The 71,270-nt window shown below is 46.5% G+C and overlaps 2 protein-coding genes and 1 pseudogene across 3 annotated transcripts in view; 1 reads left to right on the top strand and 2 right to left on the bottom strand.

The window, feature by feature from the left end:
• LOC102856454 (S-phase kinase-associated protein 1-like) overlaps window positions 1–11,261 on the top strand; it is a 23,417-nt gene extending 12,156 nt beyond the window's left edge. The window contains exons 3-5 of one of the 2 annotated variants that reach the window (XM_006888067.1): window positions 7,871–8,014; window positions 9,909–10,049; window positions 10,875–11,261. In XM_006888067.1, the coding sequence (XP_006888129.1) occupies window positions 7,871–8,014; window positions 9,909–10,049; window positions 10,875–10,910 (321 nt within the window). In that variant the 3' untranslated portion in view covers window positions 10,911–11,261. Of the gene's footprint in view, window positions 1–7,870; window positions 8,015–9,908; window positions 10,195–10,874 lie in introns of those variants that run through there. The other variant, XM_006888066.1, reaches the window with a different exon arrangement.
• Window positions 11,262–19,897: 8,636 nt separating this feature from the next.
• Window positions 19,898–60,035, bottom strand: TCF7 (transcription factor 7 (T-cell specific, HMG-box)). Its single transcript, XM_006888068.1, has 10 exons — window positions 59,623–60,035; window positions 59,377–59,443; window positions 58,774–58,898; window positions 27,674–27,785; window positions 26,805–26,892; window positions 24,192–24,311; window positions 23,520–23,682; window positions 23,301–23,408; window positions 22,248–22,296; window positions 19,898–19,977 (listed from the first exon to the last, which is right to left on the bottom strand). The coding sequence occupies exons 1-10, from the start codon at window positions 59,851–59,853 to the stop codon at window positions 19,898–19,900; spliced, it is 1,143 nt and encodes a 380-aa protein (XP_006888130.1). The 5' UTR covers window positions 59,854–60,035.
• Window positions 45,545–46,157, bottom strand: LOC102870387 (annotated as a pseudogene).
• Window positions 60,036–71,270: the final 11,235 nt, after the last annotated feature.

A 71,270-nucleotide genomic window follows, 5' to 3' on the forward strand; every position in this document is an offset into this window, starting at 1 on the left:
GCCTCTGAAAACCCACTGGAGGGTCAGCTGTTTGTTGGTTCTGACTTTATAGCACATAACCATAATGTCGGAAGAAACACCATCTATTTCCAAATTGGGAAGATGACTTAACGCTGTTCTGTGCTGTCAAGTAGACTGTGACTCATTGCGACCCTATGCACAGTAACTCTGAACCCTGTTCTTTCTTGAGCCAATCTGTCTCCAGCACACCTGTTACTGTATCAGCCATTTCATCCTGGGTCTTCTCTCTTGTGCTGGTCCTCCTCCTTTCCAAGCTTCATGGTCCTCCTCCAAGGATTGGTACCTCCTGGTAATATGTCCAGACTATAACACGGAGCTTCAAAGTCCTTGCCTCCAAACAGCAACTTAGTTTTACTCTCTTCAGGACAAACTGATTTGTTTCTTGGCAGGCCATGGTATATTCATTTCTCTACTCCTGCACCACATCTCAAAAGACATTGATTGATCTTTTGTCATCCTTAGTCATTGTCCAGCTCTCTGATACTTAGCACGTAATTGCGAAGACCATGGCCTGCATCAGGTGCACCTGAGTTTCTAGAGTGACATCATTGCTTGTTAGCACTCTGGAGAGATCCCTGATAGTAGAGTTTCCTAGCGCAGTTTATATTTTTATTTCAAAGGGCAGTTAGGGAAGACCAAGCAAGGTATTATAATGAAATGTGCAAAGAGCAGGAATCAGAAAATGAAAAGGGCTGAACTTGCTCAGCATTTCTTATGCTGAAGGAATTGAAAAACAAATTCAAGCCACAAGTGGCAGTACTCAAGGATGCTTTGGGCAGAATGTTAAATGAGCCAAGAAGCAATAAAAGAAGATAGAAAGAGTATACAGAGTGACTATACCAGAAGGAATTGGCTGACACAGAAGAATTTAATGAAACAACATATGGACAAGAGCTTGTGATCAAGGAAGAAGTTCAAGCTGCTCTGAAAGAGTTGCCAAAAAACAAGGCTTCAGGAATTAATAGCATGCCAATTGACATATTTCAACAAACACACTGCCCTGGATGTGCTCACTAAGTTGTGCCAAGAAACCTAGAGGACAGCCACCTGGCCAACTGACTGGAAGAGAGTGATATTTGTTCCCATTCCAAAGAAAGGTAACCCGACAGAATGCTGAAATTATCGAACAATATCTTTAATATCAAATGCAAGCAAGATTTTGCTGAAATTATCCAAAAACAACTAGAGCAGCACATCAACAGAGACCTGCCAGATGTGCAGGCTGAGTTTAAAAGAGCCGTGGTACTAGAGATACAGCTAATGTTAGATGGATCTTGGCTGAAAGCAGGGAATACCAGAGAAATGTATATCGGTGTTTCATTGACTATGCAAAGGCATTTGACTGTGTGGATCACAACAAACTGTGGCTGACTATGAAGAACAGGAATCCCAGAACATTTGATTGCGCTTATTTGAAACCTATACTTGGACCAAGCAGCAGTCATCAGAACAGAGTAAGGAGACACTGGAGACACTGCATGGTTCAAAATCAGGAAGGATGTCCACCAGGGGTGTATTCTGTCTCCATACCTTTTCAAATATGTATGCAGAACAGATCATCCGGGACGCTGAGCTATGAGGAGTATGCGGCATCAGGATTGAAGGAAGATTAATCCTCATCCTGCTATGTAGATTACCCTGCTTGCTGAAACTGAGGAGGACCTGAAGCACTTGAGAAGGTCACGGACTGCAGCCTTCAATATGAATTGAAGCTCAAAATGAAGAAAACGATTCTTTATTTTCATGGCAAGAGTCCAGAATAAGAGCTGCATAGTAATGGGGACTGGGAGGGATGATTGCTTTTCTCTTTGAAAAAAATTGTTATACAAACTAGAGGGAGGGTTAGGCATAGAGGAAAATGTGCAACAATGTATGAATGAGAATACATAGTCTGTAAACTTTCATTAAAACAAGATTCTCACCACTGGGCCAATAGGCAGCATCATTATCAATGGTGAAAAGATCAAGATTAACAGTTTCAGTTTGCTCAACACTCTTGGTACCAGCATCCAGGAAATCTAGAGACTAATTGCATTGGGAAAGTCAGCTGTCAGGGATCTCTCCAGAGTACTGAAGAGCAACATCAGGCTGGAGACTAAGGTGCGCCTGATCCAGCCCGTAGTCTTTGCAGTTGTGTTATATGTTTCAGAGACAGGATGCATCTCTGACTTATTCCTTTTTCTGACTTTAAACCAAACAATGCAATATTTCCTTGCTCCATTTGGAGGACTGCTTCCTGGTCTAAGTATAGGTTTCACAGAAGCACATCAAGTATTTTGACATTGCTGTTTTTTAAGGTTAGCCACAATTTGTTGTGATCCACACTGTCAGATGCCTTTGCATAGTCAATGAAACAGACATTTTTCTGGTACTCTGTCCTCAGGAAAGATCCATCTAACATACACTATGATGTCCCTATTGTTATGGTCTCTTCTAAGCCCAGCTTGTATTTCTGTTGATGTTCTCGTTTTTGGATAATCTTTAGCAAGATTTTGCTTGTGTGTGATCCTGTTCTATAATTTACCCAGTCTGTGGTATCCACTCTTTTTGGAAGAGGAATAAATATGGACCAGTTGGCCCGGTAGTTGTCCTCCAGATTTTTTGGCACAACTTAGTGAGCAAGTCCAGGGGAGTATGTATTTATTGAAGTATGTCCATTGATATGCCGTCAGTTCCTGGAGACTTAATTTTTGTCAGTTCTTCAGAAAAGCTTGAATTTCCTCCTTTATCACCATTATCTCTTTATCTACTTTGCATTTCTACTATTCTAACTAGACTTTGGATATGGACCCAGTTGCACTCTTCAGAGATTTTCAGTAGTCACCATATACAATTTCACTCTATACTTTGTCCTGAGAACTTGACGACTGTTTGAAATTCCAGCTACCTTGCGTGTTTTTTCGTACTGACATTATCAGTCTTACCAGTCTATCTGCTACTTTTTAAGTCTCTCTAGACTAGCTACTTCTCTAAACCTGGACATTTTTCTATCTGTTGCTAGTCATGCCTTTTTTCTGTTTTCCTGTATTTCTATTAGGCATTTTTTAGTAGACATTTAGATACATTTTTCTTTTTGATTGTCTTAGGTCATTCATGGTATTTTGTTTCTGAAGCTTTAACATTTTATCTAGGTACATCCCATTTATTCTGATTCTGGACACTGTTTTGGAGGTACATGGTATGTTTTATACTAATATAAAATGTTTCTAGGAGAACTTGCTTTTGTTTGAATGCCAAGCACTTTCTTAGGGGTAGGATTGTAAAGTTTGCATTCTGAATTCATTCTGAATGAAATAGACAATGTAAGAAATAAATCACATGGAAAAGTTAATGGAGACTGAGGAAGGGAAAAGGGAGGATTGTAAATGTAAGGTACTGTTGAATGCAGTATGACTCATAGCAACCCTGTGAACAGACCTGAATTCAGTTCTATCCTGTGCCATTTTGATCATCTCAGACACACTTGAGCTCATTGCTGCTGTCACTGTCAATCCATTTTATTGAGGATCTTCCTTTCAATAACCTTCCAAGCATGATGACCCCTTCCAAAGAATAGCTTCACTTAACATCACTAAAGTATGAAATATGGAGCTTCATTTTTGCCTCCAACGGGCAAATGAAGAGTTAACTATTTTAAAAAACAAAAGTGGATTGGAAATACCTTACTGAGAAAGTGATTTTTGAGCAGAGGTCTGAATGTGTGGGGGTAAGAGAATTCTGAGCTAAAGAGAGCAAGTGAAAATGACTCTTAGGAGAGCATTCTCTTACATGTCCTCAGTAAAGGTTGGGTGACTAGAACATAACCTACAAAGAGGGTAGTAGCTGAGATCAGAGTTAATGGGCTGAATGATATAATGCAGAAGGCTTCTGGTGTGTGTGATATTACTTATGAATAAACTGTTAATTTTATTAAATATTTCATAATTGAATGATCTGAAAGTATAAGATCATCTCCTGTCCTCCTCCTGTGTTGTATCACTTGACCAGTGCTGCTGTTTGTTGTCACTAAGTCCGTTCTGACAATTGGCATCCCTCTGTGTGTAGAATATAACTGCTCCATAGTTTTCAGGACCTTCAGGCATATTGCCAGACCTGTGTTCTGAGGGGTGGGTCTTCTGAGGGGGATCAAACTGCCAGCCTTTTGACTAGTAGTCAAGTGCTTAGCCTTTTATGCCAGAAAGGGACCCCTATCTGACCAGTAACAACCCCACCCATTCCCCATAAATCAGTCATTAATTTCTTTTATTTTTCTAGGTTTCTTTATGCTTAATATGCAGATACATAAAAGAGCTCTCTGGTGGTGTATTCTATACAGAGTTGAGCTGCTAACTTGAAGGCCATGCCTCTGTGATAGTTAGAATTCACCAGTGACTTACAGGAAGAAAGTTGAGCAGTCTTCTCCCATATGATTTACACCTTGGGAAACCCAATGGAGGGTCAGTTTCGACTTGATTCTAACTTGATGGCAGTTAGTTTATTTTTTTTTAAATTTTATTTTATTATTTTTGTGTGAGTATACCATCAAATCAGATCTGACTGGCACAGGAGGAGATTGTCCCTCCTTCCCCGGCAGAGCATCTGGTGGATTTGAACCGTGCACCTCTGGGATTGTAGTTGCAGCTCCTTACCACTAGGCCACCAGAGCTCCCCTGGCAGTTAATTTATTATAAATTGATCATTATACTAGTAACATAATTAAGACTTTATGCTTTGCTTTTCCTTGTAGCATGAAGGGACAGTCACTGCTGACTTGAAATGCCCAAAGGTGCCACTCTCTGCAAAGGGGATGCTGCTTCAAATGTAGCTGTGTATAGTGGTCAGTGTGCCTAGTGAGAGACAAGGGCTCTGGTCAGAGGTGGTTCCCCCACTTATCCAGGGGTGACTGCAGGCCTCGCTCTGGACGGTCCACTTACTTGGAGGAAAACTTGACTGTAGCGTCCATGCCAGATACAAAAAGGTGCTGGACAGAGATAAGTAGACCTTGGATGGGTTGTGGGGGATGATGCCAACCACCAGGTGGGTGGTGGTGGTAGAGGATAGTTACTTCACTGATTTCCTGGAAGCCACAAGGGGACAAAGGGAATTAATTGTACCTTTCTGTAATGTGCATATTAACAAGTCCTTGTTTCCATACTGAGTGCACATCTATTCAAAATGGTCTTACTGTGCAGTTTAAGTTGTATATTCCTTCAGTTTCTTTATTGTGTTTTCAGTTCCGTCATTCAGTCCATGTTTGAAGTACTTCTTTGTCTTTCCTGTTTAGACTTAGGGATCCAGAATTATCATCTATTTCTTCTGTTACCTTTGTTTTCTGGTGTCTTTGTTGAAGAGGGTCTAAACTGTCAACTCTCTAATCTGCCATCTTACTTGGAAGCCATCCACATGAATCCTGTAACCAGTGTTGATTTTCTTTTCCCATGTTGGCACATAGTCTACTAGTTGATCACTTTTCTGAAACTTTGACATGTTCATTATTCATCTAGGGAGCTCTGTTGGTGTAGTCTCTTTGGCATTAGCTCTGCTAACCAAAGAGTAACATCTCCCTGACAGTTTGAATCCACCAGTGAGACTCAGAGGGAAAAAGATGGCCAGTCTCCTCTCGCACAATTTACAACTTTCCTAAAACCTTAGAGGGTCGGCTATGACATTCATTTTAATTTTGACATAACTATATAATATTTGGACTTTCTGCTTTGCTTTTACACTGAATATTCTTTTGCACTTCTCTGGGGATATTTAGAAATGCTCTGTTATAATGTATGTACATATGCAACTTCACTTGACAGTGCTGGTAGATTGGGTTTGTTAAAACTTCCATTTGTGTGGCTCCACAGTCAACACTCTTGGTACCAGCAGCCAGGAAATTAAAAGATGAATTGCATTGGGAAAGTCCACCATGATTTCACTCTGGAGACTGAGGTGCACCTGATCCAGGCCATGATCTTTACAATTACGTGCAATGCATCAAAAAGCTGGGCAATGATTAGGGATGATAGGAGAATTGAAGCCTTTACACTATGGTGCTGAAGAAGAGTATTGAATATTCCATCAACTGCAAGGAGAATAAACAGGTTTGTCCTGGAGAGGATGGAGCCAGGCTGCTCCTTGGAGGCAAGGATTCTGAAGCTCCATCTGACATACTTTGGACGTGTTGCAAGGAGGGACCAGTCCTTGAAGGAGGACATCAAACTAGGGAGGATGAAGGGACAGCACAAGAAATTAAGACCTTGGGTGAAATGGATTGACTCAGTGACTTGAGTAACAGATAATTGTGTCGGAGACAATAAGGTTGGCTCAGGGTTCAGAGCTGTTTGTACATAGGGTCACTGAGTTGCAGGTAATTTGATGGCACCTAACATCAACTGTAGAAGAGTGACTGGTGGTACCAAAGAAGTTGATTATGGATCCAAGCAAGATAAAATCTCTAATAATTTCAATCTTTTCACCATATATCATGATGTCTCCCACAGACGCACTGGTAAGAATCTTTGTCTTCCTTGCTGTTAAGATGCAATCCTATTTTTAAAAAAGATATAATCCGTAAGGAGATGCATGATACATTGCTTTGGGCAAGTCCACTGTTGGGAATTTCTACAAAATACTAGAGAGCACTGACGTTGGAAGAATAAGGTGCGCCTGACTCAGGCCATGGTCTTTTTAGTTACTTGCTATACATCTGAGAGTAAGGATGTTAAAAGAATTGATGCCTTTGAGTTGTGTTGGTGAATATCCCATGGTCTGCAAAAAAAGCACAGGTTTGCCTTGGAAAAGATGCAGCTGGAGTGTTCCTTGGAGATGCAGGGATGACAAAGCTTTGTTTTTCATACTTTTGGACATAGTGCTGGGAGAGGCAGTTCCTTTGAAAATGCTTGGAAGGTTGGAGGGGCAGCAAAAGAAAGGAAGACCCTCACTGAGATGGATTGACCCAAAGACGCAGCAATGGGCTCAAGTATTAGTGATAGTGAGGATGGTAACAGGATAGGACGAGAGAGCACTCTGGTGGCATAGTCTCTAGGGGGTTTGCCTGTGATGCTTCTGATGGTTTGAGTGCACCAGTAACTCCACAGGAGAAAGTTGGACATTCCCCTCCTGTTCAGTTTACAACCTCTGAAAATCCTCTGAAAAGTCAACTAGCTATTAGTTGATTCAGACTCCATGACATGACATTGAGGGTTTTTAGAGGACAGAAATTCATGTTTCCATCACACTATTGCCAACTAGTAATATAAAAATCTTGATTTGCTTTTGGGATCACTCTAAAATAGTACATGTAAATGTATTTAGATACACTATTTGAATATAAAACAGTATATTCAGCACTCTCAGTCTCATTAGTAATCAGACAGACTAATACACTGATTATTAATGAAACTGAGGGAGCTCTGAATGGTTTAGTGGTAAGGAATTGCACTGCCTACCCAAAGGTACATGAATCTGTCATCTCTTCCTAGGGAGAAAGATGAACAGTTTCTTCCCATGCAGTTTACTGCATTACTGAATTATCTGTTCATATGTTTTTTCCTAGTGTTTTTTTTTAAACGTTTGTATTCTGAAAGCTAATCTAGTTTGCGTATTCTAGATATCTTCTAGTGAGTTTTCTTTATAACTTTATTCTTGCATAGATTTTTAATGAATCTAGTATTATCATTTGTGATTTACTAAGATCTTCTACCTTATAGGATTGTAAAGATTTCTTCAAGCTTCATTTTTGCTTTTCAAATTTGTCTGCTAACTTACTGCTTAAGGCAATCTTTAGCCAGTTCTTAACTAATTTGTGGGAATAACCTGATCAGCAGTAGAACGGATATATTATGATATGCTACAAAGAAGTGAATTTTTGTTGTTGCAGGTCATTCAGTGGTGCACTCACCACAAAGATGACCCACCTCCTCCTGAGGATGATGAGAACAAAGAAAAGAGAACAGATGACATCCCCGTTTGGGACCAAGAATTCTTGAAAGTTGACCAGGGAACACTTTTTGAACTTATTCTGGTATATTTTTGGTATATACTATTCTGATAAATTATAAGGTGTATGTCCCAGAGTCTTTAACACTTCTTATGTTAAATTTATTGATAATGCAATGTAGCACTCATTGAATTCAAATCCCTATATTTGTATCACAAAGTGACTTTTACCTAAATACCTATGAAAGGCAGATTATAAAATCAGATTATAAAAGCAAGATTCAACTATGCTGTTAAAAGACATCTACTTGAAATATAAAGACACAAGTCTGAAGAATGGGAAAGGTACATACACTGTGTTAACATTAAAGGAGCACTAGTGGCTTAGTGGTTAAGCATTGAGCTTCACTGAAAGGTCAGTGGAACCTGCCAGAAGCTCTCTAGTTATCTGTTCCCATAGAAATTACAGTCCAAGAAACCCTATTGATTGGAGCTATTCTCTAGAATTGCTGTGAGTCAGAATTGACTTTACAGCACATAAAAAGATGCTAACACTAACCAAAGAAAGCTGGAGACTATAGACTCTTGCAAGGGGTAGAAGGCCACTTTCATAATGTTAAGGGAACAAGGTGGAACTCGAGAAATAGCTCCATCATCATAGAGATTTTAATTAGCATCTCTATAATTTATATAAGTAGTTAGATCATACTAAAGCTGTAGAAGACAAAGTTAAACAATGACCAACTTGTCTTGACATTTATAGAACACAATACTAATGGCATTAGAATACTTGAATTAAGTGTATACTACATAGATAGATTATGTTCTAGGTCATCAAAGGGGTCTCACATTTATAAGAATTTAAACAAGGGAGCTCTGGTGGCCTAGTGGCAAGAAGCTGCACAGTTGGAATCCACCAGATGTTCTGCTGGAGAAAGAGGGGAAAGCTGTGCCACTCAGATCTGATTTGACAGTACACAAGAAATGAAATAAACTTATTAAATAAATTTTATTAATAAAAGAATTGGCGGCGAGGCGGTGGGGTTCTGCGCTCGACCTTCTGTGCTCTGGCCGATGGGGTTGGCTTGCTAACCCAGGTTCCCCTCGGCGCACCCCCCCCCCCTTTATTTTGGGGCACTCTGGTGGCCTAGTGACAAGAAGCTGCACTGCAATCCCAGAGGCATATGGTTCGAATCCACCAGATGCTCTGCTGGGAAAAGAGGGACAATCTCCTGTACCAGTCAGATCTGATTTGATGATACAGACACACAAAATAATAACAAAATAAAAATTTAAAAAAATTAAAAAAATTTAAAAATACAAAGTATGTATTTTGGACCACAGTGAAAATCTAACATAAAATTTAAAATGAGAAGTCATTAACATAAAAATAACCGAAAACTTGCTGATGTTTGAAAACAACATATTTGTAGCATTTAATGGAAATAAAAACAACTCCTCAAAATCTGTGTATACGCTAAAATAGTAAATTAAAATAGTATTTAATTAAAATTAGGAATTAAAATAGTACTTAGAAAGCACTGAACATACCTATATTAGAAAAGGTCTCAAATGATCTAAACTCAATTTTAAGAAACTGTTAAACTCAAGCATAGAAAAGGAAATAAAGAACAGAAGCCAATAAAATAGAAAATAAGAAAACCAATGAAACAAAAACTAGTTCTCTGGGAAGCACTTTATCTGTTTCTATTTTGAACTCAGCATGAATGAATGATTTTTGCTTTGACGTGTGCTTGTCCCCTACCCTCACACTTCCTCAAATCACCAGATTGTGCTGCCTTAAGCAGACACAGATGAACACAAAAATCCCTTTCATAGGAGAGCTTTTATCTGATTTATAATCCTTTTAATTTCTTAAAATTAACTCACATTTTCGGTTTAATTAGGTAGGATTTTCAGTCACTTTGATTTCATTTTTAAGCATCAGATATACTTGAATAAAAACTTTTACTTGACAGGCTGCAAACTACTTAGACATCAAAGGTTTGCTTGATGTTACATGCAAGACTGTTGCCAATATGATCAAGGGGAAAACTCCTGAGGAGATTCGCAAGACTTTCAATATTAAAAATGACTTCACCGAAGAGGAAGAAGCCCAGGTAGGTAGCTCACAGCTTGTCCTTGATCATGCTAAAAACATTTCAACCCATTTAACATGCTAGGAGACGTGGTCTTTATCAAGAACTCTTGACCTTCAAAGATGAATAGTCAGTATCTTCTGTGTCATAAATATAATCTTAGTCTGTCTGGGCTCTAGTGGTGAGAACCTGCACTGCAATCCCAAAGGCATGTGGTTTGAATCCACCAGAAAAGGATGGGCAGTTTCCTCTCCTCCCCTTTGATTTACTGCCTCCAAAAACTTGGTGGAGCTTCAACTGTGGGTCATTTTCAACTCGATGGCCCCTAACAACAGTAGTCTGGTTTTGAGTGTAAATGTTTTACTCGTATTTGGGGGGTTTTAATAGTTCCCCAAAAAGTTTTCAATCAAAGGAGCCTGTTAGATATGAAATCACTTAGCAGTTAGAAATTTTGCCATTTGGTTATATTGATACATACTTGATTTTGGTAAAGCAGGCATATGGGTTGACCTGTACTGGGACACCTCAAAGCATTAGTGAATGGGAGAAAATGAATCAATAGATCAGAATGATTTTGTTGACACACTACAGACTAAAAGTATGTGAAAAAGCTATTCGGTTGTTCTCTGGGGTTTGGTGACTAAAGTTGTAATGGCCAATTAGCACCTCTACTTTTCACCAGGACAGAATAAAAACCTGAAATAGACTTTGATAGGGCACCTGAAAATGCCTTTTTAATGTATTATTTTTCCAGTTTTTCCTGACTCAACTCAGACTGCTAATGAGTCATTCAAATCTTAATAGGCCATTCAGGTTAAAATATTTTCTTGTATTTCTGTTTTTCAGGTACGCAAAGAAAACCAGTGGTGTGAAGAGAAGTGAAATGTTGTGCCTGACACTGTAACACTGTAAGGATTATTCCAAATACTAGTTGCACTGCTCTGTTTATAATTGTTAATATTAGACAAACAATAGACAAATGCAGCAGCAAATCAATTGTATTAGCAGAATATTGTCCGTATTGCATGTGTAGTTTGAGTACAGATTTCAAAACCTATAGTTGAGTTTGTTCTAGTGTGATCAAACTTGTTCCTTCTTTGCTTTGAAAATAAAACCGAACTGTGAGTTCTCCATAGAAAGTGGCATTTTGGATTTCCCCTCGTTTTTGTAAAGCAATTTCTGCCTAGTTTTAGTTAGCAATCTTTGAGAAGTTGGCATTGTAAATAAAACAACAAAAGTTTCTGAGAGAGAATTAGCAAGGTGTTACCTTTATTCATGAGTTAGAAGCTGTAAAAGGGCTACTTGAGATCACGATCCTAGTTGGCTTTATTGGGATTGTCTTCTAGCTCCAAAGAATCAAGGAATATTACCAGTAAGGGTTAGTCTGTATGTCGCAGGTCTCCTTTAATTTAATCCTAGCACTTGTGATATCAGTCTTCTTAGCATTTTGGCTAGAGACTTAGAGTGACAACCCGATTTGTGTGTGTTTTCAGGGAGAAATGTAACCTAGGCAGTTTGTTAGCTTTTCAATTAAAAAAAGACACTTAACTCATGTGGTATGTCATCTTTTTCTAATCAGTGTTCTCATGTGGGAAAAACTATTCACACTACTTGCATGTTAAAGACTTAACATTAAAATGTGTTAAAAAACCTAGACAGCATCTATCATGAATGCAAGATACTGTCAATAAAATGTAAGTTACATATTGTTGTTAATAAGTTACACAGTAGGTAGTAAATGGTTTGTTTTTGGGAACTTAACATGTGTCTCCACTTCTACACCTTAAATTATGTATCTTTAAAGAGCAGGTAGTTCACGTTTTAGCTCACTAAGAGGCTGCTGACAACAGTTGGGTACCTAACAGACTTCTCTCATTGTTACCATTTACATGGTTATCTGAGGCCAACTCTTCAGTTCTTAGCTGCTGTACTGCAGGCACACAAAACTGCTACTATTGTTTCTTGCTTCCCACTTAGTGTGAAATGACATTTTCTTGATGAATTAGGAATTTTTGTTTTTTTGTTTTTTTTTTCTATAATTATATTTTATTAATTTTTATGGAATTTTTGTTTTTTATGTTCTTTTTCTTTCCATTGCCATTTTCTGTATTTATATGTAATCTTACTGTATTCTTTTCACACTTGGAGCTTTTCTTGTCCAAATTATCACTAAGAGTAGGGTTGATTTATTTTGCCCTTTACTTGTCTAGAATTCACCTTTTAAATAAAACCCCATGTACTGTCTCACATTAAATCCCATTCTTTTCCTTTTTACTATAATTTGAGTGAATTCCTACAAAGAAAATAAATTTTCTATTTAACCATTCATACACATTTCGTTTTATGATGTTATAATGCCCATAATGTTACTATACTTTTCTCTTTTCGACTCTTAATTTCATTAATTCTTCTGTTTTGCCCCTTCCTGCTTTCTAAACTTTATCTCTTGAGTAAATCCTAACATTTTTATTTTTGTGTAGTTGATCATTAAGGAGTAAATGCCTCCCTGATGGTAATATTTGCCTTTAAACTTATCCCTTGATGGCTAAAAGCCACAGGAGTTAGGTTTAAAGGGAGAGTTAGGTCTTAGGGGTGCTACCAGTCTCTCCTAGTAAGTCTAGTCTTCTATTTTTAAGGATTTAAACACAAGCCTACACATATGCTATAGAGACTGTATTTTGCCATAAGCCTAAAATATTTACTGTCTAGTCTTTTGCACAGTTTGCCAACTGCTACGATTATTTTTTCTAGCAGTAATTCTTTCCTTTCCAGAAGTAAGCTTATTTCCATCTGAAATTATCGTAAGAAATAGGCAGAATCTGGCCCTCACTTATTTGTCTCATTTTTAAATTTCCAGTAACTTTTGCAGAAGGCTTCTCCATCTCAAGTATCAAACTAGGATTCCTACAAATATGAAAATAAGTCTTATTAAAGGTACAGGATTATTAGCCTGTGCTATATCACATGGACTGGCAAAAGAACAAGCAAGTCTGTCTTGAAAGAAGGTACTTCTTGGAGGCAAGGACTTCGTTTGAGTTTGGACAGTCCATTTAACCAGGAGGGGCCTGTCCTTCAGGGGGATACATGCTAGGAAAGATGGAGGGTAAGGGAAAGAGACCTTTAAGGATATGGATTGACAGTGAGTGTAAGACTTGACGCAAACATCAGAAAATATGTGGCACAAGATAGGGAACAGTTCAGATCTTGTTCAGGGTCTTTTGATGGTACATACCATCAAATAATAAACAAGAAATAAGAGCTCTTGATTTAGAGAACACTCAGGAATTGTTAGACTTACAGGTACAGTTAACATTTATACAGTGTGATTACCCATATTTAAAGGACCCTTGAATCTCAGAATAGGTAAAATTGAGTAGTAATTTGGTGCCTGTCTTGAAACGGATATCCTGATTATCATAAACTCTTCTATTTAATTAATGCAGCATTTAAGAATAATAGGTCACTTTTGGTCAAAAAAGTACCCAAAGATTATAGTACACAAACTATAATCACAGGCTTGGTTAGGCACCCTTCACATTAGTTGTAGTATTTTTCTCCTTTCCCCAGCTCCCAAATCCAAGAGTTTTGCAGGCTTTCATCATGTATGTGTAGTACTTTACATTATCATTGACAACAAAACTTCACACAATCTCCAAAGTGACCTATTCTTGCCTACACTTCTTTGCCTCCCAGATAGTCTAATATGGCATGAAATCATAGCCAAAGATTAGAGTTCTACCTCTTTGTTGTTTTTTTTTTATTATTTTGTGTGCGTGTACCGTCAAATCAGATCTGACTGGTACAGGAGGATATTGCGCCTCCTTCTCCGGCAGAGCATCTGGTGGATTCGAACCGTGATCCTCTGGGATTGCAGTTACCTCTTTGTTTTAATGCCTGTAGTGTCGCGTAAGTTGATTGCTGCAGTTAACTTGAAGAGTCTAGTGCAGTTTGCATTGTTGTGTACCATAGTGTCGGAACTGACCTATAGCTGACTCTGGAGTTTTGGTTTTCTTTTTTCTTTTTCTTTTACTCTGGAGAGTTTTAAAGGCAGTTTACCCTATACCTTTGAGATTGCAGCACAGCTTCTTGCCACTAGGCCACCAGAGCTTTAGTTATCCCAGTACTTGATAGAGGTCACTTGAGGCATTAGCACTTCACAGTGAATATCTATCTCAGAAACATAATGAAAGAACCTTGTGAAATGCAGTTGACTTGCAGTAAGGTTGTGCTGCCCTCAAATCCTAATCATTTGGACATTTTTTTTTAGTATTTGAATATTTTATTACTTCATCTTCATAAATTTGCTTTTAATACAAAGTGGTTGCAACTTATTTTGCTCTTTTTCATAATTATCACAGATTTTTATAGATCTCTTAATTGATGTGATTTGTTTATCCTACTTGATATTTTTATATCAAACTCTATCAGCTGCTGGAATTAAATAAGGTCTATATTCTGTTCATTAGAGAAACAATAGTTCCAGAACAGGGTTCAGTCTTTTGTTCATAGGGTCACTATGAATCATACCCACCTTGATGACACTTAACATATTCTGTTTATAGAATTGCTGTGAGTAGTAGTCAGCTCAGTGGCACTTGACAACAGCATATTGTCACTTAACCATGGTGGCATAGTTTGTATTAGGGACTAACTAAAAAGGTCAGTGGTTCAAAGCCACCATCTACTCCATGGGAGATAGATGGGAAATCTGCTCCTATTATGGTTTAAAGCCTTACTAAACTATTGGGGGGGGGGGCGGGGGGTGTAATCAAGTCATTGGAAAAAAACCCTACAGTGAAAAACGGGTCCTGTCTTACTTGGTGGACATACAGATAATTGGACTGTGTATAACATGATATCATGGTTTACCCTGGAACTGTTTGGGGAGGGAGGAGATTCACTATGAGCATGTGGCTCAGGACAGATAGTTACTCATTTACTTTAGAGTTTTGCCAGATAACTGTGCTGTATTTTCTGATCTTAAGGTAAACTAAGGGCTCTCCTTTCTTCCACCATCACATTGAGTGTAACCACTGTGTATTCATTATGTCCTCCCCAAGACTCAGGATCAAGAGAATAAAAGCAGAATTTCTCCATTTCCTATTGGATTTGAATGTAAACTGGTAATAAAATCAGATACATCTCCCAAGAGGAGACCTTGGAGAACAACGAAGTAGGATCTAAAGAGTCACACATATGATGGTACTCACATTTCCTAGGTTTACTAGCATTGTACCACGTCAAATTTACCAGCACTGTGCTATATCAGTGTTAAACATTACATCAGAATCGATGTCTGGTGGCCTAATGGCAAGCCATCGTTCAAATGGCACATGGTTCCAATCCACCAGCTGCTCTGAGCGAGGAGAATTGACAGTCTCCTGTGCAATTTACTGCCTCTGAAAACCCTCTGGAAGGCCAGCAGTGGGTCAGTTCCAGCTGAGTGACACACAGCAACAACATTGGGAAACCTCTGACTCCCCGTTTTTATACATCCACATTAAGGGATTTATTAATGTGAGACCCTTGGTGTGTGGGAGTGAGAACAGAAAGGGTGTCTAGGCTCTCATGGTAGTAGTTGAAATGGTAACTGGAAGAAGCTTCTCTCAGGACAGAGCAGACTAATGAATAAGCTGCAAACCTCGTATTAAACATTAATATATATATTGATAATTAACAATATATTTTTGAAGTACACTTTATACTTAGTTGAATCTTATCTTGCAAAATGGCTGCCACCATTTCTATAAGATTTTTTTTTCTTTTTCTCAAGCTTAATATATAAATATGTGTGTCCAGGTGAGGAATCAATCTAAAAATTTCCTTGATGGTGCTCTTGTGTAATGATATAGATGAAACATAATGGTACAGTCTGTTAATGTGTTAGTAACTTTTACTTGCCTCTGTAACAGAACTGTGGCATTTTGTAGAGGAAATGTAATTTCTGGCAACACTACACATGCCTCTCTTTATCATATCCTTAATGCCCCTCAACTTAAAAAATTTAAATATTTCTTAACACTTAAATCTGCTATGTGGCAGCCTCCACTTACACTCTGGGTATCTTACCTGCATTGTAAGAATCTTTTAGCCCTGAGGGCCTCTTCAGCCCTCTAACCCGTCTGCTTCAGATACTCTGCAGATAATTTTTGTCACAGATTTATTGAAAAGAGTGGGAACATAGAATTGTACTCTGTAAACTATTCACAAGGGATTTCCAGAGTGGTTTTATTTGCAGGGTTAGGCTAGTGGTGGTACATGGATACTAATGTCTCCTCCTCCTCAACCCTATTTTCTCTACCAACATTGGCTGCACACACCTGAAAGAACAAGGCTTCACTTTAAGTGAATGAGAGAACACTTTGATGAGAGGTCCAAAGTCCCTGATGAACTTGAAAGAAGTGTCAGTCTGAGCTAGTAACATTACCTCTTGTAATTCATAGCAGCTGCCTAGTGATACCAAGGGTGGGATATCACTTACCTTGTATTTGTACCGTGACCTCACTTCTGAGAACTGCCAGGATAGTTTGTATCTTCTTCCAGTTGACTCTGCCCAACTCCACACTGTCCTTAGCAACTTGAAGATCTTGCCTGATTGAAACATGCCTATCTGCTGTTTTTTTTAAACCTCTGCCTGATATGTTGACTAGCTAAAGTTAGGGCTCCCCTCAGATCTTGTTGCCATCTGAGGATAAGTAGAACAGTAAAGGTCTGTTGACTCTTGCAGTCTTAGAAAGCTGAATTAAAAAGATGTGCCACATATCTGAGATCTGGAGCAAGAGGGGACTGGAATAATTAGTTGACAAAACTTAGAATCTACTTGGGACACCAGCTTTGTTTCAAAGCCCCTTGGTGTTCCCTGTAAATCTCTTAAAATCTCAGTAATTGTGTTAGTATGCTAAAAATGGTCAGTGTTAAAATACTTTTTCTTACATCAAAGAAAATCCATTTTATAATAAATTAGCTTTGGCCCTTAAATTATTATTCCTTGATACATAGGATAGGCAAGTGAGATTTTAAAAACAAGATTTTTACTTTTGTCCACTGTGTAATTTCTGCTTTTCTAACGACTGTCCTCTGGAACAGAACATAAAGAAGCCGCATCTACTTTGCATGTGTGGCCTTCTGACCAGGCTAACCATACACTGAATAGAGCTGTGCAACATTGCTGCCAGAAGGAACCTGAAATCTGGGAATTACCCAGAATGTTAGAGCTCAGCAGGAAAATCTAGCCACAGTGTCTCCGAAGAGGAATAAACTCGGTGTTGGGAGACTTGGGGAAGGCCCTCCTAGGGCTAAGGTGCAGCTGCAGTAAGAAGGGGATGCCAGCTGTTAAAGGACATCAGTCACTGGATGGGAGGCTACACTATGATGTCCTATGTGTTATCAGGGTGGCTGCTTTGGTGGCAGTGAGATATGCCTGGTGTGGGAATTTTAAGTTGGATTTGGGTGTTGCAAGTACAAGTCATCCTCTGGCCTCACTGGAATGTACTGGTGATTTGGGAGGGTTCAAGTTTCTTCTGATTGTTACTAAAGCCCATTTCTGTATTCTCATACACAGAGGGTGCATTGTTCATGTATCTAGTGTACTCTGAATGAGTACCAAATCAGATGCAGCTAATTCAGTCTTGCATAAGCTCTAGTTGTTGTTGTTATGTGCTGTCGAGTCGTTTCCAACTCATAGCGACCCTATGCACAAGAGCTCTAAACCCTGCTCTATCCTGCGCCAACCGCACCGCCTCTGGAATTCTTTAAAAGGGGACAGATGTCAAGGAAATGGTTGGTCTCTAGCACCCTCTGTAGCAGGTGCTTCAGGTCCTCTTCAGTTTCAGCAAGCAGGGTTGTCATCTGCATAACGCAGATTGTTGATAAATCATCCCCCAATCTTGACCCCACATTTCTCCTCATAGAGCCCAGCCTCCCGGATAATCTGTTCTACATATAGGTTGAAAAGGTATGGAGATAGGATGCATCCCTGGCGTATGCCCTTCCCAATTTTGAACTGTGCAGTGTTCCCTTGCTCTGTTCTGACGACTGCCTCCTGGTCGCATTAGAACCATCAAGTGTTCTGGGATTCCCATTCTTCTCAGAGTCAGCCATAGTTGATGATCCACACAGTCAAATGCCTTTGCATAGTCAATGAAACACAGACATTCCTCTGGTATTCTCTGCTTTCAGCCAAGATCCATCTAACATCAGCTACAATATCCCTAGTACCACGACCCCTTACTAGGAAAGAAACCTTAAATTTTGTGCTGTGTAGGTGAGTCATGGCTCTGTGACTAACAGCTTATTCCTCAGGATCAAACTATGAAAAAGAAACCCAATAAAAAGCATCTTTATTTTTAAAAAATGATTCTATGATGCATAACAGTACAAAAATATTATGAACACTACAGTGGCCTTTTCTCCCCCTTTAAGATTTACTACAGTGCTACACGAGAAGACATGATCTTTGGATTCTGTAAAACCAATGGCTAAAGTAGGAACTAAAAGCTTTTCTTGAGGGTGTGTAGGGGAACCTGGACAGCTTTTTCTTTGGGTTCAGGCTGTGTACAGTGAAGTGGATGCAAAAACATTAAATAATAAAAGACTTGTTTTTCAAGGCTCAGGGTCAAAGCTTGGCTCAGAAATGGGTTTAAGTAGCGGTGAGACCCACTGTTCACCACTAGAGGTCATCTGGGCTTCTTGCTTTGGTGGTAATGGTCCCCCATCTGTCCCCTGCAGCTCCATTGGAAACTGATGCTAGCCTGGTTTGGTGCTGGGGATAGGCATTTGGTGTTGGTGTGAGGTCTAGGGTTTACTCTTTCAAAACTGCCCAAGAGCTGTCTAGACATGGGTAGCATCTATGAAGAAAGTTCTCTGAAAGGGAAGTGATAATAGATTTGGGCTATCATGTCTTTGAACTGTTACCTGCAGCCTCTAGAAATTGGTTGAGACAAGAGTGACAGCTTGGTACTGGGGCTTCTTAGGTAAGCATCTCAGGAAACATTTCCAAGTAATCTGAACACCTACCACACACACTTGCCTGATAGGATAGTGTCAGGTTATCCTGTTGCCTTGGTGACAGACAGCCTATCTCATTCTCTCCTGAGCTGCCTGTATCTCTTGCAAACTCCTGAGAACTCAGAAGTTTCCTCTGGTCCCGCTTAAAAGAGTAGCAACTGGTTTTTTGAAATAGCTTCTGCAGTCCCTTCAAAAAAAGACTTGTCAAAAAAAAAAAAGACTTGTCATCTTGAGCTTTGTTGTTCACCATGCTTCCATATTGTCTGACAAACCAGATCATTCTTGGTTTGTGAAGTGTCTGGTATGGGGACAGTGTGGAGGTGGGGATGCAGGGGTAGGGAGGGCAGTAAAGTCCATCTCTCACCTAAGGCAGAAAAGCAGGGAGGCAAGGAAGCACGTGACGAGCAAGACATGGCAAAATAGCAGGCTGCCACAGGTACAAGGGATGCCCTTAATGACATCATAATTCTCTGATCCCCACCATTCAGAGCTGTTTGAATGAGTGGCCCAGGTTCAGGCGGAAGATGTGCAGCCTCGGAAATCTCCAGGGCATGAAGCCTGAGGGGGAGTAAGCAGGGCGCCAGGTCGATTTCCACGTGCTTTGGGGCTCTGTCGTCTCCTTTCAGGAGGCGGGCTCCTGGAAGCCACCAGGTGTTCTGGGCCTGCTCTGCTGCCTGTCTCTGAAACTCCTAGGGCACCTGTGCCCTCTGCAGGGTGCTGTGGGGGGGCTGGGAGGCTCAGAGTGGCAGAGAGACCTGGTGATGTAGGCGCTGGCTCCGCTGGACTAGCAAGCAGTTCTGTGGGGTAGTGGGGCAGCAGGAGGTATGAGGGTGAGTCCTGGGGGGCTGGGGACCTGGGACAGCCTAGAGCACTGTCATCGGAAGGAACTGGGCTGGGGCAGCGGCCTTCTCCGGGTAAGTACCGAATGCATTTCTTTTTCCTCCTAGGAATAGTGAAGAGAGTTATCTGTAAACAGAGGGTGAATTCATAGTCATATACCACAACCAAAAAATGCTGTCCTAGCACAGGCCTAACTGATCTCTTGTCCCCTCTCCCAGTGACTTCAACGACATACCCTGAATTGGCACTGCCATTCTATTGTGCCTGACTTCTGTGGCCAACAGGTAGCTCACAAGGACCTTTTGTAACAAAGGCTGGTGGTTTCTAGGTAGTCAACCTCTTAGTTTGCACCTGCTAGGCTCTGGTTCATGTGCCCAGGCCTGCATTTGGGCAAGGGCTGCAGTGACTATAGCTGCTGGGTCTGGAAATGAACTGTGACTCTTCTCATCTGCTTATGTATCACCCTGAATGAAGTCCTCTGGGCCACACTATGTATCTAACATGTCTAGTCTGGAGTCCTCTCTGGTTCTCAGGGATTCCTCTGGGGCCTGACATAACAGATTTCCCTTTACCTTTCAGCAGGGAACACAGCTGGGTACTTGAAGGGGATGGATAATAAATTTACACCTTGGTGACCTCATTGCCTAGGTATTCTATTCTAGGTATTCTGAGGGTATTCTACCTCAGCACTGCCAGACTTTGAACCTAAAGTAGGCAACTTCAGTCACTGTGTGTGTTTATCTTTTCACACATTCCATTATTGTCTTGTTGGGTGAAACACAGGCTTAATCCTGAATACGGCGTTTCTAAGGAGTACATTCTTCTAACTCAGGTACTCGGAGTAGGTACAAGAGGACAGTAAGTCACATTATCACCAGCTATGTCATTTAATACTATAGTCTCTTCATTTTTTTTATGTTTAAGGGGTCCCAACTTGGTAGACGAAAGGGAGGGGGGAGACAGCTATTATGAGCTTGAGGCCTGGAAGCAAGGGTGTGCAGACCACCTGAGAGACAGTAAGAGGTGTCTGTTGGGAAGGAACCTTAAGTGCCAGAGCCACTTTCTTGGGACTGCCCTTTCCACATATCTTGGGGGGAGAGATTTTCTTGTTTCATTCTGTTTATTCTTCCACCCTATACGCAGTTGTTCTCATGAGCTGTATTCACTCCCATTCTTGGGAGGCATGGGGTCCTCATTTTTTGGGTCTGTTAGGGGCTGGAAGAGCTGAGAGAGAACTGCAGGCCCAGCAGAACCTGTGCAGAATTAGGGAAGCAGCTTGAAGCAAGAGGGGAGGGTGGTGGGGACAAACCCACCTGCACGGACCACACCAATCCGTCTGCTGGTTGAGGCCAAAGCGAGCACGACATTTCTTAGGCGAGCCAGGGTCTGCTCAGACATGCCAGAGGGGCAGAGCAGGGCAGAGGGCGAGCAGGCAGGCAGCGGGGCAGAGCAGGGCCCAGAAAGAAGAGGCAATATCAGTGTTAGCCAGTCACAGATACCCCACAGCCCCCACAGGCAGAGTCGGCCTCTCCATGGCACAGCCAGGTCCAGTGGGAGCCTCAGGGTATCAGGAAAGGGGTCTCCAGCTGAGCACGAGAGGCAGTAAGAAAAGTGGTGGCTAGGGGAGGGCAGCACTTCTGCTGTTCTGCTCTGGCTTGTGGGGGGCCTTTAGCTGCAGCAGGGGTCCATGGGGATCCAGCCACTGCTGCCTGCCTCTTTCCCCAACTCCTAGCAATGTCTAATAGGCTAATTAACATATGTTCCTCAGTTTGCACCTATTCCACACACTTCCAAATGGAAAGAAAGGTCTTAGCTTCAGGGAAAGGAGGTTTCTGTCCTAGCCACAGTCCCCAGCTTTTCCATATGGGGACAGTGTAACTGGTAAAGGCATGGATATGGAATCTACAGTCAGAGTTTGGGGGAGGAGGTGGCAGTAATTCACCTATAGGAAGACCTGTGGTAAAGGATGGGCCCTCTACACACAGCACTGTGTACTGCCATGAAAAATTAAGCTTTGAGACAATCCCATTACCAGCCAACAACATTGCTGAGCATAAGGCCTGACCACCCTCCTTCCAGATGCCAATTGCCCACTGCAGGGTGCATTGCTTAGGGGTACATGCTGAACTATACCCCCTCTATTCCTCACTACCTCCCCTAGGAGAGGCTTACTGGGGACAGCAGAATGGCATAGAGGAGGTAATCCACCCATGCATGAACTAGCTTCTGCTCTTCCTTCTTGGGATTAAGTACAGCTATTCCTTGCAGAGGTTTGACTTGTAAGATGCAGGCCTGGGTACATGGCTGAGCCAGAGCTGAGATGCTCCTGAAATGGCTTGGAAATAGCCCCCACTAGCTGAGAGAAGGCCTCACCTGTGTTAGACTCTTGGTGCTTTTCCCTTGAACGCCTCTTTTTCTTTCCCTGAAGGAAACAAAAGAGAGACCCAGATCTAGGAAGCAGTTGCTGTGGCACCCGCAAGTGCTGCCCAGCCCATCTGCATGGGGTGCTTCAGAGAGCTGCTATCTCTTCTCCCTGGTCCCCCATTTTGAATGAAGGGGTATGAATTCCTGCCCCTCTTCCTGTCTTTCTGTCCATTTACTTGGCCAGGTGTTTACCTGGTTATATGTGAGTGCACTCTGGGGTGGGAAGTGGGCGGTTTTACCTGGTTTGGCCTCTTCTGAGCTAGCCACTGTTAGGACTGAATTTTTTCCAAATGTGTTGGACATTTAACCCCTATACCTATACAAAGGCTTAGTGCATCTGCTAACCAACAGGTCAATGGTTTAACTCCAACAGGTGCTCTGTAGGAGAAAAATGGTCTCCTATAGATTAACAGCTGCAGAAACCAGATGGAAAAGTCTCTATGAGCTGGAATTAACTCCATGGAAATGGATTGTATTCCGGGTGTAATCTATTAAGATGCAATAATTTTCTAAATGCAGTTAGCAGAGATTGTACTAGCGTGGTGTAGATTTTATGCCTAATGCCATCTGACTAAGGAACCTATTTATTAGGCCAGGAACTCAACTTCTAGAAACTGAAATAAAGCGCTCCCCCTAGAGCCACACACTGAATTCAGCAGTGCCACTGAAACCAAACTTGGTGCACTATGGATACTGGAGCATCCAGCATTAAACATGAGGTTGGAGTTGCCAGTGTTCCAATTATATCCCTCTCTCCTTGCCTTTGTATTCAATTGCCTCTTTCCCACTTGGCCATCTCATTCCTAAGATGCTAATCAACCTATGTCTGTGATTATTTCTTTGACGGTAACTAAGACACACGGGCCTTGGACCCTCTACGCTCACCACCTTCTCCCTCATCTCTGCCTTAAGGACAGAAGTCCCGTCTTCTCTGCTGAGATTCCAAGTGAGACAAGGCATCTTGACCATGCCCATCACCCCGCTATATCACCAGCCACTCACATAATTGTCCCGCGCTGACCAGCCTGGGTAGAGCTGCATGTGCAGCTGCCTCTCTTTTCGGGCCAATTCGTAATACTTGGCTTGCTCTTCCCGAGACAGTGCGTGCCACTGCAACAGGTGTGGGGTGAGGTGAGGAATGAGTACACCAGAAGTCAGCAGGCTGCTGCCAGATGAAGGGTGGCAGGGTCCTACCCCACCCCCGCCTCCCTGCTACCTCACCCTTCGTCCTAGGATCTGGTTAATGGCGGCGCTTTCCTTGAGCGTGCACTCTGCAATGACTTTGGCTCTCATCTCCTTCATGTACAGCATGAAGGCATTTAGAGGCTTCTTGATTGTGGGCTTCTTGGTCTCCTTCTCGACCTTGGTCTCTGCCTGGGTCTTCCTGAGAGGCACATATACAGGTCACTCAGGAGCCCCAGTGCTCACCTCATGCCACCCCCTTCCTTCAGTGTGTCTAATGTGTCTGTGGCTGGATAAGAGGTTTTTTTAGCTACTTCAAAGGGGGTGAGCTGAAAAATAACTTTTTTGTTTAACAGGAATATTTTAGTGAGAGGAAAATTAAAGTGTTAGGCTGCTCAGTCTCTCCTCATAATTCAAACTAAAACCTTTATCCCACCAACTCGTCCTTCTGCTTTTGAGGATGAAAAAAAAAAAATACAAGCCAGAGATTAGAGATCCGTGGGCTTGGACTTAAGGCTTGACCAGGGCAGTCCTTGAAATTCCCAGGCAGCAGACTTTGGGCCTGGTGGGGGCAATGTGTGTCCTGCCTGGAACTGGATGTAGGAAAAGGCCGCGGAGCCCACTTTGATAACTAGATGGCAGTCAGAGACCTCTACCTGCCCTTCCTACACCCCTCCCACCAATGCCTCCAAACTGCGCCTCTTCACTCACAAACTGCGGTCATAGGGCTGCAGCTCCTGCTTCCCTGAGGGGGGCACAATGGCTGGGTGGGGGATGGCGGCTGGGTGGCCAGGTACTCCGGAGCCTAGCATCAGGGATGGATGGGTGAACCTGGAGGTGGGAGGAAAATTAACACTGAGACAGGTGTGCCGGAACCAGACCTGTGGGCATACGTGGAGGGCCTGCAAGGTACACGGAGACACAGCAAAACAGCTGACTTCTTCCATCAGCCTAGACACGAGTACACAGATAGGCGTGTAAATACCCACTCCAAACAACTGCACAGATGCACTGCAACATCCCACATGTGTGCCACTGAGCTTACTAAGTGCTAACTAGCTTTTGAGTCTGTCTCCTCCTTTCCCATCCCTCAACACCTCACAAGCCTGTGGCTGCACGTGGACCTCCTCTCCTTGTCTACTTGAGTTTATCTCCATACAACAGCTGGAGTGACCCTTTTTAAGATAATGCTTATGTCCCTACGTACTGGAATCCTCCCCCAGTACAACCCCAGGGAACAGCTGCTGACCTCTCTTGCCCCATCTTTCCCCCTGCTCTGCATCAAGTCCCCAGCTCACCAGCTCCTGTTCCCCTTGTCTCAGAAGATTGCCCGCCTTTTCATGAAGCTCTCTAAACCACTAAGTGTGGTTGGGTCTCCGTGGGGCTATCCTATCCCTCAGATGGTGCCACTCATCTGCTGGCACACTTCCTGCTGTGTGCTACGGTGCTGACCAGAATGGCCTGGACTCAGGTCTCTTGTACTCCCAGTGGCTCTGCTCTCAGGCATAGGGCAGCAGGGGCTGCAGGAGGAAGCGTGGACAGATGGACGAACAACCAGCACAGGGCAAGCAGTGGCTGGGCACAGGCTTGTGTGGGCATTGAAGCCTGGGCAACAAGAAGCAGAAGCCTGGCTGCAGGCTAGGGGACTCACCTGGGGTAAGGGGCGCCAGGGGCTGCAGTGGGGGCAGGGAAGTGCTGTCTATATCCGCAGGAAGGGGACAAGGGGTAGAGAGGAGGGCTGGGCCTGTGATTGGGAGAGACAGCTGTTAGCGGTCTAGCTGCTGGCCAGATGTTAGGAGTGTTGTGCCTGGGGCTGACCCAGAATGCAGCCAGTAGGCCTTGCTTGGACCACCCCACAGAGCTCAGCCTCTCCACAGCAAAGCTCTAACAGCCAGCAAGTGTGTGGGGAGTTAAGCAAAGGTGGCATGTGCTGCAAGCTTCTGCCACCAGGGGGCAATCAGTGCTGCACGGGTTTCTTTCTACCAGCTTGTTCTGATGGCTTCCAAAGAACAAGAAGAGTCCCTGAAGGCTCACTCCTCCAGATCCCCTCCAGCTTGTCTCTGCCCCTCACAGCAGGGCAGCTTCGTGAAGTCTCCTTGTAAATACAGGCTGATTCCTGCCTTAGGATCTTTGCATCCACTGTTAATACCGTCAACCAATTGTACATCAGCATTACTCAGCCTGTCATCCTTCAGTTTTGACTAAGTGACCTTCCTGAAAGCCCTGAGACTCCCGGCTAGTTAAGAGAACTCTCTGGGCTCCTTAGCCCCAGTAAAGCACTGCTCCCAGTACCCTGTTACTGCCTGATCTCTTGCCTGGGCCATCCAACTCATGGACTGAGTTTTGAGAAGGCAGGAACCTAAGGGTTAGTCATTGAGCAGTGCTTCCTGGCAAACAGTGGTACTGAGTGCAGAGATGGCTGTCCTGGTGGGTCTCCTCTCAGCCTCCTGTTACCCAAGTGCCATTCCCCCTCCTGTGTGCATGAAGCCCTTATCAGCACCTTGGGTTAACATTTCCTTTGTCTTCAGAGCTATTGGCTAAGGGATTACTTTAAGGATTTGTTTTCATAGCAACTTGGCCTGGCTCAGTCAGGCTTTCTGAGTACTTCCATCAAAGAGATAGTTCTGATTTCAGAATGGGGCTTTGTCTAAGGAGAACACTGAAATCAATAGTCAGCTGAATGTGGGTAGAGAGTGAGTGGTCCAGAGATTAGGCCTCTGGATTGGCCTGCATTCCTGGCAAGCTAAACTTTCTTGCTGCTGAGCGACTGTCACAGCTCAGAAGAACTGGATCCCATGGAAGCATGGTGAGTAAAGAGCCAAGGAGCTTGCCCAGGCTTGACTGTAGCCGAGGACAGGCCTGCTCACTTGAGGGGCTGGTACAGGCTGGCTTTCCAAGCCTTGTCTTAGTCAACTTAAAACAGGGTCTGCTGGGCAACCAGCAGCAGGTAGTGATAAGTATTCCCTATCCACAGGCCAGCTAAGAAGTAGCCTTTCTGGTGTCTCTCATGTTGTTACCTTCCTACACAGGCCAAACATTTCCTCCTCACATACTCCAGTGTCTCTGGGGGTTCCTGGAAAGGCCAGAGTTCATCCCTCCATATGGACTTAGACGCAAATCTCCCAACTTTCCAAATAGAGTATGTCAAGCTACTTGGGGAGCCCACCAGCCACGGGGCTACATGGAGTTCTAGCCTGGAGCTAGCTTGGGAGAGCACTGCATGCCAGGCCCTGCTTCCCATACTGCACTGGCAGCAGGTGATGAGGAAGGGAAGGTCTGGGTCAGATCAGCTGCTGGTACCCGTCCCACTGGGCCCGCACTTACCAGCTCACAGTGTGGGGAAGCTGTCCCATGCTGCCTGAGGTTAGCGAGTAGAAACCAGAGAGATCAGGAGTCTGCAGGGGTCTGTGAACTGCAGTGGAGATGGGCTGAGTAAAGGGACTAGCCTGACCCATGGGCCACTTCAGCTAGTTCATCCAACCTAAAACCTCATAAAAATGCCTCTGAAAGCCCATCCTCCTTTGTTAGAGGGCCAAACAAGTTTGTTCCACATAATTGTCCCATATGTCTCTTTTACAGGCAAGGGAACGAAGGACAGGTTGTGGGACTTGCCTAAGGACATCAGGTTGGCCTGTGGATAGGGTTGGAGTTTCTTAGGAGTGGTCTACTGCTGGTTGGCAATTTGGCCTCTGCTAGGGAGGAGAAAGGGTCCCTGGTTTGGAGGAGCCTGGTGGGGATGCAGGCTCCCCTGCCCCCAACCCTGGGGTTGAATCAGCAGGTTTCCCACAGCGACAGTAGTGGATTTCAGAATGACTTTGCCCGAGGCTGAAGTGAATCAGTTGTCACAACCACCACTTTCCATTTTCTCACTGGGGGAGGAAAAGGCTGCAAATTTTACACTTATTGGTTGTATGTAAATGATGCCATATTGTCACTAGGGGAGAGGAGGGTGCTGTAGAAAAATTTAAGCCCCTACCTATACCAACCTGAAGCCTTTACATTTTGATTTGGGACCACTCCTCCCAGCCCTCAGGACTCCCAATCCATCTTTCCAACATCCTTTTCTTTGGACCCAAGGCTAGTCCTGATTTCTCCAGCTGTGATATGGACCCAGCCACCTGGTCTCCTCAGAAGCCGTGAATTGGCATTCAAGCTCTGGTCCCACCAGGCTCCTCCCGATCCCAGGCCCATACCTTGCTTCTGGCTGATGTCTGCAGGTGCAGGTGTGGGATGTGGACTGCTGAAATGTTCATAGAGAGGAGAAAGCTGGGGGACGCCGTGAGGGGACTGATTGGCCTTGTTATGCTGAAAAATGAGAAGGAAATGAGTGAGAGTGGAAGGAAGGAGAGGCACAAAGGTGGAGCCTAGGAGTGTGCAGATAAGCAGAATGAAGGTGGGCTGCCCAGTTGCCTAAGCAGAGGGTAATGGTCAGAGACCACAGGCCTCACTGACAGTGGTTTTGCCCTCCTGCCCACTGGATCCCAGCACCACCAGCTAGAGTTTCTTGGTCTGTTTATTCACATCACAGGAGACATGGCTCCCTGTCCAGGACAATCTTACTGGCTTCTCAGCCTCAGACAGATTCCCCGATTACTTGGGTCCAATAGTTTTCCTCTGGGGTGCTTACACCCTCCATCCTTGGCAGCCGGGCATGATCTGAGGACTTGGTCTACCTATCACATGGCAGTCTGGGGGCTTTCTTTCCTCCTCTAGTCTCTAAATTGGGGGTCTTGAATAGGACCCTCTGTCTGACCTCAGCACTACCAGGATTTGTTGACACAAGGAAGAGCCACCTCAGCCCCCTAAAATTCAGAAGAGGTGGGGCCACGTGGGCCTGGCCCCCTGCACTTCCTGTTTCCTTAGCACCACAGGACTCTTACTTTTCACACTAGGTGTTGTTCTTTGTCTTGAGATGACTCAGTTAGCACTCTGGGAAAGGCACTCCCTACGAGACCCAGCTACAGGGAGCCGCTGCCTGCACTGAGCCTGGAGGCATCATACCACAGCAGCTTGGCCTCCAACCCTGAAAGATCCATCTGTGGGGTGCTGCTGGCTAGCATCACTGATGAGGAACCTCTGAATGGGGCACAAAGAAATGGAAATCTTTGGGACAAGACAGCAAAGCAAAGTTTGCCAGATTGCTTAGTATTTTTGAGCTCCGATTTTCTCCTCTTGTAACAAGGTTAATGATCCTTTCACCAAGCTTGGGGTAGGTGAAGTTATCTCCTAGTGAGGATGCCTGAGGGCCCCAGGAAGAAGCTAGTGGAAAAGCAAAGTGTGCACCTTCTTGTAGCCAAGTCTCCGGGGGCACAGCTTCCATCCTTCCACACATTCCCACCTCCAATGGAGCCTGAGGCCAGGCCACAAGCTGCACCCCTGCCCCTTGGCTAGTAGGGAAGAGGCCCACACCACCTTCTGTTTGTCTGTTGTTCACTCATCTGCCCACCAGGAGGAGCCCGAGGCAGATGGCCTTGAGGTCTCAGTAGGATTGGGGACTCATCTGAGGCAGGCATGGATTTGGCACCAGTGAGCCTTAATGAGTCCTTGCCACCCCCCTTCAGCCCGAGGCAAGACAGGGAAGTGTCCCTTCTGGCACGCCCAGGAAAAGCTGTGTGAGCTCTGAAGGGAAGCTCTGAAAGGAGATACGTGCAGACCCTGTGCAATGCTGATTCAGGATTTACTGTGTGGTCTTAGAAGTTACTAGGGTCTCTGAGGATTCCTTTCTTCCTTTGAAAAATAGAGATGATCATTAAGGTGGTTGTGAAGATGAAGAGGCAAATTAAGAGCTCAAATACTCAAGTATAAATAATGAGGAAGGGGCATGTGAGAAGTCCCTCAGTCACCCTGAAGAGCCATCGCAGGTGACGTGGAAACCCAAGGAAATGCCACCTACAGTGCCTCCCCAGGTGTCCCATGAAAGGGGGCTTGCTATCAGAGGGATCCCAGGCTGCTCCCATGGTCAGGCACCCTAAATGAACAGGGGAGGCTCATGCAGTGCCCTCTTTATCTCTAGCACCAAATCGATGCAGGCCTGGCTGTGCCAGGAAAAAGAGGGTGGCACAAGAGAATAGTAGAATGTGGGTGTTTCAGGCCCAGGAGTGTGTTGCAAAGGAGAAAGGAGTGGGCCAGGGCAGCTGTGTGTAACCCACACATGCCGAGTGCCTGCCTTATACATTGCAAGCCCTTCTCTCTTCCATCAGGTACTAGCAGGTTGTCTCTCTCCCCCACCTCCAACTCCCCCCTGCTGCTGCCTCGTGTAATGCTCTGCACAGCAGAGCTGTCTACTTTGTTGTCTCTGGTTCTCAGCTCTTACTCTCTCTCCTTGGCCCCATCCTTCCACCAGTCAGCTGATGTCCAGGCACCCAGGACTTCCACTTTGCTGAGTGACGTGTTCTCATCCTTATTTTACCTGATCAACCTCATGGGCACTTCCTGGCCTTGTGTCTGGCTTCCTTCTTCCTGATGTGACCTGGGCTTGGCCCTCTGCTCCACCGACCCTTACTCCTAGAGTACTTTCGTCTAGGCTTGTGGCTGCTAACATCTTCATCAAATGGTTCCAATCCCTGCTTTTCCTAGGAGTTCCACTTTCCAAGTGCTTATTCAAGCACACTGCCTGGAGTCCAATGCTCCCCAAAATCAAAATGCCCAAATCAGAATGCTTAGCTACCTGCTCCAAAACCCCCTTCTCCTTTCCCACTTCAGTTAATAGTCAAGACAAAATCTTTGGAATCATCCCTTGTCACTCCCCACATCCAGTGTGTGAGCTAATCCTAATCTTCCAAGTCTATCTAGAACATGACCACATCACACTCCCTCCACACCTCCCATCCAGTCCATGTCACCATCATTTCTCAATTGGACAACTGCAACTACCTCTTCACAGGACCCTGCTTCACTTGTGCCCCTGAGGTCCCCTCCAGCAGCCATGAACTGACCAGGCCACTTCCTTGCCTCAAGCTCCCAGTGTCTCCCACTACATTTTTCTGCATCTTATTCTAACTCCTTATCTGGGGCGCGACATACGTTATCATGCCCCCTCCCTCTCCAACCTCTTCTCCTTCCACTCTCCACTCCCAGTGCCCACAGTATCTCATGGCTGCTTCAGCCTCCAGCATCTTTCCTAATTTACTCCAGTGACAATGTTCTAAGTGGCCACAATGTGAAGGTGGGAAGCCTAGCTCTAGTCTTGCTAACTTCCCCGTTATGCACATTTGTTCCTGTCATCAGACCTTTCTGTTGGCTGTCTCCTCTTCCTGGACTGCATCTCTTCCAGACCTGTACATGGCACCTGCATTTAGACATCACCTTAGATGACACCTCTGAGCATTCCAGACCATTCTAGTTAACTGGCCACTTCACAGAGTGCACTTAGCAAGTATTTGTTGAGTGAATGAATCAATGAGTTGTATATCTCTGAAATTAGTATTGCCATCCTTATTTTGAAGCTGAGAAAACACGCCCAGAGAGGTGAAATGCCTTGGAAATTAGTGTGTCTGAGGCATGCCTTCCTCAGCATCTCTGAGCTGGGGGTATCCTTGCTATGATCACGGCTCCATCTCTGGTGTCCCTGGAGCTCATCTCTCTGTATGGTACAGAGAACACTGGACTTAAGAGCTAGATAGACATGGCTTCTAGTCCGCTCAAGACTATTTCCTCATCTGTAAAATGGGTTGATAATTTCTTTGGCCTAAGCACTACAAGTGACTCTGCTTCAATATAGGACTGTGAGCTGGTGTCATTCCTTCTCTGGGCTTCAAAACTCCTGCTTTATCCTAGAGTTTTCAGGAGCAGAAGCCAACCAAGGTCCTCTGATGGTGGGGAAGCCTCCTGGACAGCATCAGAACTGACCAGGCCCTAAGGGCAGGGAGACTGAGCCCAGGAAAAAAGGGCCTGGCTCGAAGAAGAAACAGTTGCAGCATTCTCCACCTGATGCCTAGAGGAATGACACTCCACAGACCTCCCCACAACCAGGGGTTTTCATGTCCTAGTTACTGTTTCAGAGAAGGCGCTGCCATCCAGCTCTGGCTTTGGGCTCTTCGGCTGTCAGGGCTGGCTCGTAGAGTGGGCATGGCCAGGGCCCAAGGTGCTGGTCTATGAAAACAGTCTCATGCTGTACTCTGCCCAGAGTTGGGGGATCTGCTCTGTGGTGGGTTTCTCAGTAAACTCTTCCTAGGGGTGCCAAGATTTGCCCAGGTGGCTAGAGTGGACTTTGTGACCATGCTGGGGCTGACCTAGGTCCACCTTTGCTCCCAAAGGCCTGATTTCAGCACAGCTCAGGCTGGGCCTACGAAACCTCCGAGAACCCAACCTGCAGCCACCTGCCTGTCCATATGCACGTGTCAAGGGCAGAAAAAGAAGGCATGTGAGGGAAGCTGCTTTATGGCAGTGGGCTCATCCTTCCAAGTCTCCCAGGGAACTAGGAAAGAGTCTCACTCAACAGGGGTACCCAGCCAAACCATGTAAGAACTGCTGGGTGGGCAGGGAGTCTGTGGTGGCCAGGACTCCAGAACAAGGTGCTGACAGCCTGGGCATCCTTCCCATGTCTGTGCAGGCGGCCTCTCACCTGCCAGCATCCCTTCCCGTGCCTGGTGGTGGTGGCCGGGCAAACCGTCTGGCACATGGCCCAGTGTCACATGCCCCCCTAAGCCTTGGAACGTCCCGCTCCAAGGCCTCAGCACAACACTGTCCCAGGGCCAGGCTGACCAGACAGCAGGGTGGGGTTGCCTGGGGCCTGGCATACATGTGGGTAACCGAACCACCCGTCAGTGTCTGGTGACCCTGCCCAACCTGCGGAAAGGAGTCAGGCCTGGTTTGATTCTTCCAATTAGGCACCAAGCATCTCAGTGGCACAACCTAATCTTTACCTGAAGGCACAGTGCCAAGCACACAGCTAAGCTCAGAACACAGTGTATACAGTATAAACGAATGAACAGCAGCACCGTCATACTCTCTGGGCTTCTTTCCTTACTAAGGATCCACATGATCTGAACACTCCAGTGTCCCTGGTTTTCTGCCCCTATGGTGGTAGTTGTGGCTGTTTACTGCCCACATCCAGACTACACTACTCCAGGAAAGCCCAGGAATCAAAGACCCTGAGGACCGTGTCTACTCCAAGTGGCCACACAGTCTCTATTCCCACCAGTGCTGCCTTGCATTGTGTTGGCTGCCTTGTGGCAGGGCTCACTCCCAGCAGAAGTGGTCCATCCTATTACCACGATGCTCATACTGCTGCAGGACTCTTCCCCACCCTGAAGCACTGTCTCCTGTCCCTGAGGTGCCCCTAGCCCCACCGAGAGGCTTCCATTAGCCTGTGGCTGGAAATGCCAGCACACCTGCCTCTTGTTGAGCAAGCTGGAGTCTAGCAGGGGGCTGGGGCAGGTCTCAAGGGGAACAGGTGGAAATGGGAGCTCCAGAGAAGAGGGGTCTTCTCTGGTCTGAAGTGGAGCTCAGGCCTGGCTAGGCTGGTCCCTGCTCACCACCCACCCCAGCCCCCACTTCCTGCAGGCTCAGGTGAAAAATAAACACAGTCGGCATTTTCCCTGCAGACCGCAGCGGTCTGCGTGCAGGCTGTGTGCGCGCTGAGAGCCCTTGCCAGCAGAGAAACTCCCTCGCCTCTGACGGTTGACTCTGAAAACCCCCAGTCGCCTGAGACCCACAACACTTTCCCAGCGAAGAAAGTTGCCATTTCCTCTGGCCTCTAGAAGCCAGAAAGAAGTCAGGGGTGAGGCCTGACCAGACCCATAGACCAGAGGCCTTTTGAGGAAGGCCTCTCCTAGCAGCACTGTGTCAGCGCAGTGTCTCCCGGCAGGCACCATTCATCAGAAGGCACCTACGGAGCTCCTGCGATGTCCTTGGTCAAAGGATGCTTCTGGCCAGAGGAACGGCACCTCCTAATTCCAGCCAAGTGTTTCCCATGTGCTGGGATACAGTTTTGAGCACCTCACTGAGATTAAATACTCACAATAAGCCCATTATTTGACAGATGAGGAAACTGAGGCACAGGAAAATTCCAGTTGTCTAAGGTCACATGACTACTAAATGGCAGAGCTAGGATGGCCTAGTGGGTGAGAAGTTGTGCTGTCAACACAAAAGCAAGCAGTTTGAATCCACGAGCTGTTCCATGTGAGAAAGGTGGGCCATCTCCTCCTGCAAGATTCACTGCCTCTGAAAACCCACTGAGGGTCAGCTATGAGTGGGTTTTGACTTGAGAGCACACAGCAACAACCCTACAACGGGAGAGAACGAGCTTAGGGCAGGGATGCATCCCAGTCCTAAGACCAGTCTCACCTTTCTTAAGCCTGGGCCCTGGCTAGTCAAGGTAATCTGAGACAGTGCTTCTCTCCCCCAAAAACACTTCAGCAGGTTCTGGGACCCTGGGATGGTCTGGCCACACTCCCTGCCTGGCTATTGGCCAGCTACAGTTTGACGGGCATGGCCCATGAGGCCTGGGTGGCATTTGTCCTGTTTATTCTCCACTCAGCCTTGCCTCAGCCTCACTACCTGCCCTTCTCCTGCCCAGGTACCCAGCTCTCTACACTTCAGTGTCTTTATCCACCACTTCCTCCTCCCTCCTACCACTTCCCCATATTTCATCTTGCCCTTTGTCAGGCTGGCTTCTCATTCTGACCTCAGCCTAAAGGTCACATCTTTGGGAAGGCCTGCCTTAACCTGGAGGTCCGACCTGGGAGTCTTGAGTCTGCATGTTCTTCTTCCGTCTCTCCAGGATGCTTTCTCAGCAGACCACTTTTGTTGTTGTTATGTGCCGTCATGTCACTTGTGACTCATAGCGACCCTATGCACAACAGCTCTGAACCCTGCTCCAATCTTATCATGTCTGACATTCTCACCCCCATTTCCCCAGTCATTATACCATCTCATCCAGGGTCGTCTTCTCTTGCACTGTCCCTCCACTCTTCATGATATCCTCTCCAAGGACCAATCCCTCCTTGCAACATGTCCTAAGTATATCAGATAGAGCTTCAGAATCCTTGTCTCCAAGGAGCAGCCTGGTTTCAGCCTCTCCAGGACAACCCTGTTTGTTCTTTTAGCAGTTCATGGTTTATTCAATACTGTTCTCCAGCACCACAGCTCAAAGGTATCAATTCTTTTTCCATCATCTCTAGTCACTGTCCAGCTTTCTGATGCATTTCAAGTAACTGCAAAGACCATGCCCTGATTCAGGCACACCACAGTCTCCAGACTCTTCATTATTTTAGACTTGCTTAATTAAGGGCTCTGGGATCCTTGGAGGGGAGCTCTGGAAGCTACTCTAAGGAGTTGCACTGTTAGACCAAACACTGCAGATCTCCCAAGGTTTGAATTCCTCAGCGGAGAAAGCCGGGCAGTCTTCTCCTGTTACAATTTATGGCCTTGGAAACTTGATGGAGGATCACTGTGGTCAACTTGATGGTAATGAGTGAATGAATGAGGATCCTTGGTACCTCCAGAACCTTTGAGTGCTTCCACCCACTCATCTACCACTAAGCTGGGACTTGGGGTTCCTCAAACACCTGGCTCTTTGGGGCCTGTTCTGATGACTGCTTTGGAGTTGGGGAGAGGCTGCTTAGAAGAAGCCCACAGAAGAACTAGTAGATCTAGGCCTCATGCTTATGCTCCTTTGGGGGCAGAAGCTGACTGGATAGAAAGGTGGGCTGTCAAGGTTACTGCTCTGTTCGCACACAGATGTAAGACTGATTTGTGTAAATACTGAATATGCCAAGCCTTTGAAGCATGCGTTATTTTTCTCATTTTACACATGAGGTTGGAAATGTGACCTGCTGTCACTCAGCCCTCAGCAGTGTCAGTGCGTGGCCCTTTATGGGCTCTGGGGTCTTCAGTGATGAAGGGAGCCCACACTCATCTTCCCCCTTCCCACTAAAGTCCAAGAGGGCTAACCTGCTCCAAGGACCACACTGTGGCCTGGGCCTGAAGCACTTTGTCCTATTCACTTGGTCAACTCCCAAATATCACCCAGGTCACTTCATAAACAGACCTCCTCCTAGAAACCCATGACTAGGGTATGTCCCCCACATGGCAGGCCGAACCTCTCTGTCACAGTTGTCTGCTTACTCATTTGCCCTCATGGCCACCTTTAGGTCTAGAATTGTGCTCTGCATGTTTTTATTCAGTGAGTTGAAGATGACCCTCAAAGTTGGGTCTCCACCAGTGCAGGTGAGCCCATATGAGCCAGGGTTTAGGGAGACCAGCAGCTGAGTGAAACTCCCTGGGTGGGATAGGGACAGGGCCACTGTAGTACACAGGTCAGGAGACGACATGGGGCTGAGGTGCCTGTATGGAGTCAGGGAAATTCTGCCTGTGTCCAAGACTCCTCAGCCCCCCTTCTACTTCTACATCCCTGTCCCCTCATACATACAATACTTTAGGAGTCAGAATGGCCCAGGATTCAAGAGGAAGTCTATGACTAGCCTATAAAGTGCCCTTGTGAGGAAGTTAAGCAGGGAGGGGAGTGCGCCTACCACTGGATAGACCCAGGCCCGTATTAGGATCCACATCTTGGGAAGCACCATGCAGGGTGAGTTTCTGCCCACACATGGTTCTTTGACCCACTTCCCCTGCATAAACCCAAAGTGGCCCTGCTCAGAAAACCTCTTGCTAATTCTCCACCGTCTTCCCCTATGTTGCCGGGAGCCAGGCTTATCAGCTCCCACCCAGCCTATGGTATTCCTGGGCTCCCTCCCAGTTCCAGGACCCACCAAACAATCCTACAGCTAGCCCACACCTGTATGTGGGAAGCCAGGGACCAATGTGCTTCAGTGCAGAGGACATGACAGTGAACTCCTGGCAGAAGGTGGGGAAGACCTTCCAAAGAGGACTTGCTGGAATGTTAACCAGTCCTTGATTTTGGGGATCCCAGACCCCATTTCAACAGGCAGGCCAGGTTGGAGGAGCTCTGCTCATGCCTTTCCACCCTCAGCCCCTGCTGTGGGCCCCAGAGGCCAGGACACAATGCTCTCTGGAGGATGAGCCACAAGTTCCCGCCCACAGCGTGCCGGACGCCCTGTGCCAGACGCCCACCATAGAGCATAGAGCCGTGGCCACATGGCTAGTAGAGCTTCCAGGGCTGGAGGATGGCGAGACCACACCCAGGTGGACCACAAAGCTTCAGTCCTGCCTGCCAGCACTGGGCTGTTGTCATGGTTGCATGCCAGGCTTGTGCAGCCAGTCCACAGGCCCTCTGGCCTCGACATCTGATAACAGGGCCCCGCCACAGCGGAGGTGAGGCTGGGAGTACCTGCACGCAGCCCTGGCAAACCACAGGCCTGCTCTCAGCCCAGCCTGGCCCCTAGCACCCACTGAGCAAGCTGAACCCCTCAAGCTCAGCGGCCCATGGCCACCGCCAGTGGTTTCTATGCATTCATTTACTTGCGCTTTCCTTCCTCCTATTTGAGGTGAACGCCCCTCAGGACAGGATGTTTTTAGAGGAAAATATAAGCTTCCGGGAGCTTCTGCAGCTGAGCTGCTAGTTGGTGCTACTGACACACTCTCTGGGGATCTGCTGATCTGCTGCAGCCCTGGCTGGGCATCCCTGAAGCCCAGGCGCAACTTCAGTTATCAGCCTGTCCTAGGCAGTACAGAAAGCAAGGCTCTGGGAAGGCAAGGGCTTGAAGTGTTCAACAGTTTGGCTGCCCTGAGAAGAAAACCCCAGTATTGACTTAGAGATACTGATACCCAGTTCTGAAGGCCTGCCGTGTGCCTCACATGGTAAAGAGCCACTAGCCCAATGGAATCACACAACCCTTCCCACGCATGTGTTCTGTACAGGAGGAAGATGATGCCCAGAGAGGTTAAATGGCTCACCCAAAATCTTACAGCAAGTAGTGATCTTGGTTTGAACCCAGCCCTTTGGGGTTCTCAGCCTATGATCTTTAACATTCAGCCACAGGCCTCACAGGCAGCTGGTCACCAGGGAGACCACACAGGCGTGCGAGGCCCAGGAAAAAGCAGTTCCCAGCTCTCTCACCACCCTGAGACCCCCAGCCCACTTTTGTTGCCGACACTCGGCCCAAAGCTTTTCTTCCTGGAATAAATGGGCTAGTGGTGTGGTTCTGACCTCCACCCAGTGTCTGTGGAGCTACTCCATCTTACAAGAGGGAACAAACTAGGGTTCTCAGTCACTTATGGCCAAAAGGAAATATGAGCTGTATCCCTCCCACGGGGTCTGGCCACAGGCTGGGTGGGATTAGTCACTTAGAAGCTGGTGTGGCTTCCACCAGGGCTGGTCTAGAAGGTATGCATACTGCCTCGATGTGGGAGCCCGAGAGTCCGGGAAGACAGGGTCTATGGAAGCTTGATGGGTCCCCCTTGCCTGGCTTTAGTGTGTGAGGGTGGAAGAGACGCAGAGATACCCACACTGTGTTCCTGCCCTGAATGAATCCAGCCTCTGAGCCTCTCAGTCTCCGAGAAGCAAAAACAAAGTGGGAGTCTACAGACCCTGCTCTGCTCACCTGCCCACATGACCCCACAAGGACAGCTCTGCCCTCGGGCCACGGCCAGGAATCTTGTCATGGCTTAACGCTCACAACCGCTGGTTACTGACTTGACTCCAAAGGGAAATAAGATAAGGAATGGGGAAAGGCTGCGTAGTCCTGGCACCCGTGCTCCTACCTGCACCAGCACAGGGAGGGTGGCAGGGTTGCCGACTGCTAAAGGGGCCTCTGGAGGCAGAGCAAGGTGCACTGGTGCATAGGGGTTAAGTGCTTGGGTGTGAAACAAAAGGTTGGAAGTTCAAATCCACCAGGTGCTTCCTGGCAGAAAGATGTGGCAGTAGGCCTCTGTAAAGACCTCACCTTGGAAATCCTATAGGGCAGTTTACACTCTCGCTATGAGCTCTACAGGAACAGGTTTGGTTTTGGTTTGGAGGTAGAGCTCCCTAATGAGGTTAGAGGGGTTCACACAAAACCACACCCCTGGGTGTGACAGTATGAAAACACAGGGGAGCGGATGAACTAGAATATGAAAATTAAAAAAAAGAAAAGACATCAGGTTCTATGCTAGCTCCCTAAAGAAGGAATGTCTTTGCCCTAACATAGCTTCCTATCTGTTACAAAGGATGGAGAAGAAAATCTGTTTTTTTAAAAAAGATGAATAGTTGTTATTGTGTAATGCTGCATTAGGACTGACGCATGGCTGGTCCTCCAGTAGTTTTTGACTGCCCATCTTTCTCCCTCAGAGCAGGTGGCAGAGTTGAACCGTGTGCCTTTAGGTTGGCAGTGCAACTCTTTACCCTCTAAACCACCAGAACTCCCCAAGCAAGGGCACAGAGGACAGAATTAGAGCGTCTGGGTTTAAAGCCTGCCCTCCCTACTTACTAGATTTGTGCTCCTGGGTAAGTGAATATTCTCTTGGTGTCTCAGACATCAAACTATAAATGCTTTTATCTCAGATGGTTATTTTTTAAAAAAACTAAGAACAAAGTGTTGAAGGTCCTTGGGAGACACAATTTGTACTTAGTTGGCAACCAAAAAGTTGACCTTTTCACACTTTATGATACTTCAGAAGAAATGAGTCAGGTGATCAGCTTCCATAAATATTATAGCCAAGAAAACCCGACAGAGCAGTTCTGCTTGGTAACAGAGGGTCTGTAAAGCCACAAACCAACAACAAAACAATTCAACAAGCACAAAATAAAACAATTAAAAGCAAGTACCCAAACAGTACACAAGAAAACTTCTAGAGCTAATAGAAGAATTTAGCATAGTTGCAAGATATAAGGGTTAGTAAACAAATAATTAGCTAGGTTTCCATAGACCAGCAATTAGAAATCTAAAAGAGAAACTGGAGAAACAATTCCATTTACAATAACATTTAAGAGAATAACACTGCTGCTGTTGTTATTAGGTGCCATCAAATCAACCACGAGTCATAGCAACCCTTTGAATAACAGATCTCTGGCCTTATCCTGTGCTATTCTCACCACCTCTGATATGCTCAAGCCTATTGTTACAGTGATTGTGTCAATTCATCTGGATGAGGATCTTCCTCTCTTTCTCTGATTCTTCACCTTTCCTCCATGATGTCTTTTCCCAAATCTAACCATGGATGTGTAGGATTTTTACAATGAAAACCATAAAACACTGCTGAAAGCAAAGACAACTTCAATAAATGGAAAGTTGTTTCATGTTCACGGATTGGAAGACTTAATATTGTTAAGATGTCAATACTGTTGTTGTTGTTATGTGCCATCAAGTTGCTTGCAACTCATAGTGACCCTATGTACAACAGCCCTAAACTCTGGTCTGTCCTGTGGCAATCGCACTGTCTCCGATACACCCATCCCAATTACCCCAGTCACTGTATCAATCCACCTCATAGAGGGCGTTCCCCTCCTGCGCTGTCCCTCTACGCTCCCAAGCATGATGTCCTTCTCCAAGGACCGGTCTCTCCTCATAACATGACCAAAGTATGTTAGACGACGCCTCAGAATCCTTGCCTCCAAGGAGCAGGCCGGTTTAACCCTCTCCAGGATGAATCTGTTTTTTTTCTTAGCAGTTTATGGTACCCTCAATACTCTTCTCCAACACCAATTTTCCTTCTATCCTCCTTAGTCACTGTCCAACTCTCTGATGCATAACAAGTGATTGTAAAGATCATGGCCTATATCAGATGCACCTTAGTCTCCAGAGAGACACCATTGCTCTTCAGTACTTTAGAGAGGTCCCTAACAGCAGACTTTCCCATCGCAATCCGTCTTTTTAATTTCCTGGCTGCTGGTGCCAAGAGTGGTGATTATGGAGCCAAGCAGACTAAAGCTGTGAACAATCTCAATCTCTTTACTATCCATCCTGATGCTGCCAATTGGTCCAGTGGTGAGAATCTTTGTCTTCATGACATTGAGCCTCAATCCATATTGAAGGCTGCGCTCCTTGACCCTCTGCAGCAAGCGCTTCAAGTCGTCCTCAGTTTCAGCAAGCAGGGTTGTGTCATCTGCATGACGCAGATTGTTGACAGATCTTCCATCAATCCTGATAATTGTGGATGTCAATACTACCCAAAGCAATATATATTCAATGCAATCCTGATAAATTCTAATACCCTTCTTTACAGAAATAGAAAAACAAATCTTCCACTTTGACAGAACTAGCAAAAGACCTCAAACAATACTGAAAGAAATGAACAAAGTAGGAGGACTCACTGGGTATATTTATTAACAGACACACAAATCAATGGAATAGAATGGAGAGTCTGGAGATAAACCCACGTGCCTATGGTGAACTGATTCCGACAAGGGCGCTAAGTCCACTGATGAAGAAAGAAAGAATCTCTTTAATAAATGACTCTGAGGAAAATGGATTTCCATACATACAAAAAATGACATACACAAAACCAAATTCAAAATAGAATCTAAATGTAAAAACTAAAGTCAGAAATTCTTCGACTAAGAAGAAGTCACACTCTGGCCTAGCCTTCAACAATGAATTATCTAGTAACTAAACCAGTAAACAACAAAAAGAAATAAATGAGACCTCATGAAAATGAAAAATTTTTGTTTATCAAAAGACTTTACCAAACAGTTCTTTTGTTGAGTCCTTGGGGTTTTCTGTGTACACTGTCATATCATCTGCATATAGTGATAGTTTAACCATCTACTTGCCTATCTGGATGCCTTTTATTTCCTTCTCTTGTCGTACTGCCCTAGCAAGCACTTCTAATACACTACTGAATAGAAGTGGTGACAGTGGGCATCCTTGTCTGGTTCCTGTTCACAAAGAAAATGCCTTTAGTCTTTCCCTATTGAGAATGATATTGGCTCTTGGTTTTACATATATACTTTTCACTATGTTAAGGAAATTCCCTTCTATTCCAGTTTTGCTGAGTGTCTTAATCAGGACAGATGTTGGATTTTGTCAACTGCCTTTTCTGCATCAATTACTAGGATCATATGCTTCTTGTTATTTGTTTTGTTAATGTGGTGAATTACATTGATAGTTTTTCTTATGTTGAACCATCCTTGCATACCCCTTATGAATCCCAATAAAGACACCAAATTCATTTTTCAAGGAGGTCAAAAGGGAATTAATTAAGTTTATTTGGAGAGGAAAGAGACCTCAAATAAGCAAAACACTTCTGAAAAACAAAAATGAAGTGGAAGCCATAGCATTATAAGACCTCAAAACCTACTTACTACACAGTAGCAGTAACCAAAACAGCATGGTACTGGTACAATGGCAGGCACAAAGACCAATGGAATAGACTTGAGAACCCAGAAACAGACCCAGCTATCTATGGCCAAATGGTGTTTGACAAGAAAATAAACTTATCAAATGGGGGGAAAGGACTACCTCTTCAAAAGATGCTGGCAAAACTGGACTACTTCCTGCAGAAAGCTGAAATAGGATCCATGTCTCACACCAGACATAAAAATCACCTCAAGGTGGATCAGAGACCTCAGAATAAAGCCCCAAATCATCAAGTTCATAAGAGACAAACTAGAATCAAGCTTAGAAGGCCTAGTTTATGGTATAAAGAGATTACCAAATGTAGCCAGAGATGCACAATCTTAAGAAGATAAAATGGATGAATGGCACCTTCTAAAGAAAATCTCTGTGCTCATCAAAAACCTTTTCCAGTGCATCTAAATTCCAAAATCAATCTCCATAATAGGCTATGTGTTTCCTAAAGCCAAAGGGGCCCTGTAGAGTAGTGTGAGAAGATCTTCACCCTGAAACCTACAGCGTCCCTTTCCAGCAGGAAGTAGCTAAGAGAATACGCCGTCCCCTTTTCCTTATGAATCAGGGTGAAGTCTCTCTCAAAGAAAAGTGATAGGGAATGGCAAAGGACACACTGACAAAGGAGATTAATCAGAACTGGCTCTGACAAGCACTGTGGCAATTGGACAATTAAAACAGACTTTCAAGGGGGGAAAAAGAGGAACGAACTGGGGAGGAGGGTAGAGAAAACAGGGCAACAATGAATGAATGAAAACCCCAAATCTCTGTAAATGTTCATTAAAGTTAATAAAGTTTAATAATAAAAAACAAAACAAAACAAAAAACCTTTTCCAAAAGGGTGAAAAGAAAGCCTACTGACTGGGAACAAACATTTGGCAATAGCATCTCAGATTCTCAGATGAGGGTGTCATAATAAAAATTTACAGAATACTCCTGGGCATCCAGAAAAAAAAGACTGATAATCCAATTACAAAATGAGCAAGAGACATGGAAAGACCTTTTCACAGAGGAGGATATTTGGATGGCCAACAGACACATGAAGAAATACTCAAAATCATTAGCAATAAGAAAGATGCAAATCTAAACCACAATAAGACACTATCCTACCCCAGTAACAGTGGCACAGTTTAGCAGGATAGCAAGTAATTAATATTGTAGAGGATGTGGTGAGATAGGTACTCTTATACATTGTTGGTGGGATTGTAAAATGGTCCAACTACTCTGGCAGACAGTTTGGTGTTTCCTCAAAAAAGCTGAACATAGAAATTCAAATGACCCAGCTATTCCACTGCTTGGAATATACCCTGAGAAAATGAGAACTGAGACACAAACAGAGACTTGTACACCAATGTTCACAGCAGCTTTATTCACCATTCCAAGAACATGGAAGCAGCCTAACCACAGTGGAATGGATTGGGAAAGTATGGTACATTCATACAATGGAATACTATGCAGCATGCAGGATCAATGATTTTTTAAAATTACTACCTAACTTGGAAGGGACTGAAGAGCATTACGATAAGTGAACGTAACTCAGTCTCATAAAGACTAGTATTGTAGAATGAGTGTGAGGATCCAAGGAAGGGAGGGGGTTTGCTGAATCACAGGGTCACAGAATTTGATGGGGGATGGGGGTGTAAAGGTAAGGGGAAAGACCCAGTGTGAAAAGCAATGTATATAAACTTTGGAAGTAAACCAGTATAAAATGTAAAAAAAAAAAAGACTTTACCAAAAAAGGGAAAACACTAACTAATGACAATAATAATATTTTCAGAAACTCTACATCCAATAAGAGTATAGTAACTGAGATATATATTAAATTTCAATAACTTAACAACAAGTAACCAAGTAACCCAATCATTAAGTGGGCAAATAGAATTTTCACCAAAGAGGGCATCCAAATGTCCACTACACATAAAAGATGATGCCCAATGTCATTAGCCATCTAAGACATAAGTATCACGTCACTCTCACTAGGATGGCAGAAATTAAAGGGAGAGCAAGTATAACAAATGTTGGTAAGAATGGGAAAAACTGGAACCCTTACCTAGTGCTGTTGAGAATGCAAAATAGTACAGTTGCTGTGGAAGACAGTGTGCCACTCCTCAAAAAACAAAAACAAACAAAAAACCCAAACTACCATATGGTCTGCAATTCCTGCTCCTTAGTATAAACCCCAAGATTTCAAAGCAGAGAGACACTAATAGACACCTGCACACCACTGTCGCTGCAGCACTAACAGCACTAACAAGCACAACGCCCTACGGCAGAAACACTCTAAATGTCCAGTAAGCTATGACTGGATACATAAAATGTGGGGCATACAGATAACAGAATACTACTCAGCCAGCTAGAGAAATGAAATCTTAGGGGAGCTCTGGTGGCCAAGTGGCAGGAAGCTGGGCTGCAATTCCAAAGGCACACAGTTCGAATCCACCAGATGCTCCGCTGGAGAAGGAGGGGCAATCTCCTCCTGTGCCAGTTGGATCTGATTCGATGGCACACACATACAAAAAAGAGAGAAATGAAGTCTTGATACATGCTACAGTGTAGGTGGTGTTAGAAAACATTATGCTGAGTAAAATAAGCCAATCATAAAACAGATAAATATTGTATTACCTCACTTCTATAAAAGGCAAATGGATAGGGAACAAAGCTCATTAGTGGAGATGGAGAGAAAAGTAAAGTTTTTCTAAAGTAAGGCTCTAACAGAACAATCACCCTGATTAAGAGTCAAGATGCACAGCCATTATTATATTTGATGTGAATAGTTTGTATACTTATAAAAGCTGAATTGGCAAAAGTTCAATTTTTGTGTGATAAATATATTTACAATAACAACAAAAAAGGTAGCAAAATCCCACCTGATAGGGTTCCCTGGTTTGGAGGTTTAAGACCGTGGTCTCATTGGCCATTTCAGTTAATCTGCTATTAGAGTGTTTGTGGCTTCAGTTCTACTTCCCATTTTTTGGCATGATGTCTGCCTGGGGTCTTAAAAGCATGCAAGTAGCCATTCAAGGCACAACAACTGATCTTTATCCACCTGGAGTAATAAAAGAGTCAGGAAGAGGGGCTATGACAGAATTTATAGGGGAGGTCTGATGGCCTGGTGGTAAGAAGCTGGGTTACGATCCCACAGGTGTGTGGTTCAAATCCACCAACTGCTTGGTGGGAAAAGGATGAGCAATCTCCTCCCATGTGAACCAGTACACAACGTCAGCACTATCATGGAGTAAAGAGAGAGCTCTGGTGGCCTAGTGCAGCCAACCCAAAGGCAGATGATGAGAATCCACTAGCTGCTCCCAGGGAGAAAGATGGGCCATCTCCTTCCATACAGATTACAACCTCTGCAAAATTGCTGCAAAATCAGTGATGAGTTGGTTCTGAAGACCAATGGCAATGAGAGAAATGGAATGCATGGCTAACTGCCTCCATGAGCAACTGCCTCCTTTGACAAGAGACCAGAAGTACTGGATGGTGTCTTGGTGCCATTACTGATCATTTAGATCAAAGACTCCATAGAAGAATTCCAGCCAATAGAGGGGAATGCAAAAAGATGTTTAAATTGTCATGGGATCCAGATTTCCTAAGATCAGGAAGTTTAGATATGCCTCTGAAATTATTGCCTTGGGAAAATCCTTAAATTTCAAGCCAAAAATATTCCCTGAAGTTTTCCTAAAATAATGATTTATCTATTAAGAAAGGTCTGATTTATACTTTTTTTAAAAAAGAGAAATAAAAATATTTATTTCTTGAAATACATTGGTAAATTGAGAAATTTACATTGTGTCATTAATGGAGACACAAACTGAGTATGTCACTAAAAAAAACAAAAAAACAAAAAAACAAAAAACTGAGTATGTCACTAACCACTCATCACAAATCTGAAAATAACGTAGAATCAACATGATGAGAAGTCATGATTCTAAAAAATAATGGGGAAAACGCAGTCATTATGATGTATCTGTAAACTTTGGAATAAGGAAATCTATTTTGGTGCTTTTGTGTTGTCGCCTTGTATTGTGGGTATAAATGCGCTCGATAAACTGTTCTTGATTTTTTTAGCTGCTGCTTCTTTTGGAGCACCATATCTTTTATTTCACTTTTCAAAGATATTTTTGGTGGTAACTTTGAAATGTCTAAAAGTAGATTTAATGGAATCTGAAAAGTCTTTCAGATTTTCTTTCACTGCTTCTTTAGCCTGTCTAATTTTTTCTTTATGATGCCTCACAAATTCTTTGGTTAAATTTTTCACTGCACCAAATGTTTCTTTAACTGAACCCAAAAACGTTTCTTTTGACTTCTTTTGTGCCCTCTGGTTTCCCCTGCTCCCTTTCGTATTTCCATCCGTTTCTTGTTTTCCAATTTGATCTTTTGCCTCAACATACAGTCTTTCAAACAGATCTGAATGCAGCTGTTCGAAGATTAGCTTCCGCTCCTGCTCAGTGAGTCTTTCCCGTAAGGTTTCTATTTCCTTTTTTTCAGTCAGTACATTTTCTGTAGCAAGGGTCTTTTGCTGACTTTCAAAAGACATTTTCTCTTTTTCGGTAAGGGTCCAATGACTAGCAAGGTTTTCCTTCAATGGCATAGATATACCCAAATCCCATGCTGATGGCAATCACCAAAGCAAGTATGACACAGTTATTACGACCACTACTGAACTGGCGCTTATCCAAGTTCTCCTTGCAAGGTTCGGGCTCCTGTTCAGCAGGCGGTCCCTCTTCAGCAGGACTGGGCTGATGACCAATTTCATCACTACTTGATTCATCATCATTATGTTGAGATGAAAATGCAATTTCTGGCTGACAGAATGTATACTGTCTGCTAAAGGAAGAAGCCACGTGAAAGGTTTCTGAGCTCTGTGCTTCTTCAACAATTACAGCTTCTTCCTGAATTCCAACTTCTTCTAACTTAGGTGGCTCAAGGGTAACATCACTGACAGTTTCAAAGTACATAATGTCTTCAAATGGTGTTTCTTCCTCTGCTTCAACTGCTGACTTGGTTTCTCCCACAGCTGGATGAGCAATTTCTCCCATCACCGTTGTGTCACTCTGGCTGTTTACACCTGCCAACACTTGAACTTCCTCGTGCTCAAAAGACGAACCTTCTAGAACAAGCACCCCATTATCATTGGCTACACCATGTTCAGAATTCACCATCTCAATATCAGATCCCTCATGACAGTCCAATCACAAGATGAATCACTGTCACTGGAATTGGAATTTCCAGCCATTTTTCAGGTATCATGGTCTCTGTCTATGGAGATCCTGGTGGATTCGAATCATGTTCCTTTGAGTTGGCAGCCCAACCATGTACCACTAAGTCACCAGAGCTCCCTGAAGGAGCAGAGCTACCTACGCCCAAATGCGCTGGCTGTCGCGGTGGCGGAGAGCACACTGATTTATACTCTTTAAAAAGCTACCTTATGAGGGAGCTCTGGTGGACTAGTGGCAAGAAGCTGCACTGTAATCCCACGGGTGCAGAGTTCAAATCCATCAGATGCTCTGCTGGAGAAGGAGGGACAATCTCCTTCTGTACCAGTCAGATCCAATTTGACAGTACACACACAAAAGATAGTAATTTTTTTTTAAAAAGCTACCTTATATGAGGTTATATTGATAACAGCAAAACAAAAGATTAGATAGGAACCTTAGGGGGCAGTGAATTTGTTAAGGAAAAGGAAAGGGAGAATGGTTGCATAACTTGAGGATGTGATCAGTCAATAGCTAAAATATACATGTAGAAACTAAAAAACAAACAAAGAGAACATCCCTGCAGCTGCTGCAGAGTAGACGACAACTCGCATAGGTGTCCAACTAGGACTGTACACTGTCATTTTTAATGGCTGATTTCTCAGAAGTGGAGTGAATGCCAGGCCTTTCTTCCAACGCGCCTCTGGGTGAACTCAAACCACCAATCTCTGTTGACAGCCAGGCTGGCACACTACTGTTAGCACCACCCATGGACTCCCATACTCATCCCTAGACATAGGTTTTTCAGGAATGTCAACCTTTGTGTCAAAGCCAGGGCTGCTGGCCTTCAATCTCTTTTGGACTTTTGCCTGGTTACTATCAGAGAAGCCTCCTTTGATGATCAGAGCAACAGGCAGGAGTCAGAACGTAGTGGCAGTAAAGAAGCTGCCCTTAAAGTGCCCTGGCTGGCAGCTGCAGCTCCCAGGCAGCTTTCCCATGGGTGGGGGGAGCAGCACACCCACGCCCAGGGAACGCCAGGGCTTCCTCTGTCCAGCCATTCCCAGTGACTCAGGCAGAGCCCAAGAGACTCTCGAGGTCAGCCCTGGACCATAAGGAGGAGTAAGCCTGGATGAGAAAGGGCAAAGAGTAAGCTCTGGGTTGGACCAGGATAAGACAAAGCTAGAAAGAAGGTGGCAAGACAGCTTGCAAATGACCTTCTGTCATGTCATGCCTCACACCTGATTCCGTTTTCAAAAGTCATGTGTGAAAATGTCATTTCTTCTGGAAACACTAGGCTCCTGCCTTGCAGCTAAGCTCAGACCTTTTAGCCCTGGCCCAGAGTGGTAAAACAGCCCTCAGGAGGTGGACAAGGAGAGGCCAAATCTTTTTTCAAGGTAAGGAGTGTCCGGTTCTTGAACCCAGCAGATTTGGGGGTAATATGCAGTGTCCATCTACAATGCCCATTTCCATGCATTTTTGAGCAAATGGGGCAGAGCAGGGAGGGACATGGCCTTTTGGAAAAAACATATCCAAGTTGAAATCTTGAGTCTGTCTCAACTTCCCTGAGCTTCACTGGGAGCAACTATAATACCTCCTTGATCAGGATGTTGTAATGATCTAAGGTGGGAAGTCAGTCACACACAACAACCCCTGTCCCCCGTGATGTTGTCAAGGTCTAAGGTGGGGACACACACACACACACAGAGTACCAGGCCCTGTGCGGGGTGTAGATCTAGCAGTAGACGGAGCACATGTGGACCTAGCCCTGTGGATCCTCCCCATCACTTTCTGATCCAAACCATCGTCCTTGAAACCAGCCCCCCACCTCAACATAACTGTCAACTCTTGTGGCCTCAACTCTCCCAGCTTCATCTGCCAGCACACCCTTTGGACTTGGGACAACCCTCCCTGTCCCCCACCCCCACGGGGTTACCCACCACAGCTAGGTGGCTCCAGGGCCTCATACTGCTTCATGTGCCAGCATGCTCGGGGGTGGTTGCCACAGCCAGGCATACCCTCAGAACCAGCCTCGCCTGGGCCGAGGCTGGTCCAGAACGCTCTCCACAGGCCACCTCCGAGTGTCTCCGAGGGCCCACCCAGCCCTCGGCATGCCTTGCCACGGGGCCAGCCACAGAGCCATCTGATTTGAATGAAACTTCAAACTTAATGACTTTCATGCTGGTTATTTAAAACGCAATGTAATTTTCTTAAACACCCTATTATTTCCTTTGATAGCTACAAAGCTTCCCCCAATCTCATAAGCATGTTTATTTTTAGGGAAAAGAGTGGTTTGCAGTTGGTCATACAGACCATTGGAGAGGGAACCCGCAGAAAACAAGGCAAAGAGTCAACCCTAGCAGCCCAGAGGCCCACCGCCGCCCCGCCTGCCAGCTGGGCTGGCTCTTGTCTGGACACTACCGGGTGCTGGGCGGCCTGTCCCTCTCACACCAGCCAAAGCCCTCCTGCCTCTCAAGGCCAGGTCCTGCTAAGCCGGGCCCCATCCCATGCTCCCCCTCCTGTGTCCACTTCCTTAAGAGGACGGTCTTGATGTCAGTGTCCCAAGGGCAGTCCAGGCCTGGGTGGGGCTGGGGAAGGGGTCCTGGAGCCACTATCACCCCCCAAGCTGCTCCTTACTGGCTTCTACTTGCCCTAGGTAAGGCCCTGCTTGGGACCTGAGCCCTGACCAGCTGGCTGAGATCTGTGCCCAGATAAAGTGGCCTGAGGTGGTGACTGCCCACACTGGGAGGGTGGGCAAGTACAGCCCTGCCAGCTGGGGCTCCCCAGCTGAGGGTGGTGGCTCGGTGGTGGGCGTGCGTGCCGAGGTCAGCTGAGCCCCGCCAATGTGGGGTGTCCTCTGGGACTGGCTATTTTTAGGCTCTAGGCTTTCATGTGGCTGAATGATGTGGAGTTTACAAAGCATCGGTAATGCGGGTAATGTGTTTCAGATGGCGGCCCAGCAGCCAGGGAGGCTGGGCCCGCTGCCATAGGAGCCAGGTCAGAGTCAGAATCCCTCAGCTTGGACGCCCATCACCTGTGCCCGCCCTCCCACTACTGTTCTTGCCAGTGGGGGGCCTGAGGGGTGCTGGCTTTCAAGTAGTTGCTGTGATGAACAGCCCAGCCAACCCCACCTGAGGCCCAGCCATCCTGTCTCCTCGGCCTCTCCAGCCAACACTTTTATCTGAACCTTCAAACTACCTCCATGGTTAGAGCTCATACTCCTACTTTAGGGGAGAAACTGAGGCAAGTACCAAAGAGGTTAGAAAGTATAATTAAAGTCACACAGGAGGGGAGACAGGAGGTGGCCCTGGGTCCCTCAGCTTCCTTCCTCACCACAGCCCCCTGTCCTCATGAGCAAACTGAGCTCTCTGGGAGGGAACACTACGTGACCACTGGCCAGAAGTCAACCCTGAGTCAGCTCAGATGTGCTGGAAGGGGGTGGCCGTAACCATGCAAAGCTCCAAACCCACGCTCCAGGGGCCCTGTCCTGGAGACTCCGTTGCACTGGCATTGTTTGGAAGCAGTGTGGGGTCCAGACAACCCCCAGCCCTTGGAGCAGGAACTGAGTGTTGCAGTAGATGGGGTGGGGAAGGGAATTAGGGGGGAGCTTCTTTGGCAGAGTGTCTGCTTCCTCTGATCTCTGGGGAGTTCTGGCTGTGGAGTCAGGGCCATGGGTTGAAGGCTGTGTGTCACCCATCTCGCTCTGTGCTCTAAAGCAGTGTCTGCTGGCCTGGCCCAGGCAGGCCATCTCCATGGGTGGGACAGGCTGCACACACAGCTTGCCCATGGAGAGGGCCAGACCCTCACCCTTGTCAGCTGTCCCAGGCCAGGGCCTTCATCCATCAGGGGACAGACTGGCTGCCCTCTGCTCAGCCAAAGAGGGTCACCCTGATCCAGGACTACAGAGGTCACACCACCCACTGACCTAAAAGCCAAGCCCACCCGGGCTGCACTGGGGGATTACAGGCCAAACCTCTTAAAGGGATGAAGGTGGCTGCTTGAGTCCAAACCGAAGCATTATGGCTCTGCAGGATGACACAGCTGCCTAAGGGTGAAGCTGTTAGTGCCGTCGCTTCTCTGAGACCCTCTCCACACCCAGAGCTGGAGTCCTGCTAAACTCAGTGCTACCTTGGTCCACTTACCAATGGCACATAACCTGGACCTCTGGGGGTTCAGTTCTCCTCAGAGGAAAGGGCCAGAATGTTACAATCCTGGAAGGAGTCCGAGAATCAACTAAAATTGCAGGAAGAGTGGAAACTTCTCATTGTTGAGGCACTCTTGCCTTTGCCAATACACCAGTCTCCCCACCTCCAACCAGTACCAGCCACCCCAGTGTCTGCCTGCCTCCAGCCGGCCCAGCTGGCTGCCTCTGCCTGCCTCAGCCCTCCATGTCCAACTCAAACCATCTGCCACCAGCACCACCCAGTCCTTCTAGGATGCCAGCCCATTGCATGTGCCCACCAGCCACTCCCTTCTAGGATGCCAGCCCATTGCATGTGCCCACCAGCCACTCCAAGGCCCTGGAACCAGTGCTGCCTGGACAATAAAGTCACATGGTAAGCGCTTAGCGCCAGCTCTGCGTCTACAACCTCGCCTCACACCCCACCACTCACAGACCCTGGGTTTCAGCCCATCCTTCCAATGACTAGGACACAGGCAAATTTCTGCCTTTCCTTTACTCAAACCGTTCTCCTCTCAAGAGTGTTGTCCCTCTACTTCCTGCCTGGCCAAACCCCCACATGCGTGCACACACCCACACACCCTACATCAAGCTGGTCTCTCTCTCACACACACCCCCTACATAAAGTCACACACACACACACACACACACACACACACACACACACGGAAAAGGAAACCTCTCACTCAGTGTGAAGGCTAACTGCACAGAAAGGGCCCAGGAGATGCTGGTAGGGGTCCAGACCCAAGGTTCTTAGAAACAGCAGACAGTCTGCTGGAGACCAGCTGAGCTCCCGTGGTCAAGGGCGGGCCCAGACAGCTGTGTTCTGTGCACTGGCCCAGGGAAGCTGACTGTGGATCTGGGGAAGGGGAGAATTGCAAGGGTTCCAGTTCAGCCTCAGCTTCACCTTCTTGACACAGCACTCAAATGGCACTCAGACGTGGTTTTGACCACTTCTCGAACAACACGCCCACTCATAAAGCACCTACTGTGTGCCAGGAGTCCTTTCAAGTACTTCACATACGTTGTCTCACTCCATTATTCCAACGGTAACCCAGGGAGGTAGATACCCTCATTATTCTAATTTTTCAGATGAGGCAATCAAAGTCCAGAGAGGTTAGGTAACACACCCAGTGTCACACAGCCAAAGAGTGTTAAATATTTGAGTATAAATAAGAATTTGAGGTTGGATCCTTCCGACTCAATGCATTCCTCTTCCACTACTCTATGGGGTGAAAGACAAGGTCCTTCCCTATCTGGCCTTACTGTCCTACCTGCAGAAGGAGGGGTATTACTCAAAGATCCCGTTGGGAGTTGAGGCGCCCCTGTGACCTGATAAAACACCTGTTTCCTCCAATGGAGTCTTGTTTGTACACAGTGGCAGGAAGCGGCCAGTCACAAGGTATGAGGGAGTGTTACTGTATAACTTTGAGATTGTGGCTGCCTAAGGAGCTGCAGGGAGGCAGGGCCCCCTCCCCTCCATGAGACTGTGCCCATTCACTAGGGCCCAGCCTGGCAGTAGCAGTCACACAATTTTAAACCAGAATCCACGGAGCCCTGCTGACAGCTCAGCTACATCTCCCTTCAAGAAGGGACAGAGTAGGAAGTGGTCTTAGGAGATCCCAGAAAGGACGCAGTGCTAATAGATTTTGGGAGAGTACTACCTTCACCTCAAGCCCCCTCACCTTTAATTCCAGTCACATCAGAGTTGCTATGAATCTTCCATTTGCTGGCTGGAAAAACTGGCCCAGTGAGACCCTGGTGAAGCCCCCAGTCCCCAGCAACCAACCTAGGGCTCTCTGTCAGCCCCCAGCCTTTAGAAAGACTCCCTCCTTCAGAGGAAGGAGTAGGTTACTCTAGAAATGCAGCCACCCCTACTTGCCTCCAAGGGAGGGTGGGGCAGGAAGCCTGGCTTTACTGAGGGGTCTGTAGGCTGGGCCTCCCTCATGGGGCTGCCCAGGCCCTGGAAGGGTCAAGGGCATGGGAGTTACCCTCAGAGCAGAGACTCACTTGGCCTCCCCAGTCAGGAAAGAAATGAACATGGAAACAACTTTAAATGCCCATGGCCCACCTTCATAACAAAGCATTATCACCATCAACAACACACTCCAGCCTCCACGCTGGCTGAGCTCAGGCACCGCAAAGACTCACGTTCAGGCACAGGCTCAGAATCTGTGACAAGCAGGGACAAGAGGAGCCAAAATGCCAGCACTCTTCCCACCTTGGACCCCGCGATTCTCCAGTGAAATAATCAACAGAGACCCAAGAAGTACTTTGTGGACAGCCTCATTCTCACTGGTGTGGAACCCGAAGGCAACCTGGGAGCAAACTAGAAGCTTCATGAGGTGGTTGCTGGGAGGCTGACAAGTGCACTCCCTAAACCAGAGGGCTTAGCTCTCTACTGAGTGCTCCACCTCCTCTGTAAGGGAGCTCTGGTGTCCTGGTGGTAAGGAATAGCACTGCCGACTCACACGTAGGCAGCCAGAATCCACTAGTTGCTCTGCAGATGTAAGGTGGCCAATCCCTTTCTGTGCATTTTACAGCTTCTGAAAACCTGCTGGAGGGTCAGCTTTAAGTTAGTTCCAATTTGATGGCAATAAGTAGATTCTCAGGATGAAATAGGCGATAATGGATCCTACCTTGGCCCCAGGGATAACAGTTCCTTTCCCAAGAACTCCTACACACCAGGGTCCCTAAGCTGAACCCTCTGGAGACACAGCCCCTCAGACTCCAGTCTACACTGAACTGAGCTACCACTGACCCCAGAGGAGCCAGGGGAGTAAGGGAGAAGGCACGTGTCCTGGTCAATTCCACTCTGCCAGTCCCATGCAGGAGCCTCAACTTTAGGAAGTCTCCCATTTTGCAGGTGAGGAAACTAAGGTTCAATAGCATTTTGGCAAATGGGCTGTCACCAGTCTAAATGTGGCAAGTGCATCATAAAGTGCTGCCAACTGCCCTGGTCTTTAGAGAGGAAAAATGAGGGCTTGGATGGTCAGAAGAGGCCACCCTGAGGGGCTGCTATCTGAATTAAGCTCAGAATGAAGACTCAGAAATGAAAGAGATTTGGGGGCAGATTTCCAATCATGGAAACAAGTGCAAAGGAAAAACTGATTGTAAAAGCCATCAGGACATGGAGGCAGCTGCTGTATAGGGAGAAAGAGGGAGAGGACAGCAGAGGTTGAGGAAGGGATGGTGGACAGGGCCAGGCCACCCAGGAATTCACAGACGAGTAAGTGGTTTAGCTTCATTCCAAGAGCAATGGGAAGTTGCTGCAGGCTTTAATCTGGCAAAAAAGATGTGATCTGAGCAGAGCCTGGACTATGAGTTATGGATGGGGCTGATAGACCTTCTGGGTGCAACAGCAAAAGCTTCTCTGTGGAGGGTAGTCACTGAAATAGAGGGGTGTCTGGAGGGGAGTCCATGTGCCTGACAGTTCAGTTCCTTGTCTTCATCTGTCACACAATTCTGCAGCCTTCAGGATGCAACTCAGTGGACCCCTCCTCAACAGACCAGGTCAGGTCAGCTCTGCAAAGACCCGCAGACTGGCCTCTGAGACCAGTGTCTCCCTCCCAGGGAACGGTTAGGCTCTATTCCACCGTTTTATCCTCTTAGAAGGACACTCCCAGAAGCACCCGCTGGCCTGGTCTGTCTTGTATCCAACACTGGGCCAGGGTCACTCCTAACAGGGTTTCCCCTTGCCAGGGCTGGTTGCTGCTCCTAGACTCATGCATCTCTGCAAAGCTCCTCACCAGGTTGGCCAGACGTCAGCAGCACTTCCTTCCTCTGCCCAAGCCTTGCTTGCTCATACTCTCACCTCTTGCTCCCTGGCGCTTATTCTCACAGCCCTCACGGGGACCTCAAATGCTGGAATGCAGGACACAACCAGGAGGCCAAGCACAAGTCCATTGCCTCAAGGTGGTTCCTCCATACTTGAGCTATTGTCTGACCTCTGGCTTGTGAAATCCCCAGGCACCAGGATGGTTCTGGCAATCAAGGCCAACACAGTTCCAAACTCCTCCAAGAGCCACAGGGCTTAGCATTTTCTTTTTCATTGAAACAGAATTCACGTACTCTAAAAGCCACCATTTTACAGTGCACAATTCAGTGGGTTAGTGGGTTTTAGTATATTCACAAGGTCATGCATTCACACCACTGTCTAATTCTGGAAAATTATCACTCCAACAAGAAACCCTGTACCCATTAGCAGTTACTCCCCATTTTTCCACACCCTAGCAAACAGCAATCAGCTTTCTGTCTCTGGATATGCCGGTTCTGGCCATTTCACACAAATGGGGGAGGCTCAGCATTCTTCCAGGCCACAGACTGAAGAGGGGACTGGACAAGGGAACACAAGAGCAACTTTGCCTCATATGCTTTTTGACATCAGTATGTGTACCAGAATGAAAAGAATAATCAGGAATGATGCCTTATCAATCTCAGAGTCCTACAAACTCCCAGATGAGGACCAACTCCCTGCTCCCACTTTAAGTCACCTTCCAAAGCAGAACAAAAGCAAACAATGGCCACTTACTCACTGCCGTTGAGTCGGAACCGACTCACTCCTGATCCTCCGATGGGTTTTTGGAGGCTGTAAATCATATAGGAGGAGACTGTCCATCTTTCTTCCTAGAATCGCTGGTGGATTTGAACCACCAAAAAGGTGCTGCTTTTGTGTGTTAGCAGCACAACTCCCCGATTCTCTGGACCATGGAAGCTCCTAGCCCAGGCCAGTCACTGTCTGCCGGCCTACCATGGATGCCTGACAAAGATCAGTCATGAAATAAACCTGGTTTCCCTATTCCCAAAATAGCATTTAAAAGAAGGTAAGTAAAAAAACCAAGCAACACTTCTGGGGGAGGCAAAAAATGAAATCCCTGTGTGAAGGCAGTTGTCTGTGAGGTAGTTACTCTGCTGTTGGTAAGATTTACATGTAGGTATTCAACATGGTAAGTACACAGGCAGCCACCTACACATGAGCAGGATGCGCTGGTCTTTCCCATTCCTCTAGGGAGTCAAACAGCTGACTAGGACATCCTCAGCGGAGCTGCTGACCAGTTAGCTCCCAATGGAGAAGGCTGGATAGAAGACAATGGGCACTCAGTTCTAAGACCTATAACTAGGGGCTCGGCAACATCTGTGTCCCCCCAAGATGGGCTGAGAAAGGCATAGCTGAAGAAACCTCCAAAGGCTGATTCCCCTTGGGCCCCAAGAAGGGCCTAGGACATGCTCTTAGAGGATATTTTACAGTTTCAGACACATAAATTGTGAATCAAGTTTCAAATGTGCTCCCAAAACACAGAGTCCATCTATTCTGTTTTCTAAAACTCATTTCTCTTGTAAAACTCCACACAGTTGTTTAAGTAATACAACTACTTTTACACTTACGGGAGCTGAGGCGGTCTAGTCCGTAGGAAGTTGTGCTAACCAGAAAGGTCACGCCTGTCTGGAGGTTGAAATCCACCAGCAGCTCTGATGGAGAAAGATGGGCAATCTCCACTCATGCAACTTAAACTTATAGCCTTGGAAACTCAGTGGACGGTCAGCCTATGAACTGGTTCTGATGTGACAGCAGTAAGTTAAGCTTGACCCTTACATGGTATTTTAACTATCAGATTTTTAAAAGAACTCTTTCACCACCACCAGCATTCAGTTCCATCACCACTTAGGCTCTTTCCTTAGTCCATTCCCCCTCCCCCCAACCCAGTCACAGAACAGCTGAGACCAGAACATAAAGGCCAGTGCCAAGGTCTGTCCTTCTACCATGTTCCCGAAAGGCAGACAGTGAGGGTGAGTTGGGTGAGGAGAAGGACAAAGGAGTTTGCTCCTAAAAGAGAGATCCTGACATACAGAACAAATCTCTTATAGTCTGAAAAGGGAGTTTTTGTGGCTTAGAGGTAAGGAATTATACTGCTGACCCAAAGGTATGTGGTTCAAATATCCACCAGCTGCTCCACAAGAGGAAGAGGGGCAATTTGTGCGATTTACTGCGTCTGAAAAACTACTGGAGGGTTAGCTATATGGGTTGTTTCCGACTCAACAGTACTCACGACAACATAGTCTGAAAGACACCAAAGTTGGGGAGGAAAAAAATCAAAGACCAGATGGGAATGGAAGGGTGTGCCTCTTGCCCCTTGATTCAGACTGAAGGAGCTTACCACCCTCCTATTCTGACTAGACTGACCCAAGGACACTAAATGGTCCCGCCCTGGACACTCTTCCACGGCTCAGCCACATCAGTCAACGAACTCCGAAAGGCTGCCTACCTTTGCAAGGCTATGTGGTTGAGAGAAGCTGGAGGGGGCCTACCCTACTGTAATGTTCTTGGATCTAGGTATTTTGTCTAGTTGTGGTTGTGTGGTTGTTACGGTGACTCAAGTCCCTGTCCAAGCAAGTTGTATGTCACTTATTTGGAAGCAGCAGGTTATGTCAATACGGCCTGAAATATGATCTGGAGGGTTTATACCTTGCAATACCAGGGTGAGAAACACCTTTGTTAAGTATCCCCTCCTGCAGGGTGGAGGGTCTCTGGGGAGAGCCACCACATCAGAAAGCAAGGTCAGCATTCTTACAAAGAAATGAACCACCTCAATATGCTGAACCACCCTACAGCATAAAGATACAGATCACTAAGACCAACATGCTTATTTTATAGACAAGGATATTGGGGGGGGGGGCTACAGAGTAAAGTGTTCATTCTAGGGTCAGCAGTTTGCCATCCTGGACTTTTGGAGAGAAGCTTGAGTCTGTCTCCCCACCTCCTGCCTGCTCTGGCATCACATATCTGTCAGACAACTCTCCCCAATCCTGCTCTGAAATATCCTGGCAGGGCCATTCTCTTCCCTTTCAGTGATTACTACTATTAGCCATTCAAAGCACCAGCCAGCCTGCCTGCCTGCGCTGGTCTCACATCTGTGCCCAACAAACACTATACCACTAGAACACCCAAATCTTTTATGGAGTCTAGGGAGTTCTACTCTCATTCTCCATTTCAGGCCAAGAGAGGATGGTTTAAATCACTAATTTGACTGGGGTTTTTTTCCAATGCTCTGTTACTTCTCCGAAACACTTCGAACAGCTCTATATACTCTGGATCATCTGCATTATTAGGTAGAAATAGTTTGAAAGGATCCTGAATACTTAGAAATATTTAATTCACAAATTCATTAACTAGGGCCCTCATTGATACCACCGATTCGAAGCAGCAATGCAATATCCCATAACATGTTCAAGTCCTTCTCCAGCACGAGCACACTCACGTCACTAAAGACAAGCAGCAGAAGTGAGCATTTTTCTCCTTCACCATCCAGGAGATCAGAACTAGATTCATTTTTCTGCTCATTCCTCCACAGCACCCATGTTAAGGGCCTTGTGGGGGGGGGAGGTTAACTGGAGAGCTCTGAGCTCCCACCACATTAAGCCCACATCACCCTCACAGGGAAAGTTCTCTCTCTGCCTTTACTCAAGAAGATCCCACCTCAGCATCACCCAGAACCAAGACAAGTCCTACACCAGCTTGTGAACAAGTTGAGGAAACAAAAGCCAATAGATAAAAGAGCAGGGGAATGTCCCGGAGTAGCAAAGCTCTCCTTTTGGTTCAAACCCCTCTGGGAGTGTTTGTCAAAATGGGCCAATTCAAAATTCTCACGAATCTGGGCAGATGTCTTGTCCACACCTCATATACCTAGACAAGGAGAAAGTAAGGGACAAGGTGGACACTGGCTACTGGGGCCACTTACCAGCGGGGGCTGCTGCTGGGGGTGCTGTCCTGCTCCGGAGGGGGGTGGGTAGTGCATAAGCAGATTGAAGGCTGAGTAGACTGTCTCTTTGTACATGCCGCTAGCGCACTCAGGGGCCTTCAGGCCTGGAAAAACCACAGCTGGGTTAGCGGGAGCTGGAGGCTATCTGCTCGAGAAACACTGAAAATTGCCAAGGGGTCTCCTCTTCAAGTATGAGACTTGAGAAAGAATGGGCTGAGGGTGTCCAAGGTTTGAGAACATGGAGTCCAAGGCTCCCTTCAGTGGCCTTTACCTGACCCCCTCGCACCCACCCACCATGACCCTCGGCCCAAAGCCTTCTCCGCAGGACAGGGGATTAACCAGTCACCTGGGCAGGAGGGGAGGCGGCAATGGCGGGGGTCTGTTTACTCCTATAAAGGTCAGGGCACCGGAAGTGACTCGAGCTTGCCTGCGGCTGGGAAACCCGCCCCCCACACCTAGGTTTTTACCGCCTCCTTGGGCTACAGGGGTGGGGTAGGAGACAAGACACCCCCTCGGCTCCCTCCACTCAGGGGAGCCAAGCCTCAGCGGGAGGAAAGGAGGCTTGTCTTTGCAGAAACTCACCATCTTCCAGGGACTCTGGAAGTTTGTCCGAGAAAAGTCTCTGCGAAGTGTGTTCCCGCCCAAGCGCCTGCAGGGAGAGGCAGAGGGGCCGTGAGTGGGAAGGAAAGGGGACTCCCGGGGACAGGGCCCAGGGACAGGAGGGGTCCTGAGAGATGAGGACCCCGAGACCACAGGAGGGAGGGGGCGGGTCAGCGCGGGCCAGGCGCCGCGGGCGAGGAGCAGGGCATGGGCACGGCCGGCGCTCACCTCCGCCCGGACCTCGGCCTCGGCCCCCGCGACCACCGCGCCGCCAGCCGCACCCTCGGATTCATTAACGAGCGACGACTTGAGTTCGGCCAGGTCGCGCTCGGGGCCCGCGGCGCTGTCGCGGCTCTTGTCCTGTTCCTCGCCCTCGTCTTGGAAGGCCAGCAGCTCGTCCGGCGCGCCGAGGTCGTCGCCGCCGCCCGCGCTGCCCCCGCCCGAGTCCAGCTGCGGCATGCTGCGCTCCGCCCGCCCGGGCGCCGGGCGCGGGGCGCGGAGAGTGCGCGGCGCGGAGCCGGCCCGGGAGGCGGCGAACTTGGAGTCCGGAGCTCCGAGCCCGAATCGCGACGTGTGGACCGCGAGCTGGGCTGCGGGCGCTGGCGCTGGCGCGGGCGCGGGGCTGTGCGGCTCCGGGAGCTGGCGGGTCGAACATCAAAGGCGCCGCCGGCGAAGCGGGGGGCGGGGCGGGGACTCCGGGGGCGGACCCTGCCAGGGGCGGGGCCAGAATGCCCCGCCCTGTCCCTCTCCCCGGAGAGGCCAAGACTTGCCCAATGGGCATAGTCTTAAAGGGCTCGCTTTCCCCACGAGTTTAACCTCAGCAAGACTTTGGAAGAGACTGCAGAACTTTACCGTGGAGACTCTAAAGGAGAATGCTGACTCCACTTCCTCATCTACCAGTGATTCCTGTCCTGCGCCCTGCGCCCCTGTATATCCCCTACCTTCAGAAAGCCTGGTCTCAAGTCTTTAGGGGCTTGGGCGTGGCTTGCAATCCAAATAGTCGAGGGACCTGTGCCTGTGCTCGCGTTCTTGGAACTGGAGCTTCCTAGACAGGAGAGTCCGTGAGACTCTAGTAGGCAGGGTTAGACTCCTCCAAAGCCCTATTCTCTCATCCTGCACCCCCCCCCCCCTTGGAACTGCCTGGGTTTGCGCGATCATAAATCCTCCTAGTTTTGTATACAAGGCTCATAACATCATACATCTGTGTGGGCTAGACCTTCTTCCCTCTCCTAAACTGCCTGTCCACTGCTCAGCTCGATTCCACGCCAAGAACTAGTAGCGCTAGGAGTCCAGACTTCCGGCAGCCACGTGGGCCGCGGGACTCGGACCAGGAGTTGATCGTGTGCTGCAGCTCAGGGAGATTGCATTCCCAATTCATGGAGGCTCCTGGGGTGAAATCTAGCTTGAAGGGTCTCCAGCCTGCCGAGCATGGGAACATGGCCGGCCTTCCAAAGCTCCAGGATGCAGGCAGGTCCACGGGGTCTCGTCCAAACACTGCGTTTACAAAAGACACAGATCCTTTGGGGTCTCAGTTCAGTAAAGGCGCAATTTCACAGCAGGTTTCTGTGCTAGTTTCCATGTAGGCGCTCCTGCTTTTCCCAAGAACAGAGGGTATGGAGAATGCGGGGCTGGTTGGTTTGCAAGTTAGACGGCTCTCCTCTACAGAGCCCCGCGAAGACCCCTGGCTGCTGTGCAAAGCTTGGCCGGAAGAGGGCCGTGCTGCCGCCCCTCCAGGGTCCAGGCCCACCTACGGATGAGCCTGCTCAGCAAGGTGCCTGGGCCACTTTCCCCTGCCCGCTGGCCCAGGGCAATAAGTATCAGCTTGGTGATGGAGATGGGAGGACCTGTTGAGTATCCGCTGCCTCTTTACCTTTGTTGTAGACTTGCTGTTCTGTCTCATTCCGTCTCCTCAGCTTGGGTACCTTTCTTCTGGTAGAGTTAAGATGGAGTAAAGAGCTAAGAAGGAGGCCCTCAGACAGCTTTTGAATCCACCAGCGGGTTCTGCACAGAGCAGTGAGAGGTCTGCCCTATCCCCTCTGCTGCTTCCCCTTCCTTTAACACCTGTGGTTTCAGGGTCTGATTTGGGGATGAAGTTTCTCTGGAAAAACGGAACAGGAAGGACGGAGCCAGTTAATCCAAATTAAAAGGTTTTGCTCTCCCTTCAGAACAGAAGTTCCCAGACCTGTGAAACCGAAGTGGACACAAGGCAGTGGAATCCAAGTTTTCTCCAGCTCAGAGATAGGAGGCTAAGTGAGGATGACAGTAAGCTTGCTTGTTTATCGGTAAGGCTAAACTTACCTTTGGAAGCAGGAGTGGCATCCACTTCCGTAATAGCTTGCCTCTGGAAACCCTATGAACCTGGAGAAAGGATGAAAGTCACACAAATGTTGAGGACTTTCGTTCATAGGGTTGCTATGAGTCACCTACAACTAGATGGCACTTAACAACAACAACAACAGCAAACTTACCTAGAGCTCTGGTGGTCTAGTGGATAAGGAGTTATACTGCCAACCTAAAGGCAGGCAGTTTGAATCTGCCAGCTGCTCCATGGGAGAAAGATGGGCAGTCTTCTCCTGTGCAGGTCAGAACCTCAGAAAACACACTAGGTCTGCTTTGAGTTGGCTCTCACTTGACATCAATGTATTTGAGTTTTGAAACTTACCTTCTTAAGTATTAGCTTTTAATCAGAAATTATGGCCTTTCTGTTTTATTGGTGTGAGAACAGCTCTTTTAAGATGATGAGAATAGATTTTTAAAATGTCCTTATTTGGCAAAAGAAAAATTGGCCACTTTATTCATCCTCCCCCACGTTTCTTTGGACATTTCAGAGGGTTTGAAATTCTAAGTTCTATACTATTCTATGGGTTCAAAGATCTAACTCCTTGCCCTGTTAGATGGAACCAGTGAAGGATAAGTGGGGGAAAGGAGGAATATGAGGAGATGAAATGGGGGGAGGCACAGGCTTGTCCAGGGACATTCCCAGCCAAAGAGCCTGATCAAGGTAAACCCTCTGTGTTCCTATCCAAGAGCTCAGACTGTGAGGAGGAAGGAGAGAGGAGTTCTGTCCCCCAGGAGTCCTTGACTACTTAAAATGCCATTAGTGCAAAGTTTAGTGCTAAACTCATATATATCTCAAAAGGAGCTCAGGTCTGATAATAGTGTAGATTGGAATAGTCAGGCTGGCTTCCTGGAGGAGGCCGACTTCAGTTAAGACTGGAAGACTTGGTAGGCTTAGACATACTATGAATAAGAGCTTGAACTTGTCCCTGAAGGTGGGTACAGCTGCACAGAAACCTCTTGCCTGGCCACAGTTGGTCTGCTCATTATTGTCATCATCATCATCTGCACAATGATTGCATCTTACTGAGTGATTACTGTGTGGCAAGCTTCACATCAAGAACGTCACACACATTATCTCATTAAATCATTGCATCATCCCTGTGATATAGGGATGATTATCCCCATTTCACAAGTTAGAAAGCTGAAGCTCAGAGGGGTTGATTATGTCACTCAAAGTTGCACCGCTTGGAAGCAAGTCAGAATTCCAAATCTAGGCACTTTGACTCCTGAATTCACATCCTAACCACCCTGTTCTAGTGTTCCATTATGACTCCTGAAATTCCAGGGTGAGTCTTTATTTTGCTTTGTGGTTTTAACAGACAAATGCTGATTGAATTAACTGTCACTAACAAAGCCTTAGCTTTTGGGGTTGGTCAGGAGAGCTGGCAGGAGAATTGAGGAATATCCCTGGATGGGATTCCCTGGAATCTCCCTTTGCTGGTTGAAAGGGCCCAGAGGCTCACTTTATACCCTCTCCCCCCAGACTCATCCTTCGTTGCATGCCCTATATAGTAAGTCAGACTTGATGCTCCAAACTCAAAATCAGACTCACTGCTGTTGATCTGATTTGGATTCAGCATCTCTCTACTGGGTTTCTAGAGCTGTAAATCATATAGTGAGGAGACTGCTCATCTTTCTTCCTAAGAGCTGGTATGAATTCAAACTGTAAGAAACTCTTGGCCTTTGGGTTAGCAGCAAAACTTGAGATGGATTTTGCCACCAGAACGTCAAAATCTGTTGCCATTGAGTTAATTACAACTCATAGTGCCCCTATAGGATAGAGCAAAACTAGCCCATAAGGCTTGCAATCTTTATGGAAGATAGATGGATGGATTCAGCCACATCTTTCTTGTATGGAACAGCTGGTGGGCTCAAACCTTTGAGTTAGTAGCTGAATACTGACCAAGTATGCTACTAGGGCTCCTTACAGAGACCAGATTTGATGTTATGTGCTGTCTAATCAGAATCGACCCATAGCTGACTCTCCAGCAGGTTTTCAGAGGTGGTAAATCACACAGAAGGAGATTGTCCATCTTCCTCCTGAGGAGCAGCTGGTGGATTCAAACATGCCTTCAGGTTGGCCGCACAACTCCTTACCACTAAGCCACCAGGGATGCCCTGAAGTTCCTACATGAGATGGTGAGTGGGATCTGGTGTGGATGCCCCCCAAAAGTGACCAGGAAGCTTTGGAACCAGGGCCAACTGTAGAGAATCCCCAGAGGCTTCTAGTCTCATCTGGCCCAGAGTTAGAGTACTTTCAAAAGTCTTCATCTTTATGCAAATGAGCCTGATGAACGTGCTGGATGCATCTGAAAGACAAAGTCTGGACTCTTGAGGATTGAGGTTTGATGCAACAGAGCTCGGGCTTAGAATTTAGACCAACCTGAGTTACCACCATGCCCTGCCATCTAGCTGGGGGTTCCCAGGCAAATCACTGACACTCTCAATGCCTCACCTTCCTTGTGAGTGAAATGGACATCATATCCAAACCTGCTTTGCACTGTTGGAGTGTGGTTGAGATGAATCATTGTATCTTAGCAAAGAGTTTAGCACAAGCCCTGGTACATTCCAAGTGCTCTAATAATGGATGCTCTTGAGCTAGATATTTTTCGGAAGTTGTTAGGCTAATTGGCTCTTCATGTAACGTCATGTAAATCATCTGAATGTTCTCATGGCCTGAGCTCACTTAATCACAGCTAAGGCTGAAAATATACATTTCCTTTCCTTTTCTTTCAAGTTCCTTTAACATGAAAGGCCTACGTGAACTCTCTGACCTTTTCTAACAGGGAGACCCTTGAAATGTGGCATTTCCAGAAAATGGCTCAAAGGAGCCCCAGATGGATTTAGTAAATTACAGCGGGGAGAGGTTTGGAGAAGCGTCTCTTCCTGCCCGCCTGCCTGCCCGCCTGGCATCCTGTCAGGGCTTGCCGAAAACTGCCTGGAGGCCAGGCTGCCGGCTGGCGCAAGAGCACTTCCCTTTGAGCCCTTCTCTTTCAGGGCAAAGCTTGGTCACAAGTCCCAGAGGCAGACTGTGGTTTGTTACTAGAAGCACAGTTTACTCGCTGGAAAGTCTGCAGTTTCACTGTGTGCAAGTGCTTGTGTGTCTCTGTATCTGCACACGTGCATGTGAGTGACTGTGATCTGTGTGTACAGTAGTTCTGATGAGTGGTTCTCACACATTTGTTCTGATGGTCCAGGTACCAGGCCTTAAAATGAAGCAAAAAGGACATGGAATCATTTCCCCCACTTTATAATCCTTGATGGAAGTCTCTCTTCCAGACTTTATGCAACAACCAAGAATTACTATTAAAACATTAATGTAGTCACATTATTGTTTTAAGGTCATTATTCCTGACAAAACCTTAAGGAAGTTTGGTCAAATTGATTTGAAGGTGACAGAGGGGAAATTATAAGGGAAGCCATATTACAGGTTAAGAGGCCTTTTATTATTACAGTTTCCCATGGGCTAATTTTTCTCATGGTGCCAAGCCATTGTTCCTGATGAATGGGCCTGGGGTTCACGCAGCAGGAGGGAAAAAAATAACCTCAAGTTTCTGCAGAGAAGGATCTGGATTCAGAGACATCAAGGTGTCAGCAGGAAAGGCAAGCCTGCGTGGTGGCAGTGAGCCAGGCTCTGTGCCCTTGGGGATACGGTCTCTCAAGAGTGTGGTGTGGGCAGGCCCAGGTCCCAGCTATAACGCATCACTAGCAGACTAGTTGCACACAAGCAAATCCTCTGTCTTCTCTGGCTCCCAGAGTTATCATTTGAAGGCTGAAGATGCTTCTTGCCTAGTTCCAGGGATGCAGTGGGAATCCCAGTGTGATGAGACCAGAAGTGCAGACCACAAACACAATAGGACAGGGAAACACAAAGGCCCAGAGGACATCTGGAAGATGCCTGGAGCTTCACTGAGGGATGCCCGCATTGATATCTCTTTGAGCTGTGTGGGAGCAGTCCCAGACAATTTTAGATAGAAATGCCTTACTAGGAAAGCAGACTTTCCGCCCCCCCCCACCTAATTTTATTTTGTTGTTATTATTGAGAGTGATCCTCCATTGGGTTTTGTTACATTGTGATTATGTGCCATTGAGTTGTAGCCAACTCAGAGCTGACCCTACAGGAGTTTTCAGGAAATTACATGAGAAAAGATTTTCCATCCTTCTCCCACAGAGTGGCTGATAGATTTGAACTGTGGGCCTTTTGCTTTTGGGTTGACAGTGCAAGTACTTTTAACACTAAACCACCTGAGCTCCTGAACATTTCTTTTTTAAACAGAGTCCTAAAGGCTTTAGCAGGTGTCATGCTTGCTTTATCTGGGGCCTGGCACAGAGCTGGAAAACTAAAGTGCTCAAAGATTTTTGCTGGGTGACTGAAAAGGTGGATGGGTAGATGACTCATTTACAGCAATGAGCACTTAGGCCCCTGTGAGAAGGCAGCAGACCCAAGTACGTGTGACGGGGTTTTCCATCTGGTAGAGACTTCAGGTCCAGTAGTGATTCCAGGGGGTAGAGTTCAGATATGTGGCTAAGGTAGGCAGAGCAGTCAAGGAGGGCTTCTTGGAGGAAGGAGGGCAACCTAGTGGATAAATGAGATTTTGAGAAGTCAGAATCCTCTTGAAGTGGGGTGGTAGCTTACACTCTGGGATGTGGTGAACTTTGAACCCATTGGGTGGGTTAGGATGCTGAAGGTTTGGTCATCCATTGAGCCTTGCCCAGAATGGCATGTCCTCATGTCACCTCTATGTATCATCTCACGCTGACTGTGTGTCAGCAATCTCTCCCCTGATACTTCTCTCCAGATGCTGGTTCTCCCTATCTGACACATCTCCTAGAACTGACTTTTTCACTGGTATGTAACTTACCATCTAGACTGGGCTTCAAAGCTTTCTTGGTTCAGTGGCCAGTGGAGAGAGCTCCCTCCTCCTAGGTCCAGCCCAGCGAAGCTGGAGTGTTGGAGCAAAGAACATCAGATAATGATGTGTAGGTAAGGACTCAAATGGCCCGTATGCCAGATGTTGTACCCATGACCAGGCCCAATGCACACAGCTAGTAACGGTTCTGAGAAGTCCTGCACCAACCCCCACCCATCTAATTGTCTTCAAATAAACATGTTCCAAATGTATTTGACTGTAGAACTATTTTTCCATTTATGATTTTCTTTAAAATATTCCTCTGAAAATCTGGGGACTACTGTTGCCTCTCATTTCCGGGGGCAAGAAAGGACACTCTGCATGTAAAATATGCTGGGATGCTGGAAAAGGTATTTCCAATGGAGAAAATAACAATAGCTTGTTGTTCTTATTATGTGCTGTCGAGTCGCCTGTTATTGTTATGTGGCATTGAGTCGCTTGTGACTCATAGCAACCCTATGTATAACAGCTCTGAACCCTGGTCTATCCTGATCCAACCTTACTGTCTCTGACACACCTACCCCCATTACCCCAGTCAATGAGTCAATCCATCTCATTGAGGGTCTTCCTCTCTTGCATTGTCCCTCCACCCTCCCAAGCATGGCATCCCCCTCCAAGGATTGGTCCCTCCTTGCAACATGTCCAAAGTATGTCAGACAGAGTTTCAGAATCCTGGCCTCCAACGAACAGCCTGGTTTAACCCTCTCCAGGTCGAACCTATTTGTTCTCTTAGCGGTCCATAGTATATTCAATACTCTTCTCTGGCACCACAGCTCAAAGGCATCAATTCTCCTTCTATCAGTCTTAGTCATTGTCCTGCTTTCTGATGCATAGTATGTAATTGTGAAGACCATGACCTGGATCAGGCACACCTTAGTCTCCAGACAGACATCATTGCTCTTTAGTACTCTGGAGATGTCCCTGACAGCAGACTTTCTCAGTGAAATCTGTCTTTTAATTCCCTGGCTACTGGTGTCAAGAGTGTTGCTTGTGGAGCCACGCAAACTAAAACTTTTAACAATTTCAATCTCTTCACTCATTGTCTATCATGGTGCTGCCAATTGGTCCAGTGGTGAGAATCTTTGTTACCTTGATGTTGAGCTTTAATACATATTGAAGGCTGCAGTCCTTGGCCTTCTGCAGCAAGAGCTTCAGGTCCTCCTCAGTTTTAGTAAGCAAGATTGTGTTATTTGCATAACACAGGTTGTTGATGAATCTTCCTCTAATCCTGATGCCACATTCCTCCTCATACAACCCAGTGTCTCTGATGATCTGTTCTGCATATAGATTGAAAAAGGTATGGAGATAGGACACATCCCTGGCATACACCCTTCCTGATTTTAAACCATGCAGTGTCTCCTTGCTCTGTCCTGATGACTGTCTCCTGGTCCAAGTATAGGTTTCTCATAAGCACAATCAAGTGTTTGGGAATTCTCATTCTTCTCAGAGTCAGATGCCTTTGAATAGTCAATGAAACACAGATAGACATTCCTTTGGTACTCTCTGTTTTCAGCTAAGATCCATCTAACATTAGCTATACTATCCCTAGTGTCACAACTTAGTGGCCTTAAACCCCAGACTACTCTCTACAACTTTAACCAAGCATCCTCACACCTGCCCACCTGGATTCTCAACTTCTTAGGATCATGAGACTTCATCTGCACCCTGCTGAGTACTATGTAGACCAAGCATGTTGTAGGCCTTTCAAATACCTATTGCCCATGGCATGGAGATGTGTCCATAGAGGAAAGGTCCAGCTTGTTCCTCAAGCATCCAAGGACTGTCCTAATCAAGAGTTCTGCTGTATCTCAGAGGTTTTTGTTTTTTCAAGGCTCGTCTCTGATATTTTCTCATCCACAAAACCATCTACCCAGGCCCACAGGGATCTTTGTCCCTCCTGGATTCTCATCTTCATTAGAATTGGAGCCACTCAATTTACCTGTATGCTGTGGAGATCTGTCTCCTGTGGAAGTGTCTGCTGTCCAACTACTATATCCCTATCTCATGATAGCCAAGAACTGGGTTTGCGTCCCACATAGGCTGCATGTGAATTTCAGCTGCTTTACTCACTCGTGGGTGGGACATTGGGCAAGTCACCTCCTTCTTGGAGCCTGCCTTCCCCATTTAAGTGATGGTAATAATAACATCTGTTTCAAAGAGCTGGGAAAACCGAATGAGTCCATGCTTGTAAAGCACTTAGCACAGTGTCTGCTACAGAGTAGACTTCTTGCTAAGTGGTGGTTATTGTCAATTATTATTATTGTTCCCACCAGCTAGGCTGAGCTCGGCCCCAGGCCCATTGAAGTGTTTCACTGAGGCTGCCTGGAGCAAGCAGTGTTCCCTGCTAACCTGAAATGCTGCTGGAAAGAGGGAACCAGGAAGGAGAAGGCACCAAAAGCTTTGTCTTTTGAGGCTTAGCTGAGGCAGCCAGACATTGAGCTTGAGTGGAGACTCTTGCCAAGAGATGGCCATCTCCAGATGTCTGCAGGCCAGCCAAGGAAGCCGACTGGCCCTGCGGGGCCCGAGGGCACAGACGGGACTAATGGGAGGAAATTACATGGAGAGATTTCATCTCAGCTTGAGGAAGCACTGTCTACCAGTCAGAGCTGGCCAACCTTGGCCCGCCCAGGCCGCCACCAGAGGCAGTGAGCTCCCTGTCACCAGAGGTGTGTGAGCAGAGGCTGGGGGCTCCCTCATGAGGGAAGCTGCTGAGAGATTTCTGGCCTTGTGGCTCCTTGGGGCTGTGAGCAGCCCCCTCACACAGCCCCCTCACTTCCTATGTGGCTCTGTCCTTCGCTTGGTTCAGCTTATTCCTCTGTAGAAATCTGAACAACGGCTGCCTCAGAGGTGAGTGTGGGAGCAGTGGCTCCAAATTGGGGCTGGGAGAGGAGTCGGCAACTCTCAGAGGCTGGTCTCAAGGTGGAGGGCTATAACAATAACCTTTTTTAGGAAGGTGGTTGGGTTCAGTGCTGACAGCATGAAACTCAGAGACTGTTCTTTGCTTTGGTTCCCCTCAGGCCTGCTGGACTCAGAAAGGACAGAGATAGGGGAAAGGGCTTGTTCCTAAACCATCCTACCCCTCAACTTGCTCCACTTCTTCTAAAATGAGAGGCTGGGAGGAGAAAGAAGGGAGCACAAGAGAACTTTGATTTTAGTTTTGACTGAGCCACCTGGTAGCTGTGTGACTTTGGGTCATTTACTTAACCTCTCTGTGCTTTGATATTCTCACCCTTAGACCTTAGAATGGAATGATAATAATACCTATCTTACTGGGTTCCACAGAGATTTAAACGAGTTAGTGCTTATAAAGTACTTGGAACAGTTTGTGGCCCACTGCTGTTTTTAGTTGCCCACTGATGACCACCTGACTCACGCCGCCCCATATGTGCAGAGCAGACCACTGCAGAGGGTTCTGAGCCTATGACCTTTTTGAAACACATCACTAACATCCCTAGATCTTCTGAGGTGTCTCTAGGTGGATTTGAACCACCAGCCTTTTGGTTAGTAGTCCAATGCTTGTGCACTTACATCACCTAGTAAAGACTGAGTTCATGATAAATACTACATAAGGACCTCTAGTGGTGCAGTGATTAAGTGCTTAATCAAGAGGTCAGCAGTCTGAACTCACCAGGTGCTCTGCGGAAGAAAGGTTGGCAATCTGTTTCCATAAAGATTGTTGTTGTTGTTGTTGTGCACTGTAGAGTCGGAACTGACCTTATGGTGGGTTTTCAGAAGCAGTTAATTGCATGAGAGGAGATCGCCCATCCTTCTCTCCCACAGGTTGGCTGGTGGCCTCGAACTGTGTGCCTTTGGGATTGCAGCACAGCTTCTTGCCACTAGGCCACCAGAGCTCTCATAAAGACTACAGACCTAGAAACCTCATATGGCAGTTCTGCTCAGTCCTGTGGGGTTTCTGTGAGTTGGACTTGGTTAGATGGCAACAGGTTTTTGTTTGAAATGTTTATTAAATAGATAACAATGAATCAAGCAGCTCTTTTATGCATAGTGCTATGCAAGGAGCTTCATGTTGGTCACCTCAGTCTTCATTGTTGTCTCATGAGTAGGAATTGCTGATATTAGAGAACTGAACCCCATAATGTCAAGTTCCTTGTTCAAGGTCATAGTGCCAATGAGAGTTCACATTCGGGGGGGTCAGCCTCTAGGGCCGCAGCTCTCACCCACTTGGCTGTCCAGCTCCCAGGGTTTTCCCTGCTCGATGGGTGAGCGCTCTTCAGAGCAGAGCAACAACAGAACTGTGATGGGGTCAGAGAGGGGCAGCCAGTCAAAGTGGAAGAAGCCCCTGACACAGCCCCTTCTGACTAATTTGTGGAACTGTTCGGTGACTCCGATTATGCACTGCAGCCTTGCTTCCTCAGTTGAGTGATCTCCTTTCTGGGGTCATTAAAAGAGTGGCAGCTGTGGGCCAGTCAGATGGGGGACTGCCCGTGACCTTGTCAAGGGAGCCTCAGGGGTCAAGAGTCAGGGGCTGGGAGACCTGCATTCCCTACCCAGGCTATGCAGGTGTGGGCGGGGACTGTGGGTCGGGGTGTCCTGCTCACTCCTCTTTTCTGTTCTGTCCCCAGGGCCGAGCCAGGGCCTGCACAAAGTGAATGTCCAGCAAATACT

This window comes from Elephantulus edwardii, unplaced genomic scaffold, assembly GCF_000299155.1.
Source record: "Elephantulus edwardii isolate Elephantulus edwardi_28Jun2011 unplaced genomic scaffold, EleEdw1.0 scaffold00064, whole genome shotgun sequence".
NCBI classification, from domain to species: Eukaryota; Metazoa; Chordata; class Mammalia; order Macroscelidea; family Macroscelididae; genus Elephantulus; species Elephantulus edwardii.

Excerpts from the sequence above, each read along its gene's own strand:
- TCF7 (XM_006888068.1), bottom strand. The coding sequence starts at position 59,853 with ATGCCGCAGCTGGACTCGGGCGGGGGCAGCGCGGGCGGCGGCGACGAC. Across the intron at positions 59,444-59,622 it reads AGGCCGAGGTCCGGGCGGAG|GCGCTTGGGCGGGAACACAC; the intron begins GTGAGCGCCGGC and ends CTCTCCCTGCAG. Across the intron at positions 22,297-23,300 it reads GGTCAGCGCGGGACAATTAT|GGAAAGAAAAAGAGGCGTTC; the intron begins GTGAGTGGCTGG and ends TGTTTCCTTCAG.